This window comes from Mauremys reevesii, linkage group 9, assembly GCF_016161935.1.
Source record: "Mauremys reevesii isolate NIE-2019 linkage group 9, ASM1616193v1, whole genome shotgun sequence".
NCBI lineage: Eukaryota > Metazoa > Chordata > Testudines > Geoemydidae > Mauremys > Mauremys reevesii.
This window is the reverse complement of record NC_052631.1, coordinates 28,625,867-28,697,955: the sequence shown is the minus strand read 5'-3', so window position 1 is coordinate 28,697,955 and position 72,089 is coordinate 28,625,867. Positions and strand designations below refer to the sequence as shown.

Here is a 72,089-nt window from a genome sequence, read left to right as displayed (position 1 = left end):
TCGTTGTCTTTTAGAACTAAGCTGCATATTATATTGATGTTTATGTTAGTGTCTTCCATTACCTTTTGCTGTGAACTCTGAAATAACAAAAGTTGGAACCTAAGAAAGTTTCTCATTAAACTACAGCAGTGTGTATATAAATGATATTCTTTACCTATCTCGGTTGTTTGTTTTATTTTTCCCCTCTGTCCCTCTTCCCCCCTCCTCCCGCCCTCACCATAAACACACTTCATAAAGAGGCTGAATGGAAAAAGGTAGGTGCAGAGCTGAACAGCAGTGAACGGTAGCAGTGATGATGTATTACATTAATATTCACCTGCATTTTAAATATAAGAAAGGGTTTGTATTTAATTAGCTGCCGCGATATAATGTAAAACCTGAGTTAGTGATTGAACACAATTCGATAGATAGATAGACAGATTAGATAATAGGGAGATGTTTACATAGCTCAGTCTCGTAAGGTATGTAATTTTCCACCAATTTAACCCAATTTATATGCAAAGGATTCTTTATAGTTTTATTCCAAACATTTTTGGAGAGGAGTTTCCTTTCTTTTTGTGTTTGTACAGTGGACACAATAGCTTGAACAGCAAGGCATTTTTATTTATGTGCAGCTTTTTGTCTATTTCACTGAAGATCCGAACCTGCAACCCTTACGAAGGGGAAACTCACACAATGGGAGCTTTGACTGAGGAAGAAGTGCAGGATGCCTCCCGAAATTTGCATAACTTCCTTAAGAATGAGGTGGGAAGGAGATAAGAGTTGTTTTTGATGATGCAGTCTCCGATTCCCTGAAGACAAAGTTACAGGCTAATCCATATACAAACCGAGTGACTCATATCTCTAGCTCTAAGCCAAGCCTAGGAATCCTGTCTAAAAAGATGTTTTTATTTTACTTAACACAGTGTTGCCGCTCTCATTTCCTTTGCTTTAAGAGGGAAAAAAAGTCTGAATTTTCCATCAAACCACAAAGAACACAAAATAACATATCCCGAGTTTACCGTTGAGATGCAAAGAAAGTCTGGTTAGCTCTTGGTACTTTTTTTGCCTGGAATTTTTGCCTTACTTAAGACCTGAGATTTGTTCCCGCATTTAAAACCATTTACTAGGGGCTCTCGCTACCCTTTCCTTTATTTCTTTAAATGTGTGTAAGCTGCAGAATTTTCTGACCCATAAATAAGCCATCAAGGTTCTCGGAAGCTCATGAATCTTTGACTGAAGTATGTGTGGGGACTTACACACTTGTTCCGCGTCATGATACTTTAAAAACTTTCACAAAGACAACTCGGGACAAAAAGCACCTCTATTTAACAAGATAATTCTTGCTTTCAGTTTTATTTCTATTTTCAACTTCCTATTCTTTTGTCCCGTGACATGGCGCTTTTTTCCCCCCTTGGGGACTCTTTTCTCTTCTTTCTCCCCCCTATTCTGAACTGTTTTACAGCCCTGCTTTGTTACTGTCAGGAAAAAATGTCTGGAGAGCCCGGTCTCTTAAAGAAGAAATAGAAAAGGGAAGACTGGGGCTGCAATGTTGCCTATGCATGCAGAACATCCCAATCTGTTTTTGTGCATTGAGTTGGTGAGGGGGCAGCAGGGAGCTTGCACCCAGTCTTAGCTTGGACAATAGGAGGCTGGACAGCTGCACACCCTCAACAAAAGATTCACTCTTCTGTCAACTCTGTTTACTTAGTGTTGTTTCTGACCTCTGTGCTACACTTGTTGCTAATACATATGCTTATCAAACCATTTTAATTGGCTTTCTTCATAAACATTAGTCCCAGCACTTTTTCTGCATGTGTTTCCAAACAACTTAATTGACTTCAGTAATATTCATCTTCTTCGGTTCCACTGCCAGACAACGGGTTTATTTCAGCAGTCTGTCCACATGCTTCCTAGTCCCGTCAAGAACGGATTTTGCATGGAAAAGGAAGATCTTCACCTTCGAAAATTGTTTGTTTTAATGTGATCGTTACCACACTGAGGGGAGGGGGGGGAGGGGGACCCTGAAGGAATTAACAAGGGATTTGGATACATTGTGCAGATCGATTATCTATAGATACAGGCATAGATATAGAGAATATAGTATATATTGTGCCCGGGCAAATGTGTATGTCGGGGGGGGGGGCTGTTTGTAGGTAAGGGATGAGCATTTTAGTCATGTTTTCCGTGTGCTTTTCTTTGTTTGTTTATTATTTAACTCCCAAGGTTGGTGCCAACCCAAGGAAGCCAGCCATCACCCTGTTGAGTCGATAAACGGTGCATCTAATTTAGAAAGCCAGACTGAGCAGCCACACACGTGGACTTTCACGAACGGGGATCCATAGCTGCCAATCTCCAATGAAATGGAGAGTCGATGGACCCAAAAGTCCAAAGAAGGGGATCTGAGTTCCTTTCCCACTCCCCTCCCCTCGGAAACGGTCAGATAGATCCAAGAAGGCTCATGCCAGACCTAAGGTTCCTCCAAAGGGCCGGCTGAGAGCAGCGGAGTAGAACTGCTCCCTCCACCCCGGCGCTAGCAACCAGCGTCTGCCCAGGGACTGGCCGAGTCTCTTGGGAAAGCCGCAGCCTACCCACTCCTTCTCCCGCCGCCCCCGGCTGCAATCCCTCCCTTGCAGGCACAATAAGAAATGCCAGCCGGCCCACACTACTATTGCCTAGTCCTAGCACGGTCCAATCTTGGAAGGGCAGAGAAGGGCTGGATGTCCCCCAGCCTTCCCTAGTGTTCGCTATGGTTCCAAGCATTCCTTACCGCTGAGAGGCAGCCAGGCATTGCCAGCTCGCGGGTTGGATCAGTGGGGAAACCAGGCACTGCCAGCCCGCGGGTTGGATCAGTGGGGCAGCCAGGCACTGCCAGCCCGCGGGTTGGATCAGTGGGGCAGCCAGGCACTGCCAGCCCGCGGTTCGGATCAGTGGGGCAGCCAGGCACTGCCAGCCCGCGGGTTGGATCAGTGGGGCAGCCAGGCACTGCCAGCCCGCGGTTCGGATCAGTGGGGCAGCCAGACACTGCCAGCCCGCGGGTTGGATCAGTGGGGCAGCCAGGCACTGCCAGCCCGCGGTTCGGATCAGTGGGGCAGCCAGGCACTGCCAGCCCGCGGGTTGGATCAGTGGGGCAGCCAGGCACCGCCGGCCCGCGGGTTGGATCAGTGGGGCAGCCAGGCACTGCCCGCTTGTGGTTGGGAATAGAAGGCAACCCATGGAAAATTTACTGAGCTTAGAATGCATTTATCAATTAATATTAATTATTAATATTAATAGGATTATTACTATTATTCTTCATTAATTATTGAAGTTAGGTTTGTGGGAGGAAAGCAGCCCTGGATTGTTGTTATGATTGTTTTCCCCGGCTTTTATCACCCTTTGCAGGCATTGTTCATGTTGATTGCCTAGCTTAGATATGATGTTGGGACAGCGCCTCCCTTGAAATGGAAACAGAGGCCCTGAATAAAGAAGGGTGGAAAAAAAGTACTTTGTAGTCTGCATCGTCCATCTTTAATTCAGAGACGCATCTATACTCCTGGGAGCGCTGCCTTTGATCTCTTTGATTTTTACACCAGATCTGTTATGGACTAAAATTCCTAGGTTTTCCATAGAAACATCTCCATTCCTTCGGGATATTGATGTTTTCTTCTTCCTAGGGGTTATGATATGGTAAATCAGATTCAGAAAAGCATGGACAATGCCAGCATTCATGGGGCTGGGGCTGGGGGGCAGAGGGGGGGCTGTAGCCTCTCTCTCTTCTCCCAATGAATCAAAATATTGTTTATTCTGTTGCTCTTTAAACCCAGTCACTTCAGCTGCCTTTCAGCGCCTTCAACTTTGGAAGAGGGGCAGCAGCAGCAGCAGGTTGCGTTGCCATGGGGACCCTACTGTATGGCAGTAGCGCCAGGCCCAAAGACAATGCCTTGCAAGGGGCTTGAAAAGTGAGGTTTCTCCCTTTGCCACGCCGCCACTTCCGATGGAGCAAGCATTCTCCTGCCGGGACCCTCGTCTTGTCACTAGAACAATGGCTATTTTCGCCTGCCAGTTTTTCTCTCTCTCCTGCCTTTGATCTATTAAAAAATGAAAAGAACAAAGTCAGGGGAGAAAGGGGGCTTTTGTGTTGATGCACAAGAGAGACTGTTATAATGTTGGTCTCTGTGTGTGTGTTGATACACGAGAGACTGTTATAATGTTGGTCTCTGTGTGTGTGTTGATACACGAGAGACTGTTATAATGTTGGGGTGTGTGTGTGTGTGTGTAGCAGGGGTAAAGAGGTAGGGTAGTTATCCTAGCTTGGGGTCTCCCTAGCCCCATCGACCCCGGGCGTGGCGTGTGCCAAAGGCCCCCCTCCCTTTCTCTTCTTCCTCCTCCCCGAGGCAGCCACAAATGAAGGGCAGCGTTTATCCTCCTCATTGTCCCATCACTCCCTTCATTGCCAAACTCACGTGGCCGGTGAGGCCAGCAGACGTGCAAGGCCGAGGCGGCCGCTAGATGGCGTCGAAGTGGACACCATCCAGCTCCAAGAGATAGGAAGGGGGTAGAGGGGCTTATTAGTTCTTATGAATCATAAGAATATAGTTGAACTAAACTAAATGTATATATCAGTAGAAATAATGACATTCACGTGAGAGGCATATTTTCTGGGTATTTTTAATGTGTGACGCAGATTTATGAGCTTTTCTAATGATAAATCTGTGTAATCTTCACATGAATAACCATAAACAGAAGTTTCAGGAATCTAGTTTTGCTTTGAAAGCATGATGTTCTGAACTATATGAGCTCTTAAAATATAGATTTATTGGCTTTGGGGGTCTTTGAAGTGTGGTCAATAAAACAAAAAAGTTGGCGCGTCAATAAAAAATGTGCACATAAATATTTTACATCTCTGTTCTTCTGAAGGGACAAGAGGCCATGCCAAATGAGGGACAGAGGTGAAGCAACCCCAGCTGGGGAACTAGGAGCTCTGGATCACTCTTGCTTTTCTCCAGAAACATGGAACCATTTAGGCCCTTTCCCTTTGCTTTATGCACTGAACAATAAGATGAATGATCCGGCTTGAAAATTAACAAGATCCTTGTCTTATTTTCTTATATTGTAATTACTAATTTCAGCCAGTTTAAACCCTATTTGACCTTATGTATTGCTAGCATTGCAATGTACTATTTCCTTTTCATTGAAATGTCATAAACACCAAAGACGACTGGCAAACTCGTTATCCATTGATTAAAATGACTTTGGACCCTTAGCCATGTGGAAACGGGTCCTAATTTGATCTCTTATTACTTTTGTCCTATGAAAACTGGTTTCTAACTTTCTGTGTTTATGAATACATTCCTGTGGGGAAAGAAATAATATAGAGGGAAAACCTTTGCAGAACTGATGTACAAGAAATACATATATATTACTAAGTACTTTTATTTCTAGTCTATCTTTATGTTGCTGTGCAATAAAATAAAGTATTTTAAAATGTCTTGTTAAAAACCAAGCAGGATGTTACTATGTGTGTGGGATCAATTAGCCGGGTTTGCCCTACTTATTCTGGGTAAATTCCATTCGTTTGTGAATGGGGTTAAATACATTCTTCCTCTGTGTAGCTGCTGCAGGGGATTCCTGCGCATGGTGCTGTTTGGGCGAGTTGCTGCAGCCGGCTCAGGACACTAACAACCCCAGCTCCTGACCCACATGAAGACCGTCTGAAAACTTCCCTCTTTGTATGAGTGAAACGCCAAACGAGTGATTCACAATACGTGCCATATCAAGGCGATAGCCAGACCTTTTTCACAGCATATTCTCAAGCCAAAGGCCCAGGCTGTTTGATCAACATTAGAGAAAGCCAGCTTCGGCCTTGGCTAGACAAAGCCAGGGTCTGCACTCTGCAGCTATGAGCAGGTGAGAAATTGCAACCTGAAATGATGATGGCTTTATACTTAAGAACATACCGTGCTTAAACAAACAAAACACTATAGAGGTCCCGAGCCTTTGTGGTTCTGGGCACACAAGTAGGCGGGGGAGGCCTGACTCTCTCTCTGAATGGATCAGTGTCTGTTCTACACGTGACCCAGCAAAATCCTCCGGTGATGCCTCCCCTTCCCGGGATCCCACTTGTTGCTGTGTTGCGCTTTAGGTGCTGGGCTGCTTTGGACCCGATTCTGCCTGCACACCCCATTGACACCCCTCCGCCCCACTGGCACCCGGGGGAGCCGGATCAGGCCTTTCTGAACGGCCTTATGTTTGGGAGCGAAGCCTCGGGGCCGTGTGTGCCTCGCTGGCCCGGAGGACAGTGCGTCTCAGATCAGCATCTTCCCGGTAGCCTGGGCTTGGCGGACCGCAGCGGGGGGGAGCCCTGCGGTAACCCTGGCAACATGCCCCGAGGGCTGGGGAGGCAGCAGATTTCCAGGGCACTGGCTACTGCACAGACTTCGCTCCTGCCCCCCAGCCCAGCCCCAGGAACCTCCGTCCCCCCTCCAAGCGCTCCCTAGTGGGATGAGGGAGCAGGGAAGCAGGGCCAGTGCACAGGATAAAGCCCCCTCCTCCTCCCCTTTACATCGGGCGGCGGGGCTTCCCCACCCTGGATGGCCGGGGGGATTCGCCATTGTGCGCTTTTTAGCGCGTCTTTTAGTCAAGCGTCTTCACGGATCTGAGTGCGGGGCTGCGGGCTCTGGGGCTCGGGGCCTTTCAACGCTCCCCTTACAGACACTCCATCCCTACACGTGGTTTTAATGCCAGCGTTTGCAAAGCTGCAGCGGGTCCGTGCCTAGAGAAGCAGCAGCTCCTTGAGCTGGGGCAGCGCTGCAGCTGGGGGGGGAGGGGGGGCTGCGCCCACTCCTCACCCCCAGTTATCCCAAGCTGAAGGTAGAATACGCCTCTCTCCTCCTCCCCCACTCCCTCCCCCGCAGTAATCAGAAACAATGGTGCTAATCTCCTGGCATTTGCGATGGTACAGGGATTCCCACTAAAACATTCCTCACAACAGAGGAAGAACCAATACAAGGCACGTGAGAGGCCAGGGACGTAATTAGAACTTCAGCTCTGCACCTTGTGAACAAACACGGCCTGGCGAGTGGCCCTGTCTGACCCGCGCTGCCGTTCTCGGGGCCTGGGGGTGGGGGGAATGAATGCTGCACCAGGACACAATCAGCAGCCTGCCACGGTACCAGCATGAACTGAAAACAGTGAGCTGAAATGTTCTCGGTGCATATTTTATCTGTATAATGAGGCTGACCATAGTAAATTCATCTGGCTATAAATATAGCTGTATATGACTTGTCATCAAAAGTCATTTCATCCTCTCGCCAATGGTCAGGATACAGGTTGTATAGGTAGACGATATGACTACTGATGATGAGTGGCCATAATGAAGACACCATGTTTTTTATTCATCCTGGTGACATCATTACTTAATACTGTGTCCCATCATACCACTAAAATATAAGCAAATTGTATCAAATAGGGAATATTTCAAGACCACCAAAACATTTCCTGATGACCCTGAAACGTTTTCATCATATGGTATTGCTAAAGAAAATATTGCGGGGTAGTGAGTGAGAGCTATTGTGTCCCATTGTGTATTTTTTTTCTCTCTCGTACACACACAGACACTCAAACTGGAAGAATGAAGAGCCATTGTAATTGATGGATTCACTGACAGGTAGTACTAAAATATCATAAAACAAATTTCTCTTTGCATTATTTTTATGACACTCTTGCTTTGCTCTCATCCACGCTTCATTTATCCATCCATTTTGGCATTCAGTTTATTTCACCAGCTATAGTGTAAAGAGTATTGAGAAGGCGACCTAAACACCTCCACATCTCGGTTTTTCTTGTCTAGACAGAAGGTGAGTGGATCCCTATGTATCTAGATCATAAATTTATTTATTATTTACAGACTGAACAAAGTATATTCAAGCTTCCATGACAACTTCTGAGACATAGCGACTGGACAATATTTCCTAAACATTACAAACTCTAACTACCAAAAAGAAATCAGCAGGTAATTATAGGCTTGACTGTATAAGTTTAGGCGTCCAAAATCCTAGTTCAACTGTGTGGTCAAAAAACCAAAAAGGAACCGTTCTAATGAAAACTTCCTGTACAATAGCTACTAATTATAATTAGTGTCTTATTCTAATTAGAGTTACCTGCAAATCATAACTAATATTGAAGAGACATATATTTGGTCTTTTCTGACACTAATGTGACCTGTGGACAGCAAATTCATCCTTGAAGAGATGAATAGCTAAAGACAAAAACATTTCGAACCACTTGAAGCATTTATTTCATCCGTTAAAACTAGGTAACATTATGCACACTTCTCAAACACACTTGTTTGTTAGGTAGAATGCACTATTTGGAAGAACTGACAAATTGTTTAGTGATGCTCGCCAGGAAATAAACCTTGCCTTTACCAAAAATGGTGGATTGTCTATCTTTATTACCTAATAAAGCAGTGTTTGTGAGAAGTATGCATGATGTAACTCAGTTTTATCAGGTGAAATGAATGGTTCAAGATAAGAAAATGAATTCTGAAGATAAGACTACTATGAAATAAATACCTGTCCTGTCCCATAAATATATGGCATAATATAAACGAATCCCCAGCTATCGCTAGACAAAACCATCTATCATTTATGGGACAGGCCAGGTATTTATTTCATACTAGTCTTATCTTCAGAATTCGTTTTCTTATCATGTAAAAAAGCTATAGTTATTTTTCTAGGCCCAAAAGAATATAAACATCTATTGCTGAAATAAACCTTTAGTTGATTCTTGGGTATCAAATGCAGTTATTTTAAAATAATAATTTGCCACTACGTTTACAGAACCATCCGTCTGTTCTTTAACCAGCAAATCCCTGTTCAAATTGATTCTAATATAAAAATCTTAGATAACACTTTGCATAACTGTGTTGCTCTTAACTGACACACCTTCCAATAAAAGATTCACTCTAATGAATAGCTTTTCTTTCAGATACAAGTCTACAAAAGTGCTAATCCGAAACAATTTTGGGTAGTTGCCCATCATATAATTGTATATGTTTCCTGGCTGATTTGTTTCTCAACCAAGACACTTTTCCTAATAACTGTTCTTTTTTTTTTTTCTGGTCTACTTGAATTCAGAGTATGAACGGTTTCCACTACAATATTGCTTTAAATATCAACTGGCTTTAAAATTCACGCTTTCCTCGTTTAGGGATACTTGTTATGTTATTCTAGGTCACTGCTGACCTATAAGCCTAAGTGAACATGTGTCCACATCAAAAACAGCCACATAGAAGCAAATAACCTAAGTACTATTTCAGCCTATAGGGAAGGTTGCATCCTCCAGCTGAAGTTGGAGTATCAGCAAGCAGAGCAGACTGCAGTTGAAAAGCCCCTAGCTCAGTGCTCATAACATTCGACAGAAACTTAGTATCAGTCCTAACCTTCAAGATAAAGAGAGTCCTTAATGACTATAGCCTTCAGCATTAAATGGAGGTACGTCACAAGGGCAAAAATATTTTTTTCAGGACTGGCGCATGCACTCTAGGGACATCTATGTGAATAGAGCTGAAGTGATGCAGTCGATATAAATAGATTTGGATCTATTTACATATTTTTGCTTACAAATGACTGCTCCTGCACCCGGATGAATTATTTTTTCAAGTAGCATTACTACATTTCAGTAAAGGAGATTATATATATTTGTTGATAAAAATAGTTACATACGAATTTTATTACTGGCAACCAGTAGCAGCTGAAAACTTCATTCCTGTGTTTTGTAACCATACTTTTGCAAGTATGGCTTGTTTCAAAGTTATAATGCCGGTTTCTGCATCTCATTTTGCTTTTAACTGCTAAATTAATGATAGATCAAAATGGGGCTTAATGTATTTTTAATAAGCTGAACTTTTCAAAATGTTCCTAACTAAAATGTAGCAGCAAAACAAAACATAGTCACTATGAAGCATGTTCCAAAAAAGTTGAACATTCTTGAAAATCTATCAAAATATTTGTAAATGCAGCTGTAAATGGTAAATCAATGTACAGCAACTATTTGCAATATGTTTTGTGCTGTTCATATTTTATAGCATGGACAAGTTCAAGCAAGAATTCAGACTTTAACTCACTTTGTTATATGCAGCTGGGACAATATTCTATTCTGGAGGACAGCTTTATCACATGCCTCCAAATAATAAAGCAGTCTTTCAAACAAAAGCGTACACATCAGGTGGCACTTTATTAATGAATGACGCTCTGTCTGATAAATATTAACAATGAGTATTTTCTGCAGCTAGTCCCTCCCCTCCCCCCGCCTCCAATCTAATCATATTTACATCTGGTGGAGAGTTCTAAGGTTCTGGACATCACATCGACAGTATTCTAATAACAAAAAATCGTAACATGCACTCCTACAACTCTAGCACAGATCAACAAGAAGTCTCATCTTTTTCAAACTTAAGGTGGATGCCTTGAACTTTGGCCTCCAATGATAAAATTCGGATAGAAAATGCCGGTTCTCATGGCAGCATTTTTAGGTTTTGTGTGGTTTCTTCCCTTTCAGGTAAAAAAGGTCAAAGCATGCAGAATTAATAGAAGTACATAGGTCTAAATCCTTTTCAAGTACATAGCACACCGCATATGATCTGTATTGCCGATGTATTTCTCATGTGCACGATTGCATTCTCACATAATATATTTACAATTGATTTATGCTTACACTCATCAATATTTGGAACGTATTTTATCTCAGTCCTTTGAAAAGTAAACTAGTGTTGCAGTTAAAACAGTCACATTATCTACACGATAGAGTAAGAATCTGTTGATTGCCTTGACCACAAGATTTGTTTTCTGACCTTTTCGTAGATTTAAAAAAAAAAAAAAAAAGTCTGTATTCTACATGTTAAACGGTCGTCTCTTTAACCAGCAACTAGCAATCATCCGACATTAATTTATACGGCTTTTACAAATACCTAAGCTATTTAAAATGCTGAACTGGGTTGTGTGTGGCAGGGAACATCTATCTATTGAATAGGCAGTGTCACACGGTAGCATGCTCTCTTGTCAAGGCTGATTGTGTTTTAGGCAAACATTTGAGCAAACATAAAGGCAAAGGTCAAGTACTGTTCAGATGCAGTGTGTGCTAATTCACCTAGCTAACCAATGGGGCAAAAGTTGCATTTTATGCTAGTACCGCAGACCAAACCATTGAAAAGGGCATTATTATCAGTGAGGTCGCCTGTGACAAATTCCACAGAAGTTCGTACGAACTACAGTTTGCAAGAGAAAGTTCCTCCAGGAGTGGAGTCCTGTGCCGAGGAGTTTAGATTGTCACGTGTACGCTACACTTTACTCTTTGCTAGAAAGGACCTTGCAACATAATGGTATATTTCTTTTCTTTTCCTTTTCTTCAAAGAAATTAGACCAAACCGGCCACTACCGGTGTTAAATGCGTGGGGCGCTAATATTACCATGTCCGAATTAAATTATGCAGCCGCCGAGTAGTAAAAGGCATATGCAATTTGACTCTGTATTGCGTGTGTGTGTGTGTGTGTGAGAGAGAGAGAGAGAGAGAGAGAGAGAGAGAGAGATTCTTGCATTTCGTACCCATTACTCTCTACGTTCTTTCAAGACTATAAACCGATATTTTTAATGTGAAATACTGACATGGTTATTTGAGACTAATCTGCCTACATCATTTTCCAGCGACCCTCGTGATTTTGAGATGGAAAATCATACCCCCATGCAAGAAAATGCAGATGTATCCAAGTATTGGTGATGGTTGTCAAACTAACAACATACAGGTCTCCCTCCCTCTCCCTCTCTGTTAAACCATTCCTGTCTCCTCAGTTCAGCCTCGAGGGCTCGCAATAGTCATTTTGTTTGAACCAATGGCTGTGCTTCCATAAAGGCAACACGTACGGTAGTTTTCATAATAAACCCGAGTTTCACAGTTGTGATCTTAGGCAGCGTCAGGTATGCTGTTTGCACGTGCAATAATAATCATCATCTTGGCAGTGAGTCTGCAAAAATGACAGCAGCTAAAATGATTAACCCACTCTAAGGCTTGTGAAATCATTATTTGTTGCCTTGTGATATACAGTATATATCACACAACGTTGCAATCCCACCTTCTAGGGAGTCACTGATGCATGAAATTCGAGTGTAAATGATCTTGATTTTTTTAATACAATTCCAAATACAAGAACAACAATTCGATTAGAAACATAATTTTAAGGATGGAATTAGTTTGTTCTGTCTGAAACTAAATTAAAACTCCTTAGGTACATTTTATTTGCAGTGTAGACTTTCAACTAACACCCAGGCACACAACCATAAAACACATTTAAAAAGTAAACTTACCTTAGCCTGCCAAAGAATTACATTTGGTGCGATTCTTCCTGAGTGCTGTAGAAATTTGCTCCTCCAAGACGCTACATTCAACATGGTGGATACAGTAACAAGAAAAAAGAAAAGAAAAGAAAAAAACAAAGGGCGGGAGATTTTCATATCTTTAAAAAGTATAATCTGCCTCAAATGTCTCCTATTTCTTTACAACTCACTGACTACGGCCCTTTAAACACCACCTGGGCAGTTTCACAAGCTTTAAAGTTTGTGTGTGTGTGTGTGCGTGCGTGCGTGTGTGTGCGTGTGTGTGTGTGTGTAAAAAAAGCATTCAGAGATATAAAAGTGTTGCCCTGATCCTTGGTGTGGTGTTTTTTATATGCACTTCTCATTTCAGTTAACTTTTTAAAGATGAGAAAAGCTGGAAGCTTTCGTTTTCGAGAGACTTTTCTCGTTATTCATCTGTTTAGTCGCCTTAGCCGCACAAAAGCGTATCAGCTGCGTTATGAAAAATGGCCTAAGCCCAGAGAATGTCACAGTGGTCGACTTATTATTTTAGCCCTTCTTAAAAAAAAACTCAGGGAAAGTTTGCTTTTGATGAATTCAATAAAAGCGGAGCTGCAACGGAAGAGATTTTAAGCTAAAATCATACAGCATGGGGGCAAAGCTTAAAACAGCCAGATGGCCAAAGGTAGATTGACGCTCCTCGTTTTCAAAACCAAGATGTAGAATTACGCCAGTTGAGCTTCTTAGCTGCATTAATCCCGATCTATCTTTATTTTTCCCCAGTTGAGGTGTTTTGCTTCTTTTGGGGGTGGGGGAGTTTAAGCTAGCAATATCAACTTCTTTCCTACCAGACCTGGAGGATCTATGATTTTGTAAAAAGTCTCTTGGGTTTTGTGTGTTTGTTTGTTTGTTGCAAGGTGTTGTTTTTAATTTTCCATCTATTCACCTTCACTGCGATAGAAAGCGCTTTCTTGATCATTAATAAAGATGAAAAGTTGAAAGAGCTGCACTAAGCGGAATCTCAGAACTTCCTTGTAACAACTTCTTATCCTTCTATAATTCTCTAGATACTCAAGAAAAATAGCTCTGAGAATCTGTCATCACGCTTTGATTTGTTTTTTTTTAATAAACACTCCTTCAGAATCAAAATGTAAAAATCAAATCCTGCCCTCACTTACAATGGAACCTCATTGATTTCAGTGGAACCGCAAGTTCATGATTGACTTCAAGAAAGTTGTACTGACTATAAGTGAGGGCGGAGTTTTGTCTCCTGGTACTTTATCTAAAATTGTGTCACCTGCTTTGATAACAGAATGAAGCTTTTGATACCCTTGGTCTCCTGGAAATGTCTGCATCCAGGCGTTGTTTTTTACAGAGATAGGAGAGTAATTTCCTAGATAACTAACAATGCAAGAATAAAACAAAGTTGTTCACAATTCTTTCTTTCTTTGTGATTTCTTTACCTCGTGTCTATAATCAATGTATTCATGTTACTGAAAACAGGTATGGTTCATAATAAGTGGAAGCTAAGTAAATCTACAGCAGGGTAACGTGGTACGGCAGGCTAATGATTTTCACCTCTGCCCTCTTCTTCAAGTGATTCTACACTGAGTCAGTCTGCGAATCTCCACTCAATTGTTGCTGGTAATTTGGCACAATCTGACACGTTTAGCCACCGGGAAGGACAGATCAGAGCTAGGTGAAGATATGAAACACTTCTCACCCAAGGTCAAGGACTAGGCATTGAGAGGTCAATTTAGCCAAGCATGTGGCGAGGCACCTAACGCACCTGAGGTTTCTGTTGAGAATACTCTGCCAATCACACTAAGTGCCATGCTGTAGTGTTTAGCTGAATAAACAGTTCGTAAATGACACAAGTAAAAATGTGTCTAACGTGCAACTATAATAACCCCAGCCTGTCTAGTAGTGCATGTTACTACAGATGTTCCATTTCTTAACTAAATTCAAGTTATAGTCACCTGTTTTCATCACCTCTAAACTAATTCCTGCAGGTCCTGTTTTGCAGTATGAAGGACGTTGCAGTTGTTTTAAAGGACAATGGAGAGGATTTGTATTCCATAAAGAAAATCATGTGATTTGATTTCTGGTCAACATGTCCACTTACCAGTTAATGCCACCTAAAGAACGCTTTCCCCACCGACAAAATTTGCACCACGTCTTTACATTTTCGTTTAATCCATGTATTTTTGGTTTGCTTATCTTTTATCTGAGGTGCCTGTGTGTGTGTGTATGATGCACACTGTGTTTTCCTTTTAAACAATAAAGACTCTCAGTTTTCTTAGTTATTCATTAAAATGATCCATATCAGTCAGGTAAATATTATTGAAAAAGAAAAGTGAAGTTGGATAGTGCGAATGTTTCCATGGAATTGGATCTTCTCCAATTCTATTCATAGTTTTAATCTCACATTCAGTTAACATTGCAAACCGTGAAACGAAAAAGAATAAGAAAAATCGGGGGTCACGTTTGAAAGATTGGGATAAGTTAATGGAAACGGGTGGGTGTCACTTGCTCACTGTCACACAGTCAATACGCGAGGAAGAACGAATTCACTTTACGCGTTCCTAATGACCAATACCCGGACTATGGGGGACTTGCTCCTTAACCGTTGTTGTAAACGATGATGAAAGCGATAATGATGGTCTGGACGAGGAATCATTGTGCAATGATTATTCGTGAGGGTGTTTTATTAGAAAAAGTTTGGAACTAAGAGTGAATAAAAGTGTCTGGCGCGAAGGAACAAAACGTGAACTCAGCTCCGGCGTAATCAGAACGCCCTGTCCCTTCGCAGCACACCTAGCCCAGCCGCCAGGTGAAATCCTGTAAACAAGTTGCCATTCGGAATAATAAACATGCACGTTCGCTTTGATTAATGTTAAGTATATTTGGATGTTGCTGCAAACACGTTTTCTTCCTTTACAGACCGATGCTGAGTCCTAATCATTTTTTTTCTCTTCATTCGGCAGCTGTACCTTATTTAATGATCTGCAGGCAAGAAATTCAGTGCAAACTTCGTTACCTATTGTACAGCCTAATCCAGAAAAGTTTGGGAAACCCGTATAATCAGAGATGCAACGATGCTGGGAATTCACTTTCCTTTGCTAATGGACTATGTTTTCCAAAAGCCGGTTATATTTAATAAAAATTAATTGGAATGAACAGAGAGCTCCATTTTCAGGTTCGCAGAAAACATCAGTTAATTCAGATCGCGAGAAGTTTAGAAAACTTCGAACAGATAGTTAAATACATCCAAATGAATAGCTGTCTTCCCGAAAATAGTATCTGTTTAATTCTGAATGGCATTCCAGAAAATGTGTATATAGAGAGAGCTCTCCAGGTGAATAAAATCCTAGCGCACGCACGCACGCACGCACGCACACACACACGCACACACACTCTATTACAGACGCCCAGACATAGACACATACGTACATGTATTAAGTAAAACTGTGACTTTCTCATGCAAACGATACGTACAGTAGTCTAGCAATGGAGTGGAAGTAAGCTGAGTAGGTTGCACCCTTCACTCAGCCCCATATTACCTTGGTCAAGTCACCTAACTTCGCGGTGTCCTCGTTTACTTATCTAGAACAATGGGCTAATAATGTTACCAGCTTGTGCATAGCTCTTTGAGAGCCTGTCATGAGAGGTGCTGTGTAAAACCAAAGCGTCAATACTGGATTGAAATCTGGATTTCTCGCTCAGTCCTTACTCAGTCGAAGCTCTCTTTATAGTCAGGGGGAGTTTTATGCAAGTAGCAACCAAAGGATTGCAGAATAATGAATTATTTTCAATGTGGTTCGAAGGAATTATTGCTAGTTTAAAGGTACAAGTCACTGATCCTTCTCAAAATCACGCTCTTGTATATAATTCCTTCATTTTGCCTGCTACTTTAAAGAAGAGTATCTTCTAACTGACAATATCAACAAGTCTTTTGCAACTTTTACAGTAAGTCAGACGTATGTGTTATTTCAGGGTTGCACATAATGTGTTATTTATATTTAAAGTCGTTTTCTTATATGTCCTTAGGTACCTTACGGTTCGGGAATTACAGTATGGTTACAACATCAGAATGGTTACACTATCAAATGTGTTAATCTACACCTATTTGGGGGCGTCTGTTTACATGGGAACAAAAGTAAACAAAATTTGATCAAATTCACGATTATGTAAAATAATAGAGGGTTCATTGATCAATATTTGTCTTCTTTGTTTAAAAGTATGTTAAAAATATCCTCGCTCATTTAGCATATTTAACCCACCTTAAAAGTGCTCAGATATCCTTTTTGTGATCTTTCGTGCTAAGGACTCGCGATAATATCGGGCCTGATCCTATAAACCTTAAGGAGTCAAAACTCCCTAGAGGAGTTTTTCTTTAGTCAGGACTGTAATAGGTAGTGTCCATTGTAATGATCTTTCCACCAGAGATTACATAGTGCCTGCTAGAGACTTATGGGGAGGAGGGGGGAGGGGTTAAGCTCCTCTCCAGTTATGTGGAAGCTCTGACTTATAGTTTTTATTCCCTATACTGCAAATGTCAGTAACATGCAACTTTAGTGCTCTGCAGTTAATATTTTTTGCCCGAGGTCTATTACTAGCATTAATTGTCCCAATAAATTGAGATATAGTGTGCATAATGCAATGTAACAATATGGTTATAGTCCACGTGTATGACTTAATTAAGCTATTTGCAGCCTGATGCTGCAAGTCAACGGGTGTGCAAGTGGATTAACAATGTACTGTTCTCGTATCCTCAGGATGGTGCATAATTACTTTACTGGCGGTACATATCAATTTTTGATGATTGCAGAACACATGCTCTCTTTACCAACAAGCGATTTAATAACTCTCCACTGTGTTTTTAAAAAACGTTGTTTGGAAATATTTGGAAGTCTCTGCAAACAGTTTTATAGGTTCTTAGCGTGTACTTCAATGGGCCGAGGTTTATACCGGATGTATGTTTCATAAAGCGCAGGGGCTAAGACACAGTTCATGCCCCAGATTGAGGGTTTGGAGTTCCCTGATGCCATCAAACTCCCACTCCACCCTCGATCTGCAGAGCTGTCAACGCTGCTCGAGGGAGTGGATTTGATCCCGCTCCCTATTTTTTACACAACGTATGTCCACGCAGGAAGCTGTGGTTCACTTGCAGACCAATAAGGAATTAATAATTGAATGGGGGAGATGTTCACTGGATTTCAATCCAGTCAATGCACTGAGATCTGGGCATCACACGAAGGAGAAGTGTCTGGGTCCAAGAAGGCCCCCTTGATCTCCCTGGTGGGTGGAATCCTGGAGTGGATATGGTGTCCCGACGCATGTCCCTGAAATTTGCAAACTGAGTAATGAAATTACAAAACTCGATTACGACAACTCTGACCGGACTTGTTGGCGAGTTCAATGTCTTTGTTAAAAATAAGATGGTGCCAGAACCGACTCTCCCACCACGCTGGCTCACAATGTTTGCCTGTTAGGTATGATTTACTGTTGGCATCGGGAGCCAAAGGTAGACCGTGATGATCAAGTGACCTTTCTGCAGTGAACATAATTTGTCATCCATAATTTTTATCGGAAAGATAGGTAGCCATCCATCAGCATGTATTCAAGTGCATTAAACGTTTACATAGGGAAGCTTGTTAAGGTCTGATGCTCAGAAGCTTTTGCAGTAATGCTAGTGCTTTAGAGAATCAAAAGCCACCTAGTTTAAAGAGCACCATTTTCTTATGTTAAGCCCATTAGATAAAATTATTCTAAATCTTTTCACCGGGGCCTTGGTTAGTGTAGGAGCAACAAGAGACTGAATCATGTCAACTAAATTTGGGTGACTTCTACTTATTTGCTTGTCTTGGAGTCTATTAGAAGTGGAGTCATTGTGGTTTCCTTAGTTCAGAAGGTTATTTAAAAACTCATCTGAATAATGTTTTCTGAGAGTGATTTTCCAAAACCCTCAACAAGTCAGTTCTATTTATTAGAGTAGATTGTAGTTATAAATCACATTGCAATAACTGTAAATCATGCATGACAATAGCTGCCCAGGTAAAATGTTATAAAGCCCTTTTCGGGTAGAGCTCATGAAATAAATCAATAAAAAAATATGTCCCCGTCAGCTTTTCAACAGAACACTACGTTCACTCTTAACATGTAGAGATGACGGTGTTCCTGTTTAAAGTTTCCTGGGAAAAAAAGTCGATTTGTTCTTGTACCTGAAGCAGGTGATGTTTATGCAGAGACATCTGAATGACAGCAGGAGTGAAGGACAAATCTAATAAAGCCTAATAAACCGTGAGAGTTTAAATGTCATTAAACTTACAAAGATGAGACTCCAAAGCACCAAAAAGGTAAATGTCTTCATTAGTCTGATCTCTGAAGACTGTCGAACATTTCATTAATTTATAATTTATGATTGTTTGACAAATATTGAAAAGTATGTAAATATGAGAGAGATAATGTCTTTTCTGCGGGAGATGAGGAAATGACCCAAACTGTACGTGCCTGCTAGATTACACACGAGGTTCCATCTATCTGTTATCAAACTGTGCTTTCCCTTAATACAACATATTGTGCAACTGACAAGTGAAATAGTGCAGATAAACCAATGGTTTAAAACGTAATAAAGACAACAGCCATTTGCATTTTTTACATTTTATTACAAAGGTAATTTACTATGACACATTTCTGAAAGTAATTTATGAAAACATTTTAAAGCAATTATATAATGTATACAGCACTTGGAGGCACAAAAAGTCAGATAAATAATAGCATTATGGATCTTCAGAGACTTTCTGTGGCTTGCACAGGCAAAAATTATTTCGAAAAGAATATTTTACAGGGTAAAAGGAGCAGCAGTAAAATATAAAAGCATAGAAATGAAACGCAGAATGATGTAATAAAGAGGAAATGGATACTACTTCGGACTGGAAGTGCAGCATTATATATCCAAGGAAACAATTTCGTCTTTTCCAGATGACTGAAATCAGCTAATAGCATTTTTTCCCCCTGAACACTACAGGCAGGTTGGGTATTTTCTTTAAGAGGAGAGGCTTTTTGTCATCAATTTTTAATATAAATCACATTTTGTGGTCCACAACTTACCCTGCAAGACGTCAGTGGGACCACTGAAGTGAGTAAAGGAAACAGGACTTGACTCAGTTAGTTCACTCCCTCTGTCTCCCTGAGATAGACAGTAAACATTGTTGTATTACTACTGAATTAATGGGGGAGGAGAAAGAATGTGGACCCTGCAGCCCTTACTTGGGCATTATTCCCAGTAAAAAATTCCCCTCGTGTTGACAAGGCCTGTGTATGTGTGTTAGGGATGAGAAGTGGAAATTTCAATGGGAATTGTGCTTGAGCAAGGACTGGATGATCCTAGCACCACCATCTCACTCTTTCTATTAATTCAGGAAAAATATTAGTGATATTTCCACCCTATCCCCTCCTCCCCCTTTGCATTTAAAGGAGTATCCTGCCCCATTGAAGTAAATGGGAGCTTTGCCATTGATTTCAAGAGAAGTAGGATTGGGCCTTCGGTCAGAATTCAGTAATATTCATTAATCGCGAGTGTAGTATTTTTTATTTCTGATTTGGCCTGTTAAATTATCTCTGTGTGATATTTATATCATCGTTATTTTACAGTTTAACAAACAATAGATTTTTGCTCGTTATCGTTAAAAACAACAGAAGACACAGAAATATCAGGATTAAAGATTCATATTTTCTTCCAACAAATGTTATGGCTCCAGGTTTGGGGCTTTTTTCAAAACCTTGAACAAGAAATTGTAACATTAACGGTAAAGATTTGAAAACATATAGCATGAAACTTTATGTCCTATATTCAAAGACACCCAATAAACAATAATTTATGAAGCTAAGCTTTGTAAAGGATTCCAGCATTCCACAGAACATCTTACGTGGGTTTTTTTCTTCTATTTGCATAAAGAGTGCCCTTTGGAGAAATGCAGCTATAACAAGCTTGTCAAATAAAACCGAAATCTCAACTATTTCTCAGATCTATAAGGTTGTTTTATTCCAAAATCTTGCAAATATTTCAGTAGTGCGTGTTAAAAGTTTCACTACAAGACCCCTGGCAGAGTTGATTACCTACTGTGAGACTTACTGCCACAAACCCTTTTCACCAGACATAAATCTCTTACCCTAAGAAAACAGGCACTTGTCACAATTGAAATCCGATTTATGGGACAGCAGTATGTAGCAGTTTAGGGAACCTTATATTTTACCTTTGAGTCCTTCTGACTGTAAATATCTAGCACGTCTTTCTCCCAGAGGTCTTATAAAAACTTAAATAACTGAAGTGATTTCAAAGTTTATAAGGGCTTCCTTCCAAAGAGGTACGTCTGCATGTTTGCACTGCTAAACTGCCATCCAACTTCAGAATTCCAGGAAGGGGGATCTATTGACATTTCTTGTCCATTTTTTTGTGAATTGATATTTCAAAGGAATAGTCAGCAGGTGATTCCACTTTTACCTCACTGTTGTACACTTTTCCTTATGGCAATATAAACATTAGAAATGAAGAAAGCTGGAATGATCCCAATGCACATACACTCCTCTCCTCTGGGAAATTGGAGCGTATTGGGCAAGAGATGAAGCTGACATGTAGTTTTCAGTTATTTTAGCAACCAGACCTTAAACAAATTCCAGTTGAGGTTAGTTCTTTTTCTGTAGCCCAAAATTCGGAAGGGTCGGTGCTGCTGTAGGAAGGCCAGGACCTGACCGTATTTATACAGGGGGACAGTAATATCACTGACTGTTCCATCCTCTGGAAAAAAAATATGGTTGCATTCCGACCAATATTTATTTATTTACTTTATTTGATGAACAGCATCCCCACCGCCTTGAGGACCTCCTAGAAGAAACTTTACCTTAGGTTTCCTTAGCATTTTGAAGTAATTTCAATAAACAAACAAACCTCACACATCTCATCACAAAATTAGGCCATTTTCTATAGCCTGATAAACTGTGCATTATTTTCAATCACAGCCCGGAGTGAGCCCTCACCTTTTCCTGTCATGGAATTCTTGTGTAATGTATATTCTCTTATATTGCACACCGAACGTGTGTTACCATGTGTCACATAAAGGTATTTTGGGGTGCTGTCCTTCAATGGCACATTTGTGAATTTATAAGTTAACAGCTGTCAACAGTTGAAAAATGACAAACAGTTACATTTGCTTTAAAGTCCTATGAAAGTGAGGAGAGAGGAAGCAAGGAAGAAAAAATCATTGTCACGACTTAATTGATTGTTTCTGAAATTCACAAGTTAGTCACTTATAATTAAGGTTAAAAAATAAATGCTTCTGATGTGTCATCCAATCGATTAGTAATAAATGGGTACAATGAAAGGGCTCCATTGTTTTCTGTTAAGCAATTCATAAGTGACCCCGTTTATATCTGAAGAACTATTTTTGATGACTTAGGGTATATTCAAAAACAAACTTTCCCGCGGTGTTTTGGGGTTGGGTTTGTGTGTGTGTGTGTGTGTGTGTGTGTGTGTGTGTATGTGTGTGTGTGTGTGTCATGCTTTTCTTTCCAAATAGCCAGATGATTTTAAAAAGAAAAATACAGAGAAATGATAAATCGTGTCGCATAGTTAATGGCTGCAGGGCGCGTTTACCAATTCATAATCATTTATTCTTGGTGATGTATGACCCTTACTCTTAAATCTCAAAAGCTTCTATTTGAAGGTGTAAATAGCTTCCCCCCTCCTTGCAGTAAACCTTACTGCATTAGCAGTGATTGATCTGCTGTACAATTCGTCCCAGAGTGCTATTTTAGAGGGGGAACACTGGCTTTTGGAGATTAACTGGGGAGTCTGTTACATATTAATGAACCTAGGAGATATACTAACGTTTTGGTAATTTAGTTATTTGTGTCTATAGCTTTCGCCGTTATTTTCTCTTAGACCCCCGCGGTTGTTATACATCGAATTAAAAAGTGGTCCTTTAGCATCATTTTTTTCAGTGGCAACTAAACGCCATTTAATGTGAAAAACAAATGTTGACTTGTCTCTTGAAGGAAGTGTGTTCTTGGCAAGACATCAAAGTGTTTTAAACTGTATTAGAGGATTTTGTTAGTTTTTTACCCTGAGCCCACGGTAATGTAATAAAATAACCTCTTGCTGTTTAAGAAAACCCATCAGAAAGGGGGGAAATGGTATTATGATGCGCTGGCTGCAAATATGACTAAATTTACTTGGGGATTATAGTTCTATCAGAAATGCGATGGCAGCTGTTGGCTAGGATTAAAAAGTTGATTAACGTGCTAATTAATAATAATCGATAGATGCACTAATACTCTTCCTCCAACTCATATGTTAGAAATGGGAGTGAAAAACTTCTGCTCAGCCTCTAAGATATAGCATACAAAGAAGTCAGTTTAATACAAGTTCTGTTAAATCATTGCTTTTTATGAACCACACCGATAAAATGCATTATCTTTCCTTGGGAATGTTTGGATGTGGTATATCAGATACAGAACACACTGCACGTGTTCAGGTTTAAATTGCACAAGGCTGAAGCTGTGGTTTGCTGTAGCAATCCAGAAAGAACAAACGTGCAAGAAAAAATATTGTTAATGTCCAGAAATTAACCTCGCCTATCCCCCAGCCTCCCTCCCCATTCTTAGTTCAATAGCAGAGCAATGTCCATCTCCTACGTGGAAAAATATGGAGTTCTAGAAAATTTGCGGGATTTTTAGAAATTATGCGGTTCTGCTTCCCATTAACTTTTACAAATCAGAGTTAATTATATTAGAAGGCCGTTAATAGAGACTGCTCCGATATTCATCCATTCATGCAAAAAACACCACTCTGTAAAACAGGTTTTGTCATGATGTGACTTATGAACTCAAAAAAGCCTAACTTTCCCGCAGTTATAACAGGTAGGTTAAAATACCATGTATGCCTAACATGTACAAGATTGACACGTTTTATACGCCATTTATTGTTGATGCACAAATATTTAAACGCAGCTCCCCAGAGACGTCTGTTGATAGCAGGGAACAGCTACAAAAATCAAATACAAATTGCCTTATTTTTAATGGAAGCAAATATGTTTATCTCCGAGTATTATGTCAAAAAGTTAAGCATTTGTTTAGAACAAACTCAAGAAGCAACAGTCTTTGCAAGAACTTTTTCTGAAGAACAAAGTGATCCTGGGCTACTTGGCCAGTTGGCTAGGAAGGAACTTTTGTTTTCTTGGGCGATTTATGTTCTTTATAAATATGTGGTTTGGAAAATAAAAAGAGACTTGAAAACGTTGTTACAATGAAAAAGGACAAATTAGAAGACATTTTCTGTGATCAAAGGGGAAAGAGAAAGCGAGTATGGGTATTCAAAAAGCTTGACTTATTCAGACAACTCCTTTGGAACAGAAGGGCAACAAGCGTGTCTCACATTGAAAAGGCGCCTCTATTCAGAGTGCAGGTGCGAAGTGGTGTGGCACATTCTGGCACATTATGTAAAGGTTGTTGGAGATTAGTGTTCAGCCTTAATAACTAAAGCGCTTGATTTACATTGGAGAAAAGCCTCCTCATCCGTGAAAGCAAAATAATTTAACGCGTGATCATTTCGAGTGCTGCTGATATCCTAATACTTGCATTGTTCTCTGCAAAGTACTAGAGGAGTGCGAATTGATTCTTTGGGAACCTATCATTTACAGCCACTGAACTCTGTTCAGAACTGGAGGTCTGGGGGGAAGATAAAAGAGGGACATAGGAGAAAAGTTTCACATTTGAATAAAGAAAACAATGTAAATGTGGCACACACAGACACACCCTTTCTCCTTCTCCCTATCTGCACAGTGTAATCTGTCAGGAAGGTTGGTGCTAGTAAAGATTTGGATTGCAATCCAGACTCTTAAGAAAAGAATCCTTCCACTATCAAAGCAGAAACTCCAACTTAATAATTATTCATATTTATGTAAATGGCATTAGTTAATGCAACTTTCCATAAAAAGATAATCAGGCAAGAACAGTGCATAGGTATTACCTTAAATGCATTGGCTCTGTTTGTTTCATTCATATGTTAATACACGTGATGCAGCAAAGTCTGTGCCAGGGAGGAGGAGGGAGGAAGAAAAGAAATTAAAAAACAAACAAACGAAAAACCACAAAAGGTCTAAGTTTTTATTTTGACATCAACTGTTGTTATACATATTGGACTGAACAGAGAAGACGTTTGGATTTCCCTCTTAGTCTAGCAGCCAGTTAGCCTTGCTGGATTGTTATTCCATAAAGTTTTTCTTCTTGCACATATTAATCGTAAACATTAAAATCTTATGATCTGGTAAAAGTTTCGTGAATGAGTGTACAAATATGCTGAGCACCCATTTCAGAACTATCAGAGATAAAGTATCGTTTAATAGGATACGTACCAATAATAATTGCAATACCTTCTCCGCCCCTCTTTTAATATAAGCATTTTATGGGCATTTCCCTAAATTCTATATAAGAATAAAGGCTATAATGGGAACAAGGTGAGAAAGCTGTTAACCATTGTTTCATCAAGAAAAGGTCGTAAGTCAGGCAATTGGTGTCTGACCTGTCAGGATAAGGTATAAAGGCTTTATTCATGCAGTCGCTCACAATTTTCTCAGCTCTCACAAAAGTGTTTTTATGATTCTGTTTTCTTACCTCGTTCCTTAATTAAAAAGCTGAATGATTAGAATAGCACCTGCATAATGTCTGGACGACTGCTGCATACTAATTCAAGAGTCTTTACATCTAGTAATTATAACATAAACTCAGAGATTGAATAAAACAGAAGGATTTTGCCCCTAAAGCCCTGCTAATCCCCTTTTAAAAGAGTCTGCTGAAATAATTCAGAACAGTTTCCGGAAGTTGGATTACCGACTCTTTTTTGACTATTTACAATGAAATGATATTTCACACTTAAAGGAGTCTCTGTATTTCTACAACATTTTTTTTTAAAGTTGTCCTGTTTTTTGGACAATAAAAATGAACTAACTCTTGGTTCCTTTCTTACCTAATGTTTTTTTCCAGCAATTTTTCCAAGAAAGCCTCAATTGTATCAACTATTTGAAAAAGACTGAAATATCCTCAGATGTAGAGAACAAAAATTTCCTTTGTGAAACTCCAGATTTAACCATTTTATTGAACACTTCAATACTAAAGCCTTCCATTCCGCCCCATAATTACATGATATAACACAATTCAAGTGTTATATCATGTAATTTTTATCCTTATGTTATATCATATCCTTTTTAAAATTAACAAAAAGAAACATTTGTGATAAAAGCTAACAAAAACACGTTAAGAAGCTAGATGTTTTAATACAGAGAGTTATCATTTCTGCTCTAATGCCTTTATAGTGAACTTAGAAACATATAATTCAAACAAATACTGAAACTGTATGACTGATCAAAAGTTTTAGAGTATTTTGACTTTCACAAACATTGTTTTTAACCTGTCAGAGCTGTCAGGTATATAAAATCTGATCTATAGGTTGTCATTTTATAAGGACTGGCACCTGAGATGCTTGGTCTTCTAGAAAGGCAGTCAAACGTCAGTGGAATTTTGGAATATAATCAGGATGTGTTGTTAACCATTAATTACTACATACACGGAAATTGTTGTTTAGAAATTGTGCTAAATTCTTACATGGTTTATTTTAGAAACAAATGTTTACCTAACAAAGCATATATGAAGGATTCCGTTTTTATATGTTACTAGTCTGATCGCACTTTTTTAGGTTTGCTAAGCCTATATTCCATAATTATAATTTTTTGAGTCAATGTATAGTGCACATTATAAATAAAATGGCCCAGAACCATAATGGCATACTAATGACATAAACTTGTTGGTAATAGTTGCATTAAAATAAACTGAAGTTGGTATTTTTTACTAAAAATGTTGCCTCATAAAAAGAGGAAATGCACTCGAAATGTATTTTAATACAAATAAAGAGGATTGTCCCAGTTAAAGTAAAACCTGTCTGACGCTAATATTTACTTTTGCAATAGGTTACTCCAAATTTACAGTAGATAAATATTGCTGGGCAATACAAACAAGACGTGCAAGATCACTTTCTGACACAGATTTAGCTTTATGCGTCTAAGAAGTTTAAACAATTCAGTCATGCACCAAAACTGATTCCATAAATTGTTGCCATAATGCATACACTCCTTAGGTAACGTGTTGTTATTACTGTGAATATTGTCCTTCCAGTTTAATTCCACGAAGCTTTTAAACCATCCACAAGAAAAACTACTACTGTTTCATTCAACTATAGAAACTGGGACTTTTGACTAAAAGCTTTAATTGGTTAACAGGCCCTATTATAATCATGGGAACAATGTGCTTTTGTTTGGTCTTTAAATGTGTTTAGACTTTAGATACATATAGTCTTTTTTCTTGTTCATTTATTTTAATGCACTTTAATTTATACCCTAGGTATGCTATTCAGCATACAACATCCTAAAAAAGATGTAGGGTGCAAATAAACCAACATATGGCCCAGAGGTTCAGTAAAGCTGGTGCCTCTTCACAAGTCAGGTGGGTGACATTGGAAACCCGACTCCCTTCACACATCAACATAATAATCGATTTCTTATCATTTTTATTTTACGTTCGCACAACAATTCAGACTTCTGTCGTGATCAGCTTCGCAGCCTACCACGCGTTTTGCTGAACCGTGTTGATTTTTTTTCAGCTTGCAAAATATAATGAGAATGGGTCAGATTGAAAGTGGACTTCCGGCCATGTGGTATTCATGGCATTTGCTGCACTGACATAAGTTCAAAGAATAATGTGTGAGTAATGTATATAGATTCGATATATTTCAGACACCTACTTCTGTATAATGTAGTGGACAATCATGCAACAGCGATCGCTTTACAAAATGCATATACTGTCCAAAGATCGTACTGTAGTGGGGAAAGTACTGACATATCTGCCATGTCTAAACTATTCTTCATAGGCTAGCAGCATTCAGAACAGACATGTAAGAGACAGGCATAAAGACTTCACTTAAATGTTTGACTGGATACCTGTGATCTGAGGGTTAAGTAATTTGATGCTTAAACCCAACAGTTATAAATACACTTAAAAACCATCTTTTTAATTGTAATACATTTAAGTGCGATGTTCCAAAGAGACAAAGTGATCACCGAACCAATATTTATGGACAGCTCCGTGGGGTTAAATGAAGTGTATTTAACAGTATGCAGAACCTAGTTTTCCTGTCCCTTCATCTAAGTGATATATGTATGGAAACTACGGTCTTAGTTTAGTTAGTTTACTGATTCATATTTCTAATCTTTATTTCCGTAACATACAAACGTTCTTTTGTTAAATGAATTGTCTTTAATTAATGCACTTGCACAATGCAGGAGCTTGCATGGGGATCGATGATAGGAAGCAACAGGGGATGAATCCCTCCAAAATGGTTTGTCAGCACTGAGAAAGAAAAGGCAATGTCTATAAAAGGACCACTAATAATGCCCACACGTCTCTCACCATGTTGTCTAAGGGGACATTCCATCCCTTGTTGACTACAGTCAAGTGTAATAACTACATGTCTTCGCTCAATCATTATAGCCCATAGAATTGTATACTTTAATTAGCATGTACTGTTAGCCCTCTTTTTTTCTTTTTGTGCCAATTTTGTCATCTTTTAAAATCAGTAAATCTTTCTTTCTTTCTTTCTTTCTTTCTTTCTTTCTTTCTTTCTTTCTTTCTTTCTTTCTTTTTCTTTCTTTCGCCATATTCAAAGGTATTATGTATTGACAACATTCCTGCCACAAAAAGCCAACTGTATGTCATCTGTGTTAGGCAACTTCTTTAAAGTTTTGCTTAAACGATAAGCCAATGCGCATGCGCACCACTGAATAAGCGGCACGAGGACAGCTACGGTATTTGCATAGGAGTGCTGCATCATTCATAACTGGAAGAATAAGATTTAAAATGTCAAGTTTAAAAAACTCCGAGAATCCTCAAGAGGTGCTAAACTCTGCAACGTACGAAATTCAGTTTATGGGATATGCATAGCAAAACAACTTACCTTTAAATTACTTTAAATGATTAACTAATTTCAACTCACTAAAAAGTGATCCACATTCTCTTGAGGGAGCTTATAAAAAGTGCAAGTGTAACAATGATTCCATGTTGTGCAGGGATTTCTCTGAATAAAAGAATGCATTCATCATCGATAGTTAGAAACAGCATTTTTTGTGGTAGGACCCTAATTTTTAAACATTTGTTATTTTCAAGCATATTGATGAAATCCAAAATTAAGAAATAATTTTGAAGGAGTCTATATGCAGTTGTAATTATAATCAACGGAGATAAAGAAAAGAAGACGAGTTTAATTATAAGGAACTTAATGATACGAGTTTTTGAATTCTCCCTCTGACCCTCTGTCAATATTTAAAGTACAATTTATTATAGCTCGTCTTGAAGTTTCAGGTGTAAAGAATACTATCTTAAGAGTCTAGTCAAAGAGTTTTTATAAAAAACGAACAAATATAATTTCCATTAAAACTAAAATAATTAGCATGAACCTATATTAGAAACCAACAGAAACTATACGTCGATGATCGATTATATATTAATTTAGTAGGATGTCTGCAATTGCTATTTAACCCACATTTATAATAGAAAGGGGGGAAAAGATGTATACATAGTGTCTTTTATAAATGGTCCAGTATAACTGATACAAAGAACATTTTAAGTACATATTTGTAAATAAATGACAGAATTGATACTTTTATAAACATTTACTGTAAAAATAATTCAATTACTTAACAAATTTAAAATAATATTTTCAAACACATAAAACAAAATTACTTCATCATTAAACGTGTGCTGGAAGGAAAACATAGATGATAGAGAGTCTGGAAAGATATATAATATTCCAACATTTTAATTGTTTTGACGAGTTACATTTTACGATACATTTGTGATCATTATATTTTCCCTTAAACATAAAAAAGAGAGGATCTTCAGTTAATAAAAAGGACCCACTTCACTGCAGTTTTGCTCAGTCTTTACTTAGGCAAACTCCCATTTATATCAATGAGAATTATTAGAATTACAGGATTGGGCTCACAGCATTCTGTAGCAGCTAAAATAAAAGTACACTGATGAGTTACAACTTCAGGGGATTCTTTTTTACAAAAAAAAATATTTAATGATCTCAAAATGTAAAACTCCCAAATAAACCTTGATAAGGTCATTATATAATCGCACACTGTGATGCTTATAAAATGAAGATACAAAGAGATGCAGTTTGATTATCTTTACACTTACTGACAATAAAACATGGAAACATATGGAAGCCATCGGTTTTAATGCGTAACAATTTCGGTACATTGCAGTATATACATGCTTAATAGGTATCCCGAATGTTAAAATTATCAAAGCCTTTACTCTTAAGTGTATGCTGTTGCATTCATTATACTGGAAAGAAAACACTTGCTGGTTACAGACTAGTGTTAATGAAACACCGCATTTCTGCCTTTTCACAAGAGTTGCATTCCGTGCAGCAAATGTGTAGGAATAATTTATTGGACTGAAAAGTTCAGGAGATAAAATGCAGAAATGGACATCGTTAAAAACTGAGAATTATAGAGCAGTCAGGACATACATACACCTATCTATATATCTATATATCTATACACAAATAGAGATACACATAGACACATACACATACGTATGTATGCATATACATATGAGTAGATAGTTTGCCATTTTCTGTATCCTCCGGGCCCCTAAAGTTATCTTTAAAAGTTCGATTTTATCTCTTTAGAAACGGTTTAAAGCTAACGGGCAGGGTGAGTTTGACAGAAAGGAGAACAAATCGCTGACAAAGAACCTTTTACGTTTCATCAGCGTTGTTAGGACGACAAGCAGGAATTTCTCAGATAATAACTCCCACTTCAAAGATTTCTCAGCTCAATAGAAATTGGACCATCCTTTTTATTCAATCACAAGAGCTGGCACTAAAGACGACTCAACTGTTTGAATTTTTTCGTCGTGTTTATTTTTCCCCTATTCACTAGGGTACTTGGATAAAATAAACAACAAGACAATTACTGGAACAGGACTTCTAACTTTCCCGGGACCATAACCCATCGGCCATGGCCTCAGCAATGCGGATGTCAAGTTCTTCATCCCTTCAAGCACTTTCCACTTTCCAAACCTGCCATTATCAGTGTCCCCTTGGGCTGGGGACTTCTTCCACAACAGCTTCTAGTCAGGCCTTTTCCCTATTTATTTTTCAGGGAATATTGATATGATCCAAAGGTTCTTATTTACCTTCCTAGATACACCTTACACCATTAGACTAAGAAAGCTCAAGTGTCCCTTTAATTTCCCATCCTAACTTCACTGTCTGGGGACTGGGGAAGGGTGTGGGAGGAGGACACACAATATTTTTTTTTACACTGGAGCCATTTTTTAATGGGAATGTTTGATCGTCTGGATTCTGAAAAAAAATATGTCAGCTGGTTAGAAATGCTCATGTTCTGAAGAGAGTTAGCACTAACCCAGAATATGTACGTGCCCTGTATTGGCAGTCCCTCCTTTTGGTATAATAACTTCAGTGCAAAAATACCATACCAAACCCCACCTTAGGGTGAAAGCAAACAAAAACAGTCTGTTAAAGTGAATTAGGCGGAGGAAGTATATTTCTGACGAAGAGCAGATTGACTGTATTAAGCTAGCATGAAACCAAAGGTCAGTGCAAATGTATCTTAATAGACTGTCTCAAATGGAGTGTGCCTCCTTTGAAGGCCGCTTGCTATTGCTCTCCTCATTACCATAGCGATCCTAACGTGGCATGTTGATGCACCATAAAACTCACACTTTCAACCCCAAAATCAGACCCTTTGAACAACCCGAGCTTGATTAGACCTTTCTCCTTTTCTTTTCCCCCTTAAAAACCATTTCCTTGCCTTTAGAAACTCGCCATCAAATCCCAAACGCATTCTCTGACCAAGGCAGAAAGCAGAAACAAAAGTGAGCTGACGCGACGGTTCAAGCGGGCCTTTTCTTCCTGACATTCTTATCCATTTTTATTATGATCTGGAACAAGTGCCCATTCGCGTGGGTTTTGTTTACCGGAAATTAAATGAAAATGATTTAGTTCGCGTCAAACAAAAATATATACTTGTATACACAAGAAAAAGGGCCTGTTAGACGTAAATATTATGTCCTTAATGAAAAGTCTGGACGGGCTCCAGACTTTGCCTTTCACTATTTAAGTATGACTTGCCTATTGCCATAGAAATCCTAACTTACCATGAAGATTCACCCTTGCGAAGAAATACTTCTTTGTGCGAGCTTTCTTTGATGTCTAAGGCATAAGATTCAGGCTTTCAGCTGCGTCTGTCTAGATTACCTTGAGAGCAACGGGGTAGACATCTGTAACAAGCAAATGAAAAATTAAAGGTGATTAGCCTTCACATCCAAACACGTATGTAAATAAAGAAATAAAGAAATAAACAGATCTCAAGACAAGATGGAAACACCCTCTCCTTTCGCAGATGGCTTCCATACCTTTTAATTTCCACGGTATACGTTTCATGGTTTGAATAGTCAGTTGGGAACAATCCTCTTATAGTTTATATTGGTGATAACTACAATAGTTTATTTTAAAATTTGCCTAGCTAATTCATTAGGTATATCTGTAAACACGTTTATGTATCGTGTTTCCATTGTTTGGAATGCTTGTTAAATTAACAAGCAGCATCCGAACAAAGTTGTGTAGGTTCAAATACGTAGAAGTTAGTGGCTTTGGAAGAAAATAAAGATGCACCAGAAGGATGATGATTAGGTTATTGATCTCTTTCACAATTGTCCTTTTTTTTTCCCCGTGGGGACACGTAACACTAACCCGTTACCTGACTGAACAGCTCGTAGTGGATTTTGCGTACAATTTGAAAAAGGATGACTAGATCCGCCACTCTGTCTGCATTTAGCACGCCATAGAAACCACTTTCGGGAAATCGTATTGTTTACTTGCCCCTCGCTACGTGGTATTTTTAAACAGAATGAATGAATGAATTAAAATTTTACCTGTAGGCAGTTTCAAGTTACTCAGTACCAAAAAAAAAACAAAAAAAAAGAAAAGAAAAAAAAAAGAACCAAGCCAACCCAAAAAACCGGTGTTGTTTTTATCCCTAGGAGTGAATCATGTAGGTTCGGGGAGATTATAGTTTTAGGATCTTAGATACGATGAACATTCTAAAACCATTTTAGTTTGTTTTTACAAAATTTATTATTATTATTACAAGACAAATGTTGTGCGCTGTAGACAAGACCAGCACTGATTTTACATGATTCATTCAGAGAAATTGACAACTCACAAGTCCTTTCGGATAGTCCCAGCTCCTATGGATTCAGCACAATGACGTCATCCATAACAGTTCACCCCACCCCCGCCGCGCAAGAACATGGATTTTCGTCCTCCCAAGAAATCACAAAACCCCACAATTCAACAGGAATGACACTTTCAAGGGGTGGGGAGAGCGGGAAATATGTTTATGTATTAAAAGTCATTACTAGTGTAAACTAAAATGGACAATTAATCATTAAGCCACCCTTGGGCCATTTTATTATTATTATAATTAGTGACAACTGGGAGGGGGAATATACTGCACCAGGAAAAAGGATTGGGATTCTTTACAGAAACGGCCGCTGAATTGGTTACTTAATCAAAGAATTTAATTGATCGATTTCATACAATTCGGTAACAAATAATTGTGTGTGTGCGCGCGCGCGCGCGCGTGTGTATATATACAGAGAGAGAGAAAGGAGAGAGATAAACAGAGAGAGAGAGAATAGTGGGCTAACAAAACTGTCAGTAAACCTCTATCACAAGATACCATCGACAATAAAACCTGTACAGCTAGAAATCCGAATTAAAACACTTTGGTTCGTTAATACACAAGATGTTTAAAATCGATGAGTTTGTAAACATATTAGAACCAGGCGACCAGAGGAGTGTGTATAAGGATGCAAAAAGCAATGAGGACGAACTGAAGTTGCCTTCACGTGTGCTGGGTACCATAAATGCAGTTTGTAACAGAGACCTGTTTAATTTATTTTACAATGTATCTTCTCTTCAGAGGCCATATGCCAGGGCAGCACCTCTATCTTTTTTTATTCCCCGTGTGTGGTGCTCACATTATCTATGATCCCCTCGCATAAGATTGTTCCCTCTACTGTGGCAGTCTTGGTACAGTGGTTCTGCATCGCAAAGGTAGCAGAGTAACAAGAGGAGACCATTCGATGAGATCCAGACTGCAGACCGTGTGAGCTATCTGTTTATTGATTTATTTCTAATAATTGGGCCTGGGCTCACAGTTCGTGTAAGAAGCCTCTCCCGGGTTAGGTGACGGAGAGTTACTGGGAGGAGTTGGGATGCCACTGGCCCCCGAGCTCTGACACACGTACCATTCGCTCAGGTTAGCTGCAGTTTGCGACGATGCTACTGGCTCTGCGTGAGAACAGGAAGCAGGAGGGTCCCGGCCGGAGTCCGAGGAGGGAGACACCAGGGAAGGTGTGGAGGACTCGTAGCCTGAACTCGGAGGAGGGGATTTGCAGTGCACTTTCATGTGTTTCCTCAAGGAACTGGGGTGGGTGTAGGACTTGTCGCAGCCTCTCACTTTGCAGTTGTAGGGTTTGTCGCTGGTGTGCACGTGAGAGTGCTTCTTCCTGTCACTGCTGTTGGCAAATCGTCTGTCACAGCCTTCGAATTCACATTTGAATGGTTTTTCTCCTGAAAGAATGCAATTAACGAGTACATACATTAGTAAAATGGGTGGTAGTGTTGGGGGAGGAGAAAGGGGGTTCCTTAGGGTTTTAAAACATGAAATCCCTCAGCATGCCCCTGTGATTTAAACCTTCCAAATAGCCCCTCTACACTAATCTCCCATTTCATTGTACAGACAAATAAAGAGGTGTGCTTTAAAAAGCGATCTGAGCAATATATGAGAATACAATTTAGCATAGGTGCAAATATTTTTAAACCTGAATCTTACATTATTTTTTCAAGTTTCCATTCTTTCACTCTCTCTCTCTCTCTCTCTCTCTCTCTCTCTCTCTCTCTCACACACACACACACACACACACACACACACACACACACACACACACACACACACACACACACCATTTTCACCGAAACACCAATTCATAGTTGTCCTTTCTCTCTTAGTCTAAATTGTTTGTTAAAGTGGGATTTGTGCAAGCCACAAAGAAGTCGGGTAAGGTAGAACCCAAGTGCAGTTGCAGGCTACATGTAAACAATGTGTGCTCTGTCTGCCACAATTCAGTGTTGTGGACAGGAGTGGCCAGAAATTACATTAAGTTCATTTCTCACACTCCCAGAGGTGCACGTGGAAATTTTGCTCATGGCCTTGCTAAATCCCAGCTGATACAGTATATTTTTACATTGACTACGATCATAGCTAGCGTGTATGAATATAGATTTTTTTTACTGCATGTTATCTTGCCAGGTTTAAAGAACAGAGCCATCTTAAAAGTGAGACTGTGAGAGCCAATATGACATAGCTTAAATGCGAAAGTGACTAGGCCAGTGTCAGTTGCTGTTGTTAGGGTAAAACTCTTTCACCGTACAAACATATGCAGTAATGGAGGAAATTTAAATCAGGATTAAATTTGATGGCAATATCAGAAACATCATATACGTGTTTAGAAATACAATCGTGTTGGTTGAGTACTGCGAGAGGTTAATCTAGGGTTTTCTATACTAAGTAAAGTGTATGATATATGAGGCGTGCTTTCAAGGAAACGCGTCAAAGACAGTTTCAGCATTAAATTATATTACTTCTCCATAAACTATTTTACCTGATAATACACAACTGCAAAACATGTACGCAAAAGGAGCACGAACTTTCTATTACCCGAGGTATGGGAATATTTTTTTTAATAACAGAAAATTATATTATCTTGCAAAAGAAGCCCCAAATTATAACTCTGAACTTATTTGGATTGGATGCTCAGACAAAGCCACTGTGCACACCATCATGGCGTACTTGGTCAAGAGGACTTAGCATGTATCAATATTTTTGCATGTTGTAATTACTAATTTATGAATGACGCAACCTTGATTATATTTCCTTTTTGACACAAATCGTCTTTTAATACATTAAATATCAGTATTGTAAATATTTAATACAATTGCACTTTATAAGAGTGGGCGGAGAAAAGCTCCATATTTAAAGTAAGTCTCTTTCAGTGTCTTTAAAGCCAATAATCGAGCACGATCTCTCACATACGCTAGCACTAATATTTGAATAGCAAACTAGCAAATATCTGGCATAATAATAAACAAGTTCCAAAAAACAAGATCACTGACGAAATGATGCAACTCAGGTCCTGCAACAAAATATTTTCTCGCGCTACATATGTGTGTATATTCGAACTACAGTTTCACGTAAGGAAATAGTTTGACCTTCAGCATCTTGAGCTGCGACAACAAATCAAGGATATTAGTGTAGTACAAGCAAGCAGTAAGTTAGGAGACCCCAGGGAAAGCCATCCTCATAAACATCATGATTGTGCAAAGTGAGTTACATTCAGGTAAAATTGGGCTGCTTCTTCATTTCTCAAGTGTTGAAAAATGTTTAACTTCGCTTAACCTCTCTGATATAGTAATTAAAAAGTATTTTCGTACAATCAGATAACTCAGAGATTGAAAAGGGCAACGTTTTCTCATCAGTTTGGTTTGCATTCTTTGAATGCCTCAGTAACTAGCAGCAATGCGAATATTTTTAAGTGGTCCCTTCTAAAGGGAAGGTTTTTCTATGTGTAAATATTTATACTTCAGGAAAAGACCATTTAAAACGCCCTGCATTTGGAAGGCTACATGTAAAAAGTTATAAAGGCTATCGAGAAGCCAAGAGTCTAAACCGCCATTTTAAAACCACACTTGTAGCTGTGCAAAACTGTTCAGTGACATTCAGCGTCTTGGAGATTTTGATATAATCCCCCAACTCTGAGACTGGATTAAGGTATTTACAAAATCCTCACGGGGGAAGGGAGTAGCATAAAATTGTGAATAGCACCTCTATCAATTAAACGTTAAAATACATGTGTGTCGCTGGGAATAGTTTCCAACCTCACACTTTTCACTATTGTTCCTGGACAGGCAAATGAATTCTTTCCATTTCTACCTGTTCCCTGTTGTTATAAATCAGATAATAAATATAATGTAATCGTGAAAATCCCCAAATCGCAAGAAATCCACCCGTTTCACAGACTCAGGGAAATGCAGTCATTAATATTTGAGAAGGCAATTATTTTCCTGTTGAATTCAGAACTGTCTTCATGAATAATTTGTACAAAGTTCTATTACGGTTTCAGAAACATTTTGTTTTTGACAACTTCTGGGTGTTTAATAGAAACGACAGAACCGAAAAGGCCCTGCAGGATTTTTCAGAATGCAGCAATTAGTCACTGGGAAAGTTAAAGTGAAAAGTATGTACGTACGAAATTATATTTAATAAATCCAAACCTACGATTCCTGTTATACCCTGAACCTGCTTCTCTGATGTAGGTCAATTTCCCTAAGAATTCAACCATTTTCTGCTTCACAGACTTCAAACAGTGAGGCCGTTAAAGAGCAGTAAAAGTTTGTTTACTTAAGAAAAACACTGTCATTAAGGGATGAGCTATCCTGTTTAATGGTTCTACCTGTTCTGAACTAACAAGAAGATGGCTTAGTGTATCATTTATATTATGTGGGGTCTTTTTTACTAAAAAAAAATAAATTATCGAAAGACTATTAGACTAATAAAACATTGGAATATATATTTAAAACGAGCTTGGGAAAAATACTATGTTAATAGCGATGGCTACTGTAAAATTACTGCGCTATATTTAGAATACATTGATACAAAATTCGAATATTTCTCACGCATATTGTACCTTGTTGAGCTGTAGCACAAAAATGCAACTGCACCAGGGTCAAGGCAAACACCGACCGTGGGGGAGGGGGAGTTTTATGAACTTGAGGGCGAAAAAAATCGTTTGGCTGTAAACAGATCTTACAATAGGATTATGTAGTTTCCCTAGTGCATAAGGCTGTACAGGAGGGGGTGGAAGGTGGAAAACCCTATACTGGAACAGATTTAATTTTCCGAAAGGGCTTATTTCTTATCTTCTTCTTCAGAAAAAAGCCAGCGCCAGAGACTACAAACACCGGCTGCTAAACTAATTAATACAACTTCACAGGCTGCTTCTGTAAGTGTGAAAACTTTCTACGTGCAATTTCATTAATTATAGATGCCTTTCTGGCCAGAAGAGTTCAAACATCGCTTTGCAAAATCTTCCACGAGTTACTTTCCTTTCTGTGATCTAGGACTAACAGATGTTTCTGATACATGTCCTAATTTCACTTAACGGTTCTGCGAATGAAATTTCAAAATGCACAGGCCGAAACAATACTATTTTTCCTCCCTAGAATAAAAACTTTCAGCTCCCCACATTTGCAAATGCACAGAGACCTTAGATGGTCATGTTCATTAAAAATGTCACTGTTATTCAGCTCAAACATTAAAAACTCCATCTGACCAAAACAAAACTGTTGAACGAAAAGGTTGCAGCTGTGTTATTCTCACAATGTTAGAGGCAGCAGCATCTCAGCGACATCAGTCAAAACTGACCAGACAAGCTGTAATTTCTATTGTTCACTTTTAATTTGTGAGCTTGCACAATGATTTCATTTTCCCCGAGTACTTTAAACTGCCAGAAAGAAAAAATTCCCAGCCTGTGTGAATAGACGTGTAGTATTCATATCTCTCAGTATTTATAAAGATATAGATGAACAAACATTATATCAGTCTATATAAGCTTTAGAATTTCTATACATAAATTCTGAGATGTATTCATTTTTGCAAATGGAGAAAATAGCAAACAAATCTAAGAATGTAATTAAAATAATTATTTGGTGTGCATTCATTCTCCATAACGAAACACTACTTAAAGAGGACGCTGAACAAAATAAAGAAATTAAGGATAGCTTTCAATACTGACCTGTGTGAGTTCTTTTGTGTATTTTGAGATTTTCTGATCTAGCAAACACTTTCCCACAGCCTGGGAAAGGGCAGGGGAAGGGTTTTTCACCTGTGTGGACTCTGATGTGATTTACAAGTTTATATTTGGCTTTGAAAGGTTTCCCCTCTCTTGGACACTCTTCCCAGAAACATATGTGATTGGACTGCTCGGGTCCTCCAACATGCTCCACTGTGACATGAGTCACCAGCTCGTGCATTGTGGTGAAAGTTTTCGAGCATAATTTTTTGGGAGTCTGGTCCAACTCAATCCATTTACAGATGAGTTCCTGTTTGATGGGCTGCCTCATGTAACGAAAGAAAGCACCAGGGCCGTGGTGTGGAGCCAGATTCACGTTCAGATTCATGCCACCGTAGTTATGAAGCGAGGAAGCAGCAAAAGGATCGGTCCTGGAGGCTGGTACTTGAGTGAAATGTTCAGACCTGGCGTACATTTCTCCAGGTAACCCCAGTCTTATCTGTCCGTTTAGATGGCCACCTGGAGTTGCATGGGGAGGCTGCTCATGGAGTCCAGAGAACAGAGAATGATTCCCAGCTTCTGAGTGGTGGTGACCATGGTGTCCGGGGTAGCTACCTGTTGTTGAGACAAACATTCCGTGGTGAGAACTTGTAGCAGTGTGTTGCTCAGTTAGCCCTGGCATGACTGGAGCTGTCAGATCTCTGCGTATTAAGAAGTCCCTACCTGCTGAAATAGCCTGGGCTGTGCGAGACACTGGGTAAGGGACTGCTGGTGAGTGCGCCGGGCCAAACGTTCCTGTTTGACTAGAGACCACCTCAGCTTGGCCTGCCATATGATGATGGTGGTGGTGGTGGTGGTGCTGGTACTGGTGGTGAGGATGAGGATGAGGGGCAGGGCTGAGTTTAAGGGCCGCAGGGTGATGAGGATGATGATGATGATGATGGTGGTGGTGGTGGTGCCCCATGTGTTCAGGCCGGAATGGATTCGGCCCTAGGCGGGATTCCGCGGCGTACTCCCCAGGGTGCGTGGGAGCCACTGCGTGGGGATGCCCGGCGAAGCCCTGGAAGCCTGTCATGCTCTGAGGGGGGTGGAGATGATGATGGTGGTGATGAGCCCCTGCCAAGTCTACTAATCTCAGCGCCGTGTTCCGTTTGGAGAGTGCAGCAGGGTCCATCACTGGGCTCCCCAAAGCATCCACGCTCATTAGCTTCTAATTCTAAAAAGTCACCTGACAGCGGGGAGGAGAGAGACAGAGACAGAGAGAGGCGAAACTTTTTTTTTCCCCCAAAGTTTTTATTTGGGGGGGGGCGGAGGAGAGGGGCTGGGGCTGGGGCTGGTTTGGTTTTTGTTTTTTTTTTTGTTTTGTTTTGTTTTCCTGTTCCCTCCCCCCGCTTTTAATGCCTACGTGGAATCCTATACGCTTGAGAGGCAGCAGCAGGACGCTGGGAGGCTGCTGAATAGAAATTCGTGGACACGGCGCCAGCCCAGAGAGCGAAACAATCACCGCGCGCTCTCATTGGCCACAGCCTGCTCGCTGACGTCAGCGATGACAGGCCCGGCTGCCGACTGAAAAGCTTGATCGGGGTGCGTGTGCGCGGAGGGGGTAGGAGGTGGTCGGGGCTACGCAGGCGCTAACCGGGGGGCGCCCCCCTCTCCGCGAAAAGCCCCCCCCCCGGTGCCTCGCTAGCGAGCAATGCCCGGCGCCGGCTCCCCGCATTTTGGTGTCTCGCTGCGTTTCACTGAGAGCGCCGGGCAGGGCCGGCCGGCGCGGCAATCGCCGGCTCCTGGCCCAGCCCGGGCTCCTCGCTGGCGCTAAGCGGCAATGAGCGGCGGTAGCCGGAGGAGGAGCCAGTCCAAGGGAAAGCAGCTCCAGCGGCGCTGCCGATCGTGCTCGGGGTGCCCGCTCGCTGGTTCTTCCTCCCCGCGCTCTGCCCTTCGCCCCGGGGAGGCCGATCGGCAGCCGGAAGCCTCTGCACTTCGAAACCCGCCTGCTTCCTTGGCTGGCTCCGCCGCCCGGACCTAGCCTCCCCCCGCCGCCAAGCCGCCTCCCCGCTGCGCCCGCTCTCTCCCCCGAGCCCCTCCAGAGCCACCAGCCGGCACGTAGCGGCGAAGCGCGGCTGCCTTCGGAACAAGTTGCCTGATTGGCCGCTCGCGCGCCCGTTGCTTTGTTAAGTCGAAGGGTGACTTAAAGTGCAGCTCGTAACAAAGATGGGCTGGGGCTTCCCCTAACTTCCGTGATCCAGCCACACAAAACGCCCGGGGAAACGGGGCGGGGGGAGACAGGTCCTGAGCCTGCACCATCTACCCTCCCTCCCCCACGCCAGGTCACTATCTCAAGTTTTGAATAAAGAGCGCGGTTGCACTTTTGTCTCGGTTTGTGAAAACCTACTGAAGTATCCACCTCCTGCCTGAAGGTCATTCCCGAAGGAAAAAGGGAAGCATGGGGCTGCTTCAGCCTCCCTTGAGTAGCATCCTTTGTGGGAGCAAGTTTTTATTGATGAAACTTAATGCTCAGATTCAGCTCTGATGCTTCGTTAGGATTTTCCCCCCATCATTTTGACTCCTGTTTATTTATAGCACACACAAATCTTTCCCATGTACGAGCATTTCAAGGGCCTTTTCTCAAACTGAAAGGAGGACAATGCGAGGGGACGAGCTCTGCATACAGAACACATCATGGGAAGCAGAGCTGGGCAACTCTTTAGATTTCTGACACTTGTTGACAGCACAGATAACTGGTCTTTCTACTTGAGAAATAGTAGTTAAGCGACACTAGAGCCTTACTTCCTAAGATTACACAATTTGGCTAGTTCTGGGAGTATTATATCTTTATACCAAATCTTAGAAAGGATTCTTGGAGGAATCCCACGCCACATATTTAAATGTCAACAGTTAATGGCTGCTGGAGTAATATGATAAATCATTACATTAAGAATGAAACTTAGTATTTAACGCAGAAAAGGGAACAATCTCCCTCTCTCTTTCTCTCTCTCTCTCTTTCCACTTACAGAATTGTGCAATCTAACCCCCATCTTTCGATTCTAAGAAAAGTCCTTAAATACATATAAAGTACTCTCTCCTATTTTTATACTCCTTAGAAGAAAGAAAATACATTGACTGTAGGATTTACATTGTTAACGATAAAAGTATAGTCTGGCTTTATGCACTGAGGCCTTATAGATTTATTAAAGTTTAGAGCTTCAGCACAGGAGAAAGCCTCTACTTAATTTTTTAAAGAGGAGAATTGTGAGTTAAAAAAAATTCCCGGAGAAAGACAGTGGAAACAGTGCGTCAGTTTTGGGAAAGAAAAACATAACAATAAATATCTTCCTATAAGGTCATCACAAAATTCAATAGTCATAAATAGTATTCGCTCAATAACAGACTTTTTAAAAATAAAACAACAAATGAATATATATATTTACATTGTTACAATTTTTATTTATTGACTTCCTATTAACTTGTCTATGGACACTTTATAACATTCACTCTACATCTGGAGTTAGAAACCCCCAATGCAATTTCCAAGTTAAAACGCATAATTTTGCATTTCCATAAAGTTTAACAATTGCTAACTACGTCTGTAAACGATCATCTTTATGTTAAGTAGTAAACCAAGATAACGGTTGACATGTTAATACCTAAACCGCGCTATTCTCATAACACAGGCAACTCGCCAATGACTTGTAATCATAAGTTTAAAGTGTAGGACGTACGTAATTATATATGGGACATTTTTATTACTGCTTTGCATAGCGAGCGTTGGCTACTGTTATATATTTTTGGAATGAGCCTGGATTTGACTCTTTTTTCTGTAACACAAAACTAATATTTAGCTAGATCGTTGTATTTACATTATTGTGTACATATTTTTGACTTGAGATGATGAAAAATGACACATGATACAATTAGTTATCCATCCTTACATAACATGTTTACTCAGGCATTTTAAACCACACACCAGCAGTTAGCGCCACAACATCTTAACTTTCAAATCTATTTGCACTAAGTAATGCATTTGACATTCCTATTCCTGCCCATCTCAATAGGAGTGCACTTTGCACAGAAGAGATAAACGTTAGGAATTATTAATCTGCTACTTACAAATATACTGAGAGTGTGACTTCCAAATATAGCTGTTTCCTCATACCTCTTTAAAACACTTCATCTCTACATACTTGTTATCCATCAATTCTGACACTTCTCAGTCAAGGGAGAAAACATCTGGAACAGTTTATCAATTAAAAATGTTATCACCAGTTTGCTTAGGCTATTTTAAAATATTGTGATGGTTTCCTGTCAAACACTATTGGCTCTGTTCGGCCCTCACTTAAATCCTGAAGTCTTTTTTTTTTTCCTTCTTCATGAATCGAATGAAAAAAAAGTGCCACTCGGTGTCTCTCTCATTATATTAGGTGAAGTTAGTATTTTCATTCCTATAATTTGTTGTGTACCTTGGGAGTTCTACTAGTGTGTGTGGAGAAGAAGGGTGGGGGGAGGGCGAGGGGAGGCGCGCACATGACTAAGGGAAGGCGGAGAGATTAGAAAAGAGGAGGAGGACCTGGCCAAAATCGGCAAAGTTACACATCTCTTGCAGAATGTTTTGAAAACGCGAGTGCTTGTTAATGCAGGCCTTTGGCAGCTTGACCTCGTCTGACCACCACTCACTCAACTGATTACTTAGGTATCGTTAATCCCGTCTGCAATATGAGCCATGTTTTACCAGATAATCCATACTGTACGGACTGTGCCTTAAATATATGAAGCCTCCTATAGTCCCTTGCCACATTAGGTTTGCAGGGCTACTCTACCAATTTAGATTTTGAAACCAACATGGCAATTGCAGGGGAATTCCTCTTCTCAACAAATACTGGAGCTCATCGTGGACTTCGTAACTCTAAACCCTTTACAAGGAGTCTGCAAGGATAACAATAATTGCACAATACTGTTTTATATCCTGAAACGGAGATATCACAAGACGACGTGGGGAACCCAAACATCAGGCAGTGTTATTGGAGGGTTGTTGTTGTTACAGGGAACTGGCATGTGAAGAACTCCATTGTTCTTCTTGTCCCATCACCCGAGGGCCAATGCCACAAAGGGTGTCCAAGAGATAACATTTGGAGTTTTAGAAATGGCAGGCACCAGAAATCAGCACTTGTAGACTGATTAATCAGTTTCCCCATCTATTTCCTATACATCTAAGCGGTTACTGTGTATTAGCCCCTGGTGAATACTTCCTGTTTGTGTTAGAATGCTATGTAAAGGGTACATGCTGAAATAAGGTGTTCACAGATTCTTTCCCTAATAAAATCAGAGAATCAACATTTGATTGCATTGCAGTAATTAAATGAATAAACTGTGAAACCAGGCCAGCAGGTCAGGAGAAACCAAAAGCTAGGGGTGCTGGAACAATTTTTGTAGGGGGGGGTGGGTGCTGAAAGCCATTGAACGAATGGGTAAACCTTGTATATAATGGAAACCACTTCAAACCAGGGCGGGTTGCGGCAGCACCCCCAGCACCCATAGTTCCAGCACATATGCCAAAAGCTTCCCCTACCACAGAGTAGACAGTAGGAGTGATGCATGATTAACACAAATAAGAGCCTGAATAAATAAACTGGAGCCCAGTTTGGGAGAAAGACATCTATACTACATATCGAGTATAGTATATTGGGAATCAGCTGGAAAAGTTGAACAAAGCATTATTTTTTTCTTCTATAGTTGTACAAATATAATAATAATTTCACACACATAAAAAGTGAATGTGTGTAGTATTGTGTATGTTTCTCCCATCTGTGCCTGTCCCTCGTCACCTTTAGCAAAATCAGATAGGGTGACGATTTGAAAGCCTAATTATCCCCAAAATTTTAGTTTACTGAATTTCTCTCTCAGGGTTTAGTTTAGCTTCCATGTTTCGTGCAATCAAGAGAATAAAAAAACAAACAAACAAACAAAAAAACCCTCATCCTCTCCTACACACTAAATTGCTACAATCTAACTGCTGTAGCTATATAGGAGCTAAAATGTATTGTACACTAGTTTGACTAAAAACAGGAATCGATGCAAGAATATACATTATTTATGGTCAGATCTTAATAGTAACAGATTCACAGCTCCACTCTATTTTAGTTTTATTTCAGTATAAATATGTACTCATATTTTCTAGTAAATCTAGCGTTATTCATGATAAATGCCAAACACTCTTCTTGACGTGCATGTCAGCTTTACCACATAAAAAGAGTGCACATTTGTAATATACTCTCTACCTTGGGGCCAAATTCTGCTCTCACATACACTAGTGCCAACCGCGTTGGCTTTCTACTGTCCTCTTCAATGGCGTTTGTACGGCCGTATCCGAACAGATTCTGTCCTGTAGTTTTCTGTTAGGTCACCAAAATTTCTCTAGACAATCCACTGTTGAGGTACCTGAAACTTTTCAGTTAGTTCTATGGAATATATCTTACTGTCTGTTAAATGGCAACCTTTCTGAAATGGGTACTATTAGCTAAAACTTCGATTTAACCTCATTCATTTTGTAATTTGCGATTTTAAACCTCGGGCTTTATCTGTGAAAATAAGGATTAATCCCTATTTGAAAATCCTAATTGCAATATTTACTGTGGAAATGGAAAGGTCAAGAACAACTAGCAGAATTTACCGAAGAGTTATGTTAACCTATTCCTTGATTATTAAGATCGGATTTGGGGCTACAAATGTCATAAGTATGCTGAGTTTTAAGACGGAGATGAAATAATAATCATTAAAACTAAGAGCTGATGCAAGGGATACACATAACTGCAGCAAAATAATATTTGGATACACTGTCAAAATGCGTATCAAGAGGTATTGTTTAGAGAGAAATTGCTAAGGGAAATTTTCAAAGGGGAAAGAGAACATTTCATGAAATTCGAATATATTCCTCTTTTGTTACTAGTTCATTTTTCTTTTCTTTTAGTCAGATCAATTTGCTTCAGGATGTTCTAGAGTGTATGGAAAATCCAGAAGCCATAGGGGTAAGTTAAGTCACTTTGGTTGTATGTGTGTGTGTGTTCCCCACATTTTAGAAACTAGAGGTACCCAAGATAAACCAAATCATATGCTTAGTTTAAATAGAATATATAATTCAATACCTCAAGATTAAGGTATTCCTGTCAGATAAGATGTCAGTCACTAACTCTTTAAAGCTTGGTAGCCACCACATTGTGAAAGCCTGCTATCCCTGGTAAAGATGATACATATCATGTAAACCCCATCAACAAGATCAAAGTCTTCTGCTTTAATAGGATCCAATACATGTCAAACCTCATTCCAATCAAATCGTCCGTAAATGAATTCAAGATGAATATGTCATAGAATAATGTGACAGTGCAATCACATAGGGTCAGGGGTTGTTGTTTCAATGAGAGAGTCGTCAAATATTAATTCTAGAACCTCCAAATGAATAGGCATTGAGCAGGATTAAGCAGCTGCTGGTGGGGCGTTGTGTCACTGATTTGTGTTTATGCTAGTATGTTAAACACAAAGCTGAAAAAATATTGTCTCCTTTGAACTGAAAAAATACATATTTTAACTTACTTGACTTTTCCAGGATGTTTCTGTAAAGTCGTTTTCTTTTCCTCATTACCAGAGAAGTCTTGTGTCTCATTTCCTGACTTTGTTCCTGTTCGGGAAGAGGGGAGAAAAGTTACGACTAAATATATGTGTCTATGTTATAAAATGGTTATCTGGGTATATGATTCGAGAATCATGTAAAAAGACATTTTTAAAAAGAAAAGGGCATCTCATACTCATGGAACTCAATCTTTCTTTGACCCTTCAAATATTGCAGAGGTAAAAATGGAGGCTTCCCCAAAATGCTCGCACATGTTTTACGGGGTAATGAGATTTCTATGGTTGATTTCTAAAAATCTGTGAAATGACATCTTTTCAACTCTGCTTTGATCTGGCATTCACCTTCTGGCAGTGCATTTTTAAGGCGAGTTACCACCAAGTTGGATATATTCTGTACTTTTCACTTCTGAAAATGTCGTCCAGTTTGCGAGACTCCAGCCCAAGTTGTTGTCTCCGTTTTTAATTGTATCAATATTGATTAATATTACAAAGTTGATACTTTTCACTGTATATAATTTTCGACTCCTCTCTGTGTAAAACAAACCACTGTCACTGCTCACGCCATAACTTTTAGACAACTTTGTACCTATTTAATCTAGCAGTGAGAAGTACGAATAATAGGGAATGCTTACTTGATTTTCGGTGCAATATTTGAATCAGGATTTTGAACGTTTAAATGCACGTTTGAATTTAAAGGTACTTTATGATGTTATAAACGAAGTAGGAATCTGAAATCACTTCGATCATATGAACTTTCCTTTAGTATACCAGGATGGAAGTATAAAAAAAGCAATGCTAATACCAATAACAGGATCTCATTAATTAAAGTTGCTCATGAAGCTATAATGGATATTCACAATCTTTTTCAAAATAATTTTACTTCCTCTTCAGTATTGTTACCACAGGGATGAAAATTAGTGTGGGAATAAAGATAACCATAAAACCTATCCAGGAGCTTTAACAAAACTTCCCAACTTTCACACATGATTATTAAAATAGATCAATAAAGGCTGCTCTTTTACCGAGTGGACTTGTTCTTTACTGCTAAGGACATAGAATTGGAAATGTTGGAATAGTTTAATAGTCAAATAGCCAGGGAAAAAAGAGTTTAACTTGTTGAAACCTGACCAAACTAGTGAAGTGTTGTATTTAGTATTTGAATGGTCTCCATGTGACATTTTGTTTGAAACTAAATATTAGTTAAAAAAAAACTGGCTTCTAATCCTTCGCGCCTTTCTCACGTGAGTAGTCCCTCTGGCTGAGTAAAGAGAGAAAGATTGTGCCATTATTTATGATGAATAACACTAACCTTTTTATAACTATTGATTCAAATGTATTCTTCCTAGTTAACAGTCATCAACAGGACATAAGTTAAGACTAACTGTTAATCGTGCCTAATCTAATAGGTGCTCACCCTATGCCTTTTCTGCTTACAAAATTTTAACAATATTTACGTTCTTCTGTGAGGCTGTTAATTTACTGCATAGCAATTGGTGCTTATAACTCTAGTGACATGTGTGTCTGTGTGTGTTATTTGACCTCTAGAAAACTTTGACTTCTGATACGGGTCAAAGGTGCTGAGGGAACACTTCCATACTAAAACTAGTTAGTCTGTAAGCAAATATTGTTTGAAACATGGCTCTGATTCAGCGGGCTACTACAACAGCAGTTTTATCAAAACTAGTGCGAGGCTCAGCGGCCCACAGCAAACACATCTCTGGAATACCAGGCAAAATTTAAGTTTCCTTTTATGAGTTATTGCAGTCTTAATACACACACCGCAAATAATATCAGATGCAAAGACCTGTCTTTTCATCCCCATTTACCATCCGTGGAAACCTTTACTTACCCCACCTGTTCAAGGAAATGGGATGAAGATTTAATGTTTGCCTTCAAGATTTCAATGGATCTTGTTCTTTTTAAATAAGTTAATATGCATGATTCAGGATAGCAACAAGCCTAAACTGTTCAAATAGAATCTCCCAAGGAGGAGAGATTCTCCTCCGGGGTTTGGCCGTGAGCGTATTTCATGGGTATTCAAGCTATTCTGGAAAACAAAGGGTGTATAGAACAATCAGGGTGGATAATTAAAAATAAAAGATGGAATTAAAGCGGGGGGGGCGGGCGATCAAATATGATTAATCATTAAAATGAGAGGAAAGAGAAGAAACAGCAAACATTTGTCCCAGGTTAGACACTGAAACCACGCATTGTGCTGGATGCTCTGGGTCTGGCACATGTTGTCGGTCGCAGGTCAGAGGTCAAACTCTAGGGTATTTCCAAAGTCGGCGACTTCAAGAGCTTTAGCCTTCACCACTTACGCAAACTGATTAACTACATTTCCAACACTAGGCAAGAAAATGAACGCCCAACGTCTATCGCGGTTTGGAGGCATTGTCAGACCTCAAGGGGGACTTGTTTTACAGCTGAATGCGAGGGGAGTCTGTTTGCAGGAACCACCTCTCTGCAAACTCGCCAGTTTCCTTTAATTCACGAAACCCCAAACGTTTCTCATCAATCAGTTACCAGACCATTCGCCTTGCACGCGTGTGGGTAGCACAGGGAATCTGCATGCGTTTCTTTTGATTTGAGTTGATTTGGAAGAGAAATGTTACTAGAAGGTTGCATTTTGGCAGTGCAAGGAAAATAAACAGGTCAGTCAGTGAGGAACCGGGATGAGAGCCCTTCCCAAGGAAGGCTCTCAATTAGGGGTTTCTATTGTCAAAGCTCGGAAGTCTAGTAGCTTGTCCACTAGACCTTTTCCAGGAGACAGTTAACCCTTTCACTGCTCAGAAAGGAAAGAAACTGCGACAGAAAAGCAGCACCAGACCAATGAATGCTCAACGGACAAACCCAGGAGGAGAATCTGACTTCCTCTTGCCGTACCTTCCTCCTGCAAATACTTTCCTTTTTACTGCAGCCCCAAGCAAGGCTGAGCTGCTCTGTGGGAAAGGAGCAAATCCCCCTCCTTGCCCTCCATCCAGGGCTTACAATCGGGCAGCCCCCGAGTGCATCCGCCTGGAAATGTGCAGTCCCAGCCCTTCCAAGCAGCGAGTGTTCTGCTGTTTGTGGCTGCCCGGCAGCCACTGTCCTTAGCAAGCAGCCTTCTCCCTGGGGCTGATCTATCTATCCCTCTCCCCTAGGCTTGCCCGGCTCGGTCTCCTGCTCCTCAGCAGTGGGTTCAGAGAATCTCCTTTCCCTCCAGTCCCAGTGAGGGGGAAGAAACCCCTTCGCCATCCCCATGGGGGGGGGATGGGACGGCAGGCGGGGGGAGCTACTTTCTCCTGTCCCGTTGGGTGCGCAGAACCCTTCCCCTCGCTGCCTCCTCAGAAGTGGGGTTTCTGTGGGGTCGGAAAGTCACCTTCTTTCTGTCCGAGCTGAGGCAGAGAAGCCCCTTCCTCCTCTCCAAGTAGGTGCGAAAAAGCCCCTTTCCCTGGTGCCTCTGGATCCCAGCTTATGGGGAGAAGAAGCCCCTTTGTACTGTGCAGAGAAGTCCCCTATCCAGCCCTGTGAGGGGGAAGGAGCCTCTTGCCCTTAGCCCAGTGGTAAGTGGGTATCAAGCCCCCTTCCCAGTCCCAGTAGGTACCAAGCTGTTTCCCCTTGCCGAGGTATGCCAAGCCTTTTCCCACGTGGGTGAGTAGATGCCAAGCCACTTCCTCAGTGGGTGAACGGGCGCCAGTCCCTTTTCTGAGTGGGTGCCAAACCACTTCCCATACGAGCGAGAGGTTGCCAAGCCCCTGTTGGTGAGTGGGTGTCTAGCCCGTTCCCTTGTGGGTGAGTGGGTGCCAAGAACTTTCCTTGCTCGCCCGTGCCTCCCCCCCGAATTCACTTACCCCACTCCACCTGTTGAAGAGATTCCCGCATTTCTGCACATCATTTCTGGGCTGACAAAAAGGGGTGGGGGTGGAAAAGAGAGACAACAAAACAGCACCTCTTTGGCGGTTCCAGCGAGGCGGTCATCCTTCATTTCTTCTTTTCTTGCTTTCTGGAAGCAGTTAGGGAATGTATGATGAAACAGAAATGAGCCGTCAGGAGGATATTTTAATGGCTTATATGTCACGTTGGTGCATGTGGCTTTGAACTGGAGCAGCTTTCGTTTCCTGCAGAGAGCGCGCCGCAAATCCCACTTGATAACTTCTACAACCCACAACTTTTTTTTTTTAACATTCACTCTTACTCTGTATATTTAGACACGGTTCCTAAAAATATCCCCTTGTCAGCCTTCCCGTTATATTTTATACGGATTTGAGATTATTTGGTTTTCTTTGCAATTTGGAGGTGGTAGTCTAAAGAATGGACAATCTAGTTGATTACTCTCCTAGTGTCACTGCCTTGTAGATTTCACATTATGGTCTAAGCACACCAGAGAACCTTGTAGTGTATGCTGGTATTTTTAGCAGAAAACATACGTGGTAATATAACATACATCTAAAGATGTAAGCACACACACACACACACACATATAGTTGGTTTATACCTGTTGCTATAAGTCATCGTAAATATAATTTCTTCACATTTATTTCAGAAAATTAGGGCAAAAACGCAGCTCCAGCTAATAAAAGGAATTATTCAGAAGTGCTAGATCCAAAAGTAATTACCTGATAAAAGTGCACTGAAAATCATCTTCATTGACTGAATCCATGCAAACTACATATACATCTAATGTATAGCGATGTATTTAGCACTGCATTTCAAATTTGTTTAAAAAAACAACAAGAAAAAACAACAATAAAAATCACTTGCCAGTTTGTATTGCTTTAAATGTTCAGCCCTGATAATGACAATGAGAAATATGCAAGCGATATCTATGTTTATCGGTTTCACCAGTACCTGCGGTAGTGATTGCTTCCTAACGCCTTTATATTTGCAGCTGAAGATTTAGAAGTTTCTTTGTTCGGGAATAAGAGTTTGAGGGGCTCAGATTTAGCTCCGAAAAAGCCAAATGAAGTACTGAACAAAGGGTAAATTGAAGGATTCCGACTCTCAGCTAGCTTTTTGTGTTTTCGTTACTAGAAATAATTAGATCTAATGAATATGCAGGCGACCGAGTAAATAAATAATCTGCCATTTTAAAATATATATATGTTCTCCGTAAAATGAAATCTGATATTTTATGCCCGAGCATCGTTTAAAATAATGTACAAATGTTGCTTAGCTTAATTGATTGAGTCACAAAGATTTTCTGCTTTTAAGTACCATACTTATACCTTTCAACAATCATTTTAATATATAGTCAATGACTCTTTGTAGCAAGAACAAAAAGGAACTATTCGCAGTTTTTCAATAGACTTTGAGCTGGGGAAAGACAGGTTAATCGAGGGTTGCATCTAGAAAACAACCAAGTGTTGTATGTTTGCACTGAATCCAAATGTCTGCATTTTCCTAACTAAATCAAAGGGAGTGTTATTTCTTTTTCTGCTCACTCATCTGAAGGTAAGTAAATTTTCTCTGGCGATCAAAAGCCTGGTCAGCAACAAAGACACCGCCTGCTTTTTCCACCGTCCTGGTGTGGCAAGTTGAGGAATTTCAATAACTGTGACAAGGGTGACTGATTTGTGAACTAGAAAAGGTTTGAATGTCAGAAAATTTACATTGCTCCTATCTATCGAGGATTTTAAATAAATTAAAAAAAAAAGTCCCCGGGAGCTTCATGCAGCACAGAAGAAACAATGTAGCTTTGGGAAATTTACAGTTTTACCTGAATGAAAGAGATCCCGCGGGAAAAAAAAGAGAGGAAAGAATAAGAAATAAGGGGGGAAACAACAACAAAAAGTAGAAAGTTAAGAGTTCTCACCCACCTGCGTTCTGATGGGTGCAGAAAACAAGAGTTATTTCAGAAAACTGATGGGCTGTTACCCAGAGAAATCACGCCTGTTGTTTAAAAATAAAATCGAATGCAATCAGCACAAACTCTGGAGAGCTTCAATTACAAACAAGGAGAAAAGACAACTTCAAAAGAAACAAGTCACAAAAGGGCTTCCCTTTTCAAACCCTAAAAAGTTGTGCAGTGTTGTTAAAAAAATCAGGAAATCATTGTGATCATCATTAGTATTAGTATGGAGGAGAGCGAAAAACAATAACAATAAGAACAGTAATCAAGGCTGAGATTATTTTAGCACCCATACAAAAATATACGTTTGAAATATTTGCGTGCAAAAAATATTGGGCTTGATAAAAAAAAACAAAACAAAAAAACAAAAAGTTGCTACTCCTGGAAACCCTGTTTGTCAAAAGGGATGTCAAAGCGCTTCACAATACCTGGGATTGATGAGCCGGGCGAACCAATCAGGGGAGAGCAGAGGCTTTGCGCGCCCTTAGTTGGAGAAGAAGGGGGGAGTTGCAAGTGAAGGGGGGAGTCGCCAGGCACCAATGATCTCCCACGTCCGCTTTGACGTCGCTCCTCCCCTTCTCCCATTCATCAAGGGGGGGGACGGTGTCGTCTTTTCAATTCATTTATCTGCAGGAATGATTGCCGCTATCAGTCTCGCGTTCACCGCCCGGCTGAGGAGGTGAAAGTTTCTCCCCAGGAAGATAAACCGCAAAAGACAATATTGTGCATGATTTGCGCCTTTTTTTTTTGCAAAGCGAAAAAAAAAGGGCGAAAAAAAAAGGAGAGAGAGAGAGAGAGAAAGAGGGAGAAGGAAGAGTGTGGGGAGCTCGAAGAGAAGAGAAAAATCTCTCGGCCACTTTGCAACATTCCTATAGCTAAAAAATAACTGAAGGGAGTTGATTTTTTTGTTTTGTTTTTGTTTTTTGTTTTTTTTTTTGCCGTGTGTGTTGGTCTCTCTCCATTACTGTTACTTGCAGCCAGTTTATTTTTTACCCCCTGGCCTCCCTCCCCACTTCAAACCTCCCCGAAAAGTCTCATCAGAGAGACAGTGGGGTTTTTGTGCATGTTTGTCTTATTCTAGCTCTCTTGCTTATTTGCAACTGCGAGATCTCCCCACTTTTTGTTTCCTTTCGGGGCGCTGATGCCGACGGGGGTGTTTTTGATGTGGTTGCTTTGGTGGTGATTGTCGCTGACTTTCCAGAGAGGGTGGTTTTGCTGCTGCTGCTGCTGCTGCTGCTCCTCCGTGTTTTTTCCCCCCGGGTTGCTGCGTTGAGAGTGGGAAGATGCTTCTGGATGCTGGACCGCAGTATCCCGCTATAGGAGTCACTACCTTCGGGTCGTCTCGCCACCACTCCACGGGCGATGTAACGGACAGAGAAGTGGGGCTGGGGCTCAACCCCTTCGCCGACGGCATGGGCGCCTTTAAAATTAACCCCAGCACGCACGAGCTGGCCTCGGCCGGCCAGACCGCGTTCACCTCGCAGGCACCCGGCTACGCGGCGGCGGCGCTGGGGCACCACCACCACCCGACCCATGTCAGCTCCTACTCCAGCGCAGCCTTCAACTCCACCCGGGACTTTCTCTTCCGCAACCGGGGCTTCGGCGAGGCGGCGGCGGCCAGCGCCCAGCACAGCCTCTTCGCTTCGGCTGCGGGCAGCTTCGCTGGACCCCACGGACACACCGATGCGGCAGGACACATTCTCTTCCCGGGGCTTCACGAGCAAGCCGCGAGCCACGCTTCTCCCAACGTGGTGAACGGGCAGATGCGCCTGGGTTTCTCCGGAGACATGTACGGGAGGCCAGATCAGTACGGCCAGGTCACTAGCCCCCGGTCTGAGCACTATGCATCCACTCAGCTCCACGGCTACGGCCATATGAACATGAACATGGCAGCCCACCATGGGGCAGGGGCCTTCTTTCGCTACATGAGGCAGCCCATCAAACAGGAACTCATCTGTAAGTGGATTGAGCCCGAGCAATTGTCAAACCCCAAAAAGTCCTGCAACAAAACTTTCAGCACAATGCACGAGCTGGTGACTCATGTCACAGTGGAGCACGTTGGAGGACCCGAGCAGTCCAATCACATATGTTTCTGGGAAGAGTGTCCAAGAGAGGGGAAACCTTTCAAGGCCAAATATAAACTTGTAAATCACATCAGAGTCCACACCGGTGAAAAACCCTTCCCCTGCCCTTTCCCAGGCTGTGGGAAAGTGTTTGCTAGATCAGAAAATCTCAAAATACACAAAAGAACTCACACAGGTACAGTACAGTAACCTTCTCTCTAGATTTCTTTCTGCAGATAAAAGAGTCAAGCTTTTCCAGCAAAATAAATGGTGGTATGGATGGGGGAGGGGGAAAACATTGGATATGGTGACTTGTTTTCTGAAAAATTGTATGTAAAATGTAGGAGATTACTTTTTAAAAGAGGCAGCATGAGAAGTTAATTTCAAAATCAGCTCATTAACAAAATTATTTCCCCCTAACCTTTATGAAAAATAGAGAGAGAGAGAGAGAGATAATTTGCTGCAGAAATACAATAGTGAAAGAAAAATAGCAGCAACCTGACTTGTGAAATTTATAGGTTTTAATTAATTGGTAGTCGGCAGTTTTGACTGTATTACAATGAGAAATTGTGCTAAACATGCAGTCAGCCAATTCGTCTCCTCTTTGTAATTCATGTATTTGTAAATATTTAATTACATGGAGTAATTTTAAGTAATCTGAACCTAAAGTTTAATCTAGTATTGTAGTATTAGAAACCAGTTGGGATCAGTAAAAACGTCTCTAACCCCAATACATATATAAATAAATATATATGCGTCTCTTCCTGCTTTTACTGTTGTACATTTTTTTCAAATAATATGAAGAGTGATTTTAGTAGATGATTCAAGACGATGTTGGTCGCTTTTAATCCAATGTAAGAATCACAAGCACCCGTCGTAATAATATCCAATATTGTACGAAAATATAGGGACTGGGTATGAGGTGAGTAGGCAAAATATCACGAGAATGAGCCATAAAAGCAGAAACTAGGCACCAAGGCTTGCGTATAAGTGCTATAACGACTGATGTATCGCTGCCAGCATTATAGCGGGCCAGATATGCCAGGAGCTGAGAAGTGAAAATGAAACTCTCTTAGAAAGAATGTAAATAGTGTGAAATTAAAACTCTTCAAAAATATGCCTTGTACAACGATTGAACGATTTTTAAAAAATGGAAGAAAACAGGGCTCTGCGATTCAGCATTTTTAAGTTGGAAAGTTACAAGTAATTAAATTGACCACGATCCTTCGGTCTGGTAATTTAATAATAGTCATAAAAATACTGATTAATCCTAGAAAATACAGGGTCTCTAATCAGATCATTTTTTCTGTAATAGGCGAAAAACCATTTAAGTGTGAATTCGAGGGCTGTGACAGGCGCTTTGCAAATAGCAGCGACCGCAAAAAGCATATGCATGTGCACACGTCTGACAAACCCTATCTCTGCAAAATGTGCGATAAGTCCTACACTCACCCAAGTTCCCTCAGAAAACACATGAAGGTAAATTGATGTTGCATTGTTTTATGTGATCTTACCTCGCCTTTATCCCTGACGTTTTATTGCCGATTTACAACGCTTCTGCTGACACAGGATGGGAGACTTAGAAAGTGAAATGTATTGACTATCTGTGTGGCTGGGTGGTTGCAAAGAAGCATATTTTAAAGTGATCTGTGGACAGGAAATTGGAAAAGACAAGGGCAACCTGACCAGTAATGTTTTTACTACAGAAAGGTTTAAACAACCACTGTTTGTTTTGCTCAAGGGCAGATAGTGTTTCACTGCTGACTGTACAGGAGCTCAGTTATTTACCTTATAAGCGTCTTACAGGGGAGTAGCCCGGTTAGGGCTTTTCTGGATGCACTGCTTTAGTGCAGACTTTCAGTAAAAGTCTCAGTGATGGGCATATAGAAGGGACGCAAGCAGGGGAAACTCCTGGTTTCCTTTAAAGCCAAAATCTAGCAGATACGCTTCCTTTTGTGTACTAAGGCCGCATTTGCCTTACATGCTAGTGCCTGGCAAGATATTCGCAAACGGACTGTTGAGCCATACCGCCCCAGTCGTGCGTGTTTCTGGGATACCACCCATCTGCAGTATTAGCAATGCGATGTTTTCCCTCAGACTTTGTCTTAAAAATACGATCTGTAGCGTTTCAAAGGCTAACTTGTGAATTCGGCTTAGAGGTTCCTTGTGTGGAGGGAGGAGGGGGGAAGGGGTTCTAGAGTTCGATAGTACTGAACTAATAACTACACTTAAAAAAAACCCCTTTCGTTATCTATTTATGTACGTATTTATTTTGCAGGTCCATGAGTCATCCTCCCAGGGGTCCCAGCCTTCTCCCGCCGCCAGCTCAGGCTATGAATCCTCAACGCCTCCAACAATCGTGTCTCCATCTACAGAAAACCAGACCACAAGCTCCTTATCCCCCTCTTCTTCAGCAGTCCATCACACGTCCAGCCACAGCACGCTTACATCAAATTTTAACGAATGGTACGTTTAAAACAAAAACAAACAAACAACAAACAAACAAAAACCCTGTTTAAAAGACTCCAAAATTAATGAACACTTCGAAAGCAAAATAAATACATAAATAAATCAAAAGCTGCCAGTAGACCCAGGACCGAATAAAATGAAGAATCATTTTCTGTTTTGTTTTGTTTTGTTCTGTTCAAAGGCTTGGTAGGCAAAGGGGTTAGTAGAATGCATGAGAGGACAAGGTTACCAGGCCAAATGCCAAATGTGTAGGGCTGGACTGGAACCACTGATTAGAGGTCTCAAATTGCATGTCTCCTTGGGCAGCGGCTTTTTTTTAATGTAAATACAGAATTATTAGCTTAAAATGTACTGTTTGATTTTGTAAATAGTCATATCGCAAGTTGAATAAGGGGATATGTGGAACTGTGGTCTTTGCATATATGTGAGGGAAGGGGGGCGAGGGTGGGTGAGATGGAGGGTGGGGGAGGTGGGGGGAAGAGGGAGGAGGTAGAAATTCAACTATTTGTACTGAATGGCAAGAATGTTCTAGTAAATGTGTACCAAAATGTGAATTACTTTGTATTATTACAGTCTAAACGTCGATCTAACAGAATATTATTGGTATTAATGTGCTTTTTTGTATAAAGTGCAAACATTTCGTCCCAAAGTCCAGTCTAAGTAGTGCAGTAAAATGTTGTTACAATGTCCTGTCAAGAAATTCGTATAGTGAAAGCCTGGATCTACGTGTCAAACTGTTACATTTGTTTATGTAAAGTGATATTAAAAAGATATAAACTATATCTGTCCGTTGCTTTTGGCAAATACAGTAACATAATGTATATAAATCCTAATTTCCATATTTATCCGCATGTAAAGGTCCGGTTATACATGTTACAGATATTCAATATTTATGGCTAGAAGAATTGGTATGTAAAATTTAGTTTACAGAACTGTTTGGTAACATTTCGTACCTTATTAAAGATTCTTAAATCCCATGAATCGTGGTAGGAATTCTTATTCACTCAGTCAACCTGCTGCCACTTCAGCTAGTTTTAATATCTTAGAATAAAACAGTACCAGGTTTTTTCACTGCTTTCCATTATGTCATCAGTAAAGCAGCGACGGTGATATAAATGTGATAAATGAAAGGATCCCTGCTGGCATTAGTATAGTGTGTAATTAGTATTTATATCAAAATTTATGAAACAAATTTTCGGCCGCAGTATAATTTAAATGACCTTTGCAGACATAGAATAACAACCATAAAAATAACAGAAATAGATTGCATATGCTACATACATATTAATGTGGATGAATAGTACAAGGAAGTTCCTTTCTATACTACAACATTACAAATGAATCTGGATGTACTATGTCCCCAAATTAAATTAATTCGGATAACACATATTAGGAGATATAAAAGAGGATTATTTTAGTTGCTATTTTAATTTCAAGCATTTGTGACCATAACTAATTCTCATGGTGTAGATTCATGGCTTTCCAAGGGCCTCCCCCCCCCCTCCAAATACAACACTAGGTTCATAAAGGCGTTTTTACTGATATTCCTTAAAACGTGATGCTAATTTAAATCAATTACTTCTTATGCTCTGTTATTATTATTACTATAATTTTGCCAGTGTTAATAGCTTTCTAAAAAATAAATCTAGGGGGTAAGAATTATTTTATGTAATTTGATTATCTTTCTATCTCTTTTATTTATTTCTCATTTACTTAAGAAATTCGTTCCATTGGCTGGCGTTGATACAGTAAATTTGTAAATGAGAAGACAATATAAAAAATCTAAATTACTTGTGCTTAATGACTGTAGCAGAACGCCTTTTCTCTAAATCAGATTGTCTTTCTTGCAGTTTAGTTTGATAGATTTGCAAGCTGTACTGCTTCCACTAACTTAGCTACGGTTGTTGGAACTGTTGGGCTTTGTTCCTTGTTGTAGCTTGCATGATCGCCCCATTAAGCAGACAACATATCAACAGACAACACAAATCATGAGCTTGGCTAAAGCTGCGAGTGCTTGTGATATGTCATAGAGTGAATTGCACAAACTGACCTTCCAGTAGACCAAGATGACACTTTAACAGCTTCTTTAAAGAAATATTATGTGTATAGTAAGTCAATAGGCATATTAACTGCTAGAAGTGGGGGATGGGGGGAGAGCTGGAAGTATGTGTTCATATTAAAGCATTCACATTTCTTTTATTGTATCCGTAAACTATCCATAGCATATTACTGATAGATTGTTAAAGTCTTTTCATGTCCCCTTAATATTTTTATATCGCTATTTGTGACTTATCTCAAAAATAACTCTTAATCAGTCAAAAGAGAGAAAGAAATCTTCGGCTAGTTCTACATAGACTCATTACCTCTAAAGGAACTGTGAGAAATGTTATAGTTTAACTTTACTTTCTCCAAAATGTTATTCTTATTATAAGTCTAATATCAGCTTTCAATGAAAAGAGCGCCACCTTGCAGGGGTATGCGAGATTTAAAGAAGTTCAAGACCACTTGGACCTAAACAGAAACTGTAGCAACTTGAAGACCTGTATTTAGTAAGACCAAATAACTGGGGGAAAATTGTTTAATGCGTCTAAAATGTTATATCCTGTTTGAAGTTTATTTTTTCCATCCTTGTAAAGGGGAATGAGTTTTAAAATAATATAGGTGGGTTTGGATATATATGGGGAAATACAAACCACTACCAGCATAAATTGAAGAAAAAAACATAATTCGGTAGGGATATTTAGTCTAAAAGATGAATATTGCAAGTTTGTTTAAGCTTGCATATTTAGCCCCTAGTGGTCACTTAATACAGACCTATTACTTACATATATCTGAACACATGGTTAACGATTATTCTTTTATGCTTTCTGACTGGGATTTGTTTCAACATCGTAAAATATCGAGATTTAACTTTGTTATTGTATATTTGTAATGCTTTTTTAAACACAGTGACGTGAAATAATGAATGATCGCTACACCATATATGGTTTGAATTAGAGAATATTCCTAAACATAAAATTGCTAATGCTGAATTCAAATCTACTTCATAATTGCAACGTTCTCCTTGGCTATCGAGACAAGGAATAGCGTTTTGAAATCACATGGTACAGAGATATGTTGCAAAGATAGTGATTATTATATCGGATGTTTAACTTGCTTTAGCTAATAAGTAAAACAACTTCAGAGTAGAAATTAACAGCTGGCCACGATCTATTAAAAACAAATGAGTGAAAAGAATAATGTTAAGGATAGAGGTTGCATACAATAGCCTTTCAAACTTGAATGTCCTCTATTATTTTGTTCGTACCTTTAATGTCTGCTTCTTGAGATGTATTTTTCATACTTTTCTTCATGGGCTATTAGGTTTCGAAATACATGAATGTTAGTAGCGAAATATATTGTTAGACTCTATTTAGCAGAAACGGAAGACTGTGCTGAAAATGACTTATTTCGTGTATAGTTGTGTATTTTGATTTAGCCAGTATGCTGTAGCTCAAACTATTACCTCTGCTTTACCCTGTTAGGGCATTTAGCACGCTGCAAGTTATCGAAAAGTTCTATAGTGTCAATATGAAACATTTGAAGATATCCAACAACCCAGCAATATTGATCAAAGGTGAATGTAAAACAGGGTCATATGTGTGTACATATTGTTGGGTTGTTGGATATCTTCAAATGTTTCATATGTATGTGTGTGTATATATGTGTTTCATATGTGCGTGTGTGTTTGTGTTATATGCACACACATATATAAATACATAACAATAATCAGTAGTTTACATCTTTCTTAAAGAATCGTCTTTCCAATCGCTTTAATCGTTTGTGAATGATCATTTGCATTTTTAAAAAGCCGAGGCCAGCGTTAAGAAGAGGTAAATAAATACATATCCGAAATAAAGATATAAGCTTTGAATTGGCCTTGTCTGCTTATCGTTTTTGGCTTTAACTGTTAGTCAAATTAGTAGTCACACTACTAAAGGATATGCCATTGAACTTCTTTTATTTGTTGATTTTCTGATCAGATTGGTAAATTGTCACAATTTTGTAAGATTCTACCTCTAAAAATTACCTATTCATTAAAAAAAAAATACTTCTTACCAGTTCAAAAAAACCCTCTTAAAATGAACGTATGTATTCTTTGTGTACAAATATACAAATAATGAGAAGCAATATAGGCCGCCAGTCTGATCAGTCCAATTTCTATTAAACTAGCAAAAAAAACTACAATACAGGTTAAATATAAAATTTTCAAGAGGCAGCATTGCAAAAATTAAAATCTCTATATAACAGATTGCTGATAGTAATGCAAGTGCATCTGGAGTCTTCTGGTGTAAGTGGCTCGACGTGTATTTCACTGGTGGCCACTACTTAGTAAACAATTTGAGAAACATATATATATACACACATATAAACATACGCCTAGATACAACACTTTTGTTTGCAGTATACTTAATCTTTAGAATAAGTTATCGATCCTGCTGTATTAACCAATCACGAATATTTTAACAAGGTGTTTAAAGAGGACATTGTTACATTTTCGTTAAAACACGAAAATATTGTTGTGAAATGTTGATGCATGAATCAAACAAGTATCAAAATGCCCGGAAAACTTTCCAGATGTAATTGCATACAAAACGTATACTCAGCAATATTGAAATATACAAAGATTTTTAAATAGGCAGAGAAAAGTCTTATTTAGAAAACGTGACTGAATATTGATCAGTTCTGATTCCATGCAGCCATTGAATGCACTATTTTATATAGCTAGATTTATCTATATTTTGTGTCTGTGTCTGTGTCCACACATATATATATATACACAAAATTGTATATGTGACTAAAACTACAGTAGTTCTATACTGTGGGTGTATATATATACACACAATATATATTCTCTCTCTATATATATTTACACACATACACAGTTATATATACATATACGCGCACTACAATTAGCACTTCCATTAGTAGTTTTATTTTTATTTTTTTTTAATATTTAGTTGTGTCTATATTAAGATACCTGCACATGTATGTTTACGTAAGGCTCTTTTTCTCTATAGCCAGATTATTTGTGTGTGTGTGTGTGTGTGTGTGTGTAATGAATTTATTTAATGAACTACTAATTGTGGACTAGAAATAGTGAAGAGGATACACCAGTGTGTATTCTATTTTATCCCAAGTGTATTGTAACCGTAGTATGTACTATATACAAAATACAGCCAACGGTTTTTGTTTCGTTTTGTTCCCCCCCCCCCCCGCTAAACTCTATTAGGAAGGTTTGGTTCATCTTCGATAACAAGAAACACGATCATTTGAAACCAAGGGGGCTATTTTTACCATGCAGCTGGAAGCTGTCATCATTCCGTAACATTTATTTCGGCTTTAGAATGATAGTATAAAATAGCATGAAGTTTCCAGATGACGCCGGTACTGGAGACAGGATTTTTAAGAATAATAAATCAAATGAACTACCTTTTAGATATATACGACTATATCGCCTCTCATCTTGTGTGTGTGTGTGTGTGTCACACACAATTTTCCGTATATGCATGTGCGAGTGTGTTTGCGTACATCACATTACACACGCACACACGCAAACACACACAATTATCTTTATAGCTATCAAAACAGACCACATAATCAGAAATACACATATACACACATGCGTTTCGGTGTGTGTGTGTGTGTGTAGGGATTTTCATATAATATTTTTAGCAAAACCTGGAAGTTCCGTATTTATCATATGTTAAGACTTGAAGCCAACTTTTGGATCTTTCTCCAATTCCAAGTCCTATTTAAAACCCAGAAGGCAGAGATTGAAAAAACAAACACTTTTTTCCTAACTGCAAGAACATGTGTTTCCTTTTCGATATTTGCTTTTTCAGGAGGAAGGCTCTGGGACTTTGGAGATAGGTAATGGATGTTACTTCACTAAGGATGTTCTCTAGAAAACAATAAACTGTCCTATTTAGGATACTATGTGTATTTGCCTGCTGCATCAGGCTGCCAGTGCTTCTGAAAGAGTTACTAATGCCACACATGAAACAGGCTGCTCTCTTTTTAAGTATACACAGTGCTTGGCTTTAGATGTGGACTCCTGCGCATGCGCTCTCGCCGGGCATGCTTGGGCACTCTGGCTCCACGTGCTGTTGAATATTTATGACTCTCACCACCTCCTAACTGTCTAGAGAAGGTAACCACACAGAGCCTAAATCATCTGAAACCGCTGGCTTTGCTCCCGAAATAGTTTGATAAGGAATATGCACGTGTTTGTTTTCAGTCAGAGATGGTTTAAGTAAGATCATAATATAAGGCATAGTAGGATCATAAACCTTGACTATTAGACACAGGGATAAACAGACAATGTAGCAAGCGCAATCATTTTGTGCAGCAACAGAGTTTCTAATAAGCACCGTCTGGCTGCAGCAGCACTGCAGTAACTGCAGCTGAACAATAATTTGATTAGTTACTTATAATTATTTATGTAAGAGTCCTTCTTTCTCTAACTGAAAAGGCTTGGATATTATTTTATTTTATTTTCCATCGAGCATACTGGGTATTATTTTTTTATTCAGAAACCGAACTGAAAATCCCATTCACTTTCTTCCATATTTAATGGCATTTGATTTCTTTTTCTTAGTGACTCCACCTCTGTGCTCCATGCATCTGTCTGTCTGCTCACGAGGATATTCTCTCCTCTTTCCCCTAAGGCATGCTGGACTAATACAACATATTTGATTTAACGGCTACTTTAGTAAATCACCGGATCTTCAATAATAATAATTTTCAGATCAGATGTGTGCTAGCTAAGTTGCTTTTCATGGTACTATGTGGCAAAATGTAACTGGCGGATCTACTAGAAATGTATAGTCTCGTGGGAAGAGAGGAGGGTTATTGTACTGGATTCCTGAATCTCTTCTGTTAGTAAAATCTCATTACTCGGTATGATCCATCAAATTTTATTGCTGATATATCGACATCACATTATATATTACATGAACAAACGTAAGCTAAATAGCGTTACTATTTATTCCATTTGCAGGTTTTTTTTAATGACAATTCCTTGTTCATGTACACAAAGTGATTTTAAGCCTTTTGTATGATAGCAAAGTTACATACTAGGTTAACATAAATATGCTAGTTTAATATTCCTAATGAGATTTTTCTTTTGCCCTGTGTCTGTAAGAAATGATTTCTGTGGGAAACAACCCACACATATACAGTAGAGCCTTCAGGTACACCTGAGCCTTTACACATTAAATGACTGTTCTCTGTCTTCAGTCTTCACGTGCGAAGAGGCAAATCCAGCTAGTGGCATCCAATCTCAAAGTTAGCAAAATGGCTATTATGGGTGGAGCAAGATTGTGTTGAAATTATCCAGTGACAATTCACTGTCTGAAGAGTCTGTCTCTGTCTCCCTCTGTTTCCCGCACCATATATTCTAAGATACATTCTGGGACTCAACCTTTCAAACCAGACGGCTACAAGGTGCTAAATAAGGTGGAAGAACATAATTTATTGCATTAATTTTAATGCACATTAAGGGCCAAAGCCCGTTCTCAGGTTACATCCATACGATGGCGTTGATTTCGGGGGAGTTCTCACTGAGCAGAATTTAGCTCGAAGATCATTTTCAAATCAGGCTTCTTGCAGCAAAACCTAGCTACCACTGGTATTTTTAGTGGCATGAAGGGATGTAATGACTTTTAAGAGGAGACTGAAATACACATATGAACACCCACACACCTGAGTCACATGATTGTTAAATTGCTATGAAAACACTTCGGGTTCATTTAACTCTGAAGAAAACTGTGGAGATCCTCTTAATCGTGGGTCTACTACATGTTTGTGCTTTGTTAAGACTATTGCAAATTTGTCTCTCTCCTCACTCAAATCTCTGGTTGATTTAGACTGGGTATTTCCTGTTAATCCCAAACTCCGCCTGGTCTCAAACAGTCACATTTTTCAGAAACAGACTTGCCAAGTCGGGAAGTGTAAAATATTCGCCCGATCTTAGGGCAGACGGAGAGAGAAAGTGGCTTCCACATGCAGACAAGTGGAACGATATTTTTATTACTGCCTATTATTTTGCATGCTAAGTTCCACTTTAAATCATTCGCCCCTTCGTTATTTGCAAGGCGCCTGAACCTTTACCTTCAGGCGTATTTGTTTACAAAATAACATTGGCAGGGGCTCGCCTGACCCGCGGGAGAGTTAACCCTTTCCGCTAGCGGGAGTGAGTGAGCCGCTGAGGTTTGGCCCTCCGTTGCTCTGTGTGTGTAGATCTGGCAGAGCCTGGCTCCTGGATCTTTGTTTTGGTGGCGGCCAGGGAGAGCAAGGAGCTCTGTGCTCGCGCTTCCCTCTGACTCTACCCCCCCCCCCCCCGAAATCCCCTCTTCCAACTTTTCAGCCTTTTGCGTTTCCTTTCAGTTTTTCACTTCTCATCCCTCCTGGCAGCGCTTGCCGAGCCCTAGAACCCAGCCCTGGTAAGTGATGCTTTTCTCCATTGCAAAATCGCACCGCTCGGCTCGCTGTTCCGTGTGTGTGTGTGTGTGGACGTTTTATTTGTTTTGAGCAGAATTGCCCAGCCCCAGAGGTTTCACGTCAAGCAGCACAGAGTAAAACTATTGTCGTGTATTAACTCTGAATGGGAGCAAACAGACCAAATAATCATCGCTGGCGTAGGCAGTAGCCATGGCACTAATACAATTCCCTGCAAGCCTGCAAAGCAACTTTTTGTTAAGGGGAGAGCCAGGCTGTGTTTTGAGTCTGATCTTTAAATTTTCAGTACACATCAGACCATAGCAAGCGACACAAAGTATGCAACTGCCACAAGGGGACTTTTGAACATCCAATTATGATTCGGGGTTGATTTGTTCAGTGAAAGCTCCTAAGTGTTATACACTCCCTGATGCCACTCTGTCCAGGTATCTGAGCAATCAAAACCGTTTTTGCAAAAAAAGAAAAACCTGCGTTTTTTTTAATCTGTACTTTAAAATTATTCAGATACAGCAAAAATGCCACCTATACATTCATTTGTCAATTCTTTTAAAAAGCACAGTGTACATCTCTGACTAAATAAAATTCACGATTATTCAGATGAGGCTGGATTTGATTTACTCCCTCTCTCTTTACATTAAGAACATGGACATTAATTGCTGAAGATAGCTGCCCTTTGGCTGACATACCTTAGTAAGAAACGGTTTGTAAATGAGGATTGGATACATTAGATCCTATAGTTATCTGAGTAAACTGATACCCAGCCTCGTGATTCCACTGACAGAGAAACAGTTATCCCTGAAGGTTTGAAAGTTTAACAAAGTTCAGGAGAGAAGAGCAGCAGCAGGCAAGAGGACTGAGGATCACAATGGAGAAGCCAATCCTTGTAGTTGTTTAGCACCTTCAAGTTCACGGCATTTTACGGTTCTCGAAAGCTTTCACGTTGTCACTTCGTGCTGGTTATAAATACGTGCAATAATCGCATTCTAATGAATTCCGTTCTTAGAAGCCCTTACACCGAACAAGTGTGTGAAACTAGTGTCCCAGTTACGCTAACAAGTGGTGTTATTTTCTTACTCTCTAGCAATGCTGGAAGTGTTACGCGCTGTGTACATCAAATGCAAAGCTCCAAAGACTTACAAGGGATCACAAATAGGGTTACACTTTTAAAAATACAGATGGAATTTGAACATGGTTGAAGATAAGAGCAGAATGGGAGTGATGTGCTTTTACTTTCGCTACGCAAAATCCAACTGGGTATCTCTGATGTGGTTTCTTCTTATTTTAACATTTCCATAATTGCAAAATGTGTAACTTAATAAACGAGCCGTAAGAAAGGCGCTGCATCATCAGGAAAAAAAATATCCAAATGCTATTCAAGATGTATCCTGCGCCTAGATTTTTTTTGGTGTGTATGTGTGTGTCAATCTATATATTGCTAAATATTTTATATAGACATACATACATGAATTATGTATGCGTGCCTATATAGATACGAATATTGATGTTACTTAAAGGGGTTTAATTGAAATTCTTTAACATGCTATAGTAATCTAAATCTCCTAACTTCTCTGGGGAATGAAGCATACATTACAGCCTAGTTAAAGTCCTGAGTTAAAAGGAGAACGAAACTCCATACTGCTTTATGAGCTTGTCAAAGTTTATCTTGTTAAGTTGTGCAGGACTTTACTCAGATGACAAGGCAGGGGCAACTTTTGAGACGATTTTTTTAATTTGCTGTCAGAAGGAAGGGAAAACAACAGTTCATTTTTTAATAAATCATTTGTTGAGCATGTGCTACCCAGCTCATAGAGAGCGGTGCATTTTTTAAAGTGCGCAGTCCTGTTACTACACTGACTAAATCAAGATAAGCAACCCCCGCCCCTCTTTGCAGTATGGAGGAAAGGTGTGTAGAGCAGGTTGAGAAATGGGCCCAATTCTGCACTCCTCACTGTGGCAAAACTTCTTTTAAACCCAGGATTAGGTACAAAGACTGTAACAGTTTCCACATTTCTAATCAGTCACCTCTGTCAATAATTTATAGGCTAGATTCTGTCTCTGCTGAAGCCAATGAGAGTTTTGCCACTGAGTTAAATGGGAACAGAATTTGAACTCTTATTTAAATATAGTTATTCCATTTGGAGTTGTAGCCAAATTTGCTTTAAGATCATAACTTTGTCAGTAAAATATTGGTCCTGGATGAATAATATTAACTATGAAAAATGTGCACATTAGCAAAATATAGACACACCCACACACCCCTTTCCCTATTTCCATGTATTTCACAAACAGGATTCCAGCTATACATTTAATAAATCTAAATCATCTGACCATTAATTTGCAGGGTAGCTGGCTGCTTTTCCCAAGCTGGATATAATTCCAAATAAAACTGACAGAAATGTAAAACCATGCCTTGCTGTCAGCTTTTTTTCCTCATCAGTTCAATATTGTGCTCTGCCTTCAAAAGTCTTCCTAAATGCAAGACAAGGGTGCAGAAACTATGGGAATAGTTCATTTTATTCATAAAGTTCTTAAAGTTTGTGCAGAAGTCAACATGTATTCAAATCTACACTTTCTAGGGCAAAGGAATGACATTTCAGAGGTTTAACATCTGGTCAGAAAATTTAAACCATGATGGTGTAAGGCCCAGATTTCCAACAACAGCAGAAGCATATGGATATTCACTTTCAATTTGAGAAAAAACACACAAACATTTCGGTATATCTCCTCCTTCATCTTATTTTGAGTAGATTTTGTGAACATTTGCTGTTCACAGCAGTGACTGGAATGAATCTGGTGACTGAACACCCTCAGAGATTGTTGTTCAGTGGTAATCTCAAACTGGTCACATATTAGAAATACAGTTGATTCATAATTCATATTTCCAAAACAGGGAAGTAGAACATGTGTCTGGACATAGATGTCGTTTCTGCATAACAAAAAGTATTCTGCTTTAAAATACCATTTTTGTTTGATATTTGAATGGCCTATGTACAAGTGTCAGGCACTAAGCTGCATAAGGAAGGGTGAACTTTTAGATGAAAAAATATCTTACATTTTGGAACAGTCTTAACAGAGCAGGTGTAGTTCCATTTATTATTTAAAAGAATTATCGTTTAATAAATATGCTAAAACCAATCGTATCCTACATGATATAAGGATTGCAGATAAATATGTTTCCACCAACTCTACTGTACCACATACAAAATGTTATACCAGTAATTTATAAACACTCTATATTATGTACAGGATATATTTTAAGATGCTTATTTGTATCTATATAATATTTATTTAATTAATCATGCTAAATTGGGTATCCTTGTCTTGAATTTACATTTTGTGGAAAACTAAAGTATTCAAAGACTGAAGGTTTTAGATTGGCATTTTGGGTTTAGCACAGAGAGTTACAATACAAATTATTACATATATCATTCTAGTGTCTCAGTTTAAACAAAAGGGATCATTTTTTGTGTGAGTAAAGTATTGTTCTATACTTACAATGCTTTTACTGGCAGTCATTATAAAATCAGTATGGACTTGGTTATTTATTTTTATTCACAACAGTTTTCTTGTAAAACGTTTACTATGCTGAATATCACTGGTATCATAATTCAGAATCTATCCAACTAATTTGCTTGTAATGCTTAGTTTACATTTTGAAAGGAAAAGAAATCTGTCTTTCCAGAGTTGGACTACATTTTTTTCAAATATTTGTGGTAGTCACAAGGGTCTATTTAATGTTTATGTAATGTAGTTTGTGCTTTCTCACATAATTATTCTTCTCAGATAGCAAATTGTTGAATGCCTCCATGAGCAGCAATGGAAAAAAGGTTTGCAAAGCATGTAACTGTATTAAGCTGGTAAAATGCATGAACTCTGAAATAAGAGCTCGATCCAATCCCATTGCAATCAATGGGGAGACTTCTGTTGACTTCAGAGGGAGTTGGATCAAGCCCTAAATGAATAGCAAATTACAGACCCAGTATAATTAACTGCACAGATACAGAGTTTTTGTCTGGTTTTTTTTTTTTGCTTTTTTACTTACAGAACATTATTTCCATGCTACTTAAAATAGCTTAATTTCTTGTAATGGTTTTAAGTTTATTCATTCATTTTGCAAAATATATATATCTTTGGCTCACAAAAGGTGTCTTTGAATGTATACTAAACAAAAAGTGGCAGCTAACTAACAGAGTTGCTCCAGGTATTTCCAGTATGATGCCCCAGTCAGTTGAAAATTGACCAGATTTCTACTCCTCTTTCATATTTGCCAAGGATTAGCACATGTGAGAAAAACATTCTTACATATGTCTTTTCCAAATAGAACTAAATAAATCCCTGTTAATACTGGGAACTGTTTGTGCAATTGGGGCTTTGTATTATGAGACGTCACAAAAAATAAACACTTTTATAGTGATTTGAATATTTCTATTGGGGTGTGCTGTGTATGGAGTGGATCCTGTTCCCACTGGAGTCATTGGAAGATTTCAGTGAGAGCAGGATCAGACTCTGTTTTAACATGATAGTTCTCATACTGATGATATTTATTATCTGCAGTACATTAATGCCCACTTTGATTCTTTTTTGTTTTAACACAAGGACTTCACTATACGTAGAAGTTCACTATAACTAGAATTTTAATTTTCACATGCAGTGTATATTGAAAGTATTTAGGACTTTTAACCTACTCCTCTGTAAATGGAGATTCATTATTTAGGAGTTCAGTACACTCTATATTTAAGAAATCTAGTCTATATTTAAGAAATCCAGTAGAACATTGAATTAACAACACAATATTGTACAGTGTTTTTAGTAGTCACACGGTGAGGGCCACATCCTTCATTCCAAACTCTGGCAAAACTCCCACTGACTCTTTAGAAAGCTTGGACACATATTAAAAAAAAAGTCACACCAATTATAAGGAAAGTGTTTCACTTTTAGCCCAGTATTTGGATTCTAACTTACAACAATAGTCATAAGTATACATGCTCTTTGCGTTCCTGATAGTACACTACAAAATATTGAGAGGCAAACATAACTGTACTAAAAGGTTGTAAACAACTCACTTCTGGTATGAAAGCTATTCAGTGACAATTTGACTGCTTCACTGTCTTTTCTAAATATAACTTTTAGATATATAATCTATAGACAAACTTCCGAAGTCCTTCCTCAGCCAATTTTCTCATTGATTTCAATAATATTTTTACCTGTATATGGGCAGAGCAAGGATTTCATAATTCAGTCCTGTATACATTCCTGCAGTTCTAGTAAAAAAACATAATTTCATCTCTGCCATCCCCAAACAGCTAGCTAGTTCCAGGTTCCACACGATAAGTGTGCTAAATGTAAAAGTATTTTGAGTAAATGCCATACAGCTGTTTGGTAGCTTGCAATTACTGTGTTATTGTGCCTGTTTGTGTTTTGTGTCCTACTTGAAATCCTGCAAGTGGTCTCTGTATTCCTGACATATCGTGCTGGATTTTATATAAATCTATAGATTTTATTCCAAGTAGAACAAAATAACAAAACATTATAAATATTAGCTAGCTTTGCTCCAACACATGGTGGTGTAAATTTGTAGAGATTTACGAAAGGCAATGACCAAATGAATGCAATTACACATGACTCCAGCTTATTAGCTAATTCTATAGATTAGCATCTCAGCACTGCATTGACAATCAATAATTTTACTCAGCAACCGTTTGAATGTCCCATAATACATGTATTATTTCTTCACCCCAAAATAAATTTGCACACGTAAAGGAGTACATAAAAGGCCAGATGCTTCTTCCTTTACACTAGAAAAACTCCCCTTGTCTTCAAGAGGACTTTTGCCTGAGTAAGGAATGCAGGATAGGCCCATGTATGTCATGCTTCTGACTAAAATCCTCAAAATTAAGGGGAATGGTGATATATTGTGTATAACATACTCTAGAGTGCCTGGGCATTGCAGTTTACATGGGCACTATAAAGCCTTTCCACTGACTTTAATGGGGGTTGGATCAAGCCTTCGAGTGCACACACACTATTCTAGAGTTGATGAAAAATAAGTGATTCCTCTTTGGTACCTTAGCTCAACAGGTGACTTAAAGATGAACTTTTAATTCTTTGTTGGGTAGAGATCAATCCTCAGTGTGGTTCTAAGCTGTTTTATGTAAGTATTTGCTTGTATCATATTAATTAAAAAGATAAGATATATAAAACAAAACTCTATTTCAAGGGTCAGAGAATTCACAGAGTTGTTGACAGAAGCTTTGGACTTGGCAGCTGTTATAGTCTATCATAAATACTTTAGGATTTTAAAAAATGTAGACATATTTATTATATGACTAAAATGTGTATTTTTTATACTTAATATTTTGTTTAGCAGTGTTCTTTGTCTTTCATGTAAGTGAATCATTAGCAATCTCCTTATTTTGACTCAAGAGGATGTGACGACTATTTATTGCTGTATCATTGATAACCCTTACATCTGTTCCGGATTATTATGATTGCATATACAAAGTAGCCAAGATTTTCAAAAAATGGGAGCCAAAGTTTAGGCTCTTAGATCCTCACCTAGGTACCTAAATAAATAGCCTGATTTTTTAAAATACTGAGCACCCAGAATCTCCCACTGACTTTAATGCAAGATACTAAAATATAAAATAGCTGCTAAAAAATCCTTCAGTGATCTGGGCCTGTTTCTCATTTATACTAAGGCCTGTTTATGGGATCTCAGCACTGTAATGGCCGTTTTACACAAACTTTGAGCCTCTTTGAACTGCAAGAATGGTGTAAATGGGTCTTGGTCCAAATGAGAATCAGGACCTTTATTTATTTTTTCTGATTATTTTTAAAGGGGTGCTTATTGCTGGTGGAACACATGAGTTTGTCAGCACTGGAGACTACAGTATAGTATGATTTCACTAATGACTGGGATGCCTATTACAGATTACTACATTTTGCAAATTAGTGAGTAATCAAACGCACACTATACAAATCTGCATAACAAAATGTACTTTAATTTATTTTTACAACCATATGTTAGTTTTAATTACTTGTGTTAATAATTCATAGCATGCTAGCAAATATACTGTGGAATATTTTTTTAAAGTAATTACATTTGAGTAACATGAGACTTTCATTGTAGTACTCTGATACTAAGTCCTTTGTGAGACTAGGGTGAGACTGCAGGTTTTGTTTGTTTTTTTGGGGGGAAAGCTATTGAGTTTGTAGATGAATACAGTGACACTTAACAGGTTTCTT

At 39.4% G+C, this 72,089-nt stretch overlaps 2 protein-coding genes across 9 annotated transcripts; one reads left to right on the top strand and one right to left on the bottom strand.

Annotated features, from left to right (window-relative positions):
• Nucleotides 1-31,677: 31,677 nt before the first annotated feature.
• Nucleotides 31,678-51,835, bottom strand: ZIC4 (Zic family member 4). Of its 8 annotated transcripts, XM_039489539.1 has the most exons (5): nucleotides 51,779-51,835; nucleotides 49,912-49,965; nucleotides 45,945-46,029; nucleotides 38,370-38,981; nucleotides 33,325-34,089 (listed from the first exon to the last, which is right to left on the bottom strand). In XM_039489539.1, the coding sequence occupies exons 2-5, from the start codon at nucleotides 49,945-49,947 to the stop codon at nucleotides 33,650-33,652; spliced, it is 1,173 nt and encodes a 390-aa protein (XP_039345473.1). In that variant the 5' UTR covers nucleotides 49,948-49,965; nucleotides 51,779-51,835; the 3' UTR covers nucleotides 33,325-33,649. The 8 variants fall into 8 exon arrangements, with proteins under 8 accessions (XP_039345471.1, XP_039345469.1, XP_039345468.1 ...); XM_039489538.1 differs by lacking the exon at nucleotides 51,779-51,835 and having other exon boundaries at nucleotides 49,912-50,034; XM_039489541.1 differs by lacking the exons at nucleotides 49,912-49,965; nucleotides 51,779-51,835 and adding an exon at nucleotides 49,342-49,434.
• Nucleotides 51,836-52,603: 768 nt separating this feature from the next.
• Nucleotides 52,604-56,776, top strand: ZIC1 (Zic family member 1). The gene is made up of 3 exons (XM_039489542.1): nucleotides 52,604-54,069; nucleotides 55,189-55,352; nucleotides 56,152-56,776. The coding sequence occupies exons 1-3, from the start codon at nucleotides 53,094-53,096 to the stop codon at nucleotides 56,347-56,349; spliced, it is 1,338 nt and encodes a 445-aa protein (XP_039345476.1). The 5' UTR covers nucleotides 52,604-53,093; the 3' UTR covers nucleotides 56,350-56,776.
• Nucleotides 56,777-72,089: the final 15,313 nt, after the last annotated feature.

What these genes read in the sequence shown, in the direction of transcription:
- ZIC4 (XM_039489534.1), bottom strand. Translation starts at nt 39,570, where the DNA reads ATGAGCGTGGATGCTTTGGGGAGCCCAGTGATGGACCCTGCTGCACTC. An exon ending in ACACAAAAGAACTCACACAG is followed by an intron (nt 34,090 to 38,369) that starts GTCAGTATTGAA and finishes GCATTCTTTCAG; the next exon opens with GAGAAAAACCATTCAAATGT.
- ZIC1 (XM_039489542.1), top strand. Translation starts at nt 53,094, where the DNA reads ATGCTTCTGGATGCTGGACCGCAGTATCCCGCTATAGGAGTCACTACC. An exon ending in ACACAAAAGAACTCACACAG is followed by an intron (nt 54,070 to 55,188) that starts GTACAGTACAGT and finishes TTTCTGTAATAG; the next exon opens with GCGAAAAACCATTTAAGTGT. An exon ending in CCCTCAGAAAACACATGAAG is followed by an intron (nt 55,353 to 56,151) that starts GTAAATTGATGT and finishes TTTATTTTGCAG; the next exon opens with GTCCATGAGTCATCCTCCCA.